General features: G+C 50.2%; 4 protein-coding genes and 2 long non-coding RNA genes across 13 annotated transcripts; 4 read left to right on the forward strand and 2 right to left on the reverse strand.

Moving 5' to 3' along the window:
• Positions 1-5096: 5096 nt before the first annotated feature.
• LOC120670697 lies at positions 5097-8770 on the reverse strand. 6 transcript variants are annotated; one of them, XR_005673316.1, is made up of 7 exons: positions 7681-8764; positions 7514-7590; positions 7294-7401; positions 7116-7210; positions 6260-6840; positions 5722-5920; positions 5097-5434 (listed from the first exon to the last, which is right to left on the reverse strand). It is a non-coding gene; the product is annotated as an uncharacterized LOC120670697 (long non-coding RNA). The 6 variants fall into 6 exon arrangements; XR_005673332.1 differs by having other exon boundaries at positions 6651-6840; positions 7681-8752; XR_005673335.1 differs by having other exon boundaries at positions 5722-6732; positions 7681-8770.
• Positions 8771-13115: 4345 nt separating this feature from the next.
• On the reverse strand, positions 13116-14279 carry LOC120695976. Its single transcript, XM_039979162.1, has 2 exons — positions 14116-14279; positions 13116-14041 (listed from the first exon to the last, which is right to left on the reverse strand). The coding sequence occupies exons 1-2, from the start codon at positions 14245-14247 to the stop codon at positions 13325-13327; spliced, it is 849 nt and encodes a 282-aa protein (XP_039835096.1). The 5' UTR covers positions 14248-14279; the 3' UTR covers positions 13116-13324.
• Positions 14280-15547: 1268 nt separating this feature from the next.
• LOC120670714 lies at positions 15548-38550 on the forward strand. 2 transcript variants are annotated; one of them, XM_039950869.1, is made up of 3 exons: positions 15548-15896; positions 16014-16157; positions 38280-38550. In XM_039950869.1, the coding sequence occupies exons 1-3, from the start codon at positions 15678-15680 to the stop codon at positions 38421-38423; spliced, it is 507 nt and encodes a 168-aa protein (XP_039806803.1). In that variant the 5' UTR covers positions 15548-15677; the 3' UTR covers positions 38424-38550. The 2 variants fall into 2 exon arrangements, with proteins under 2 accessions (XP_039806803.1, XP_039806795.1); XM_039950861.1 differs by lacking the exons at positions 15548-15896; positions 16014-16157 and adding exons at positions 36245-36908; positions 37014-37157.
• Positions 16164-17377, forward strand: LOC120670730. The gene is made up of 2 exons (XR_005673341.1): positions 16164-16965; positions 17306-17377. It is a non-coding gene; the product is annotated as an uncharacterized LOC120670730 (long non-coding RNA).
• A 3341-nt stretch (positions 38551-41891) lies between the features above and the next one.
• LOC120670737 (E3 ubiquitin-protein ligase At1g12760-like) lies at positions 41892-47894 on the forward strand. 2 transcript variants are annotated; one of them, XM_039950892.1, is made up of 5 exons: positions 41892-42596; positions 44441-44560; positions 44665-44797; positions 45255-45419; positions 47392-47894. In XM_039950892.1, the coding sequence occupies exons 1-5, from the start codon at positions 42133-42135 to the stop codon at positions 47560-47562; spliced, it is 1053 nt and encodes a 350-aa protein (XP_039806826.1). In that variant the 5' UTR covers positions 41892-42132; the 3' UTR covers positions 47563-47894. The 2 variants fall into 2 exon arrangements, with proteins under 2 accessions (XP_039806826.1, XP_039806820.1); XM_039950886.1 differs by having other exon boundaries at positions 41897-42596; positions 45252-45419.
• Positions 47895-49514: 1620 nt separating this feature from the next.
• Positions 49515-50253, forward strand: LOC120695977 (putative non-specific lipid-transfer protein 14). The gene is made up of 2 exons (XM_039979163.1): positions 49515-49973; positions 50055-50253. Exons 1-2 carry the CDS (start codon positions 49515-49517, stop codon positions 50094-50096), a joined length of 501 nt encoding a protein of 166 aa, XP_039835097.1. The 3' UTR covers positions 50097-50253.
• Positions 50254-69883: the final 19630 nt, after the last annotated feature.

The following is a 69883-nucleotide window of genomic DNA, read 5'->3' on the forward strand; positions in this document are numbered from 1 at the left end:
AAATGGATAAATGTTTGAGAATGGCTAGTGTCATTTTTGGCAATGTGAACTACATGGTGAATTTAGATGGAAATTTAGATTGGAAAATTAGTTTGGAAAATTAGTTGGAAATTTAGATGGAAATTTTAATCATTGGAATTTTGGATCCCTGGAAATTTAGTATGGAAGTTTACTTTGGAAATTTAGATGGAAATTTAGATTGGAAAATTAGTTGGAAATTTAGATAGAAATTTAGATGGAATTTTTTATCCTTGGAATTTTGGATCCTTAGAAATTAGTGTGCAAATTTACTTTGGAAATTTAGATGGAAATTTAGATGAAATGTATTAGAATTTTAGTTTCAAATTTAGATGGAAATTAGTTGGATACTTACTTCAATTTGATCAAAACAATTTGTATATTCAATAGTTAGTTAAGATGGACTCGCGACGTGACGAGATGGATGATGATCAATTCTTAATGGACATGATTGCATCCGGTAGCGCGGCCGCGGCTCCTCATGCCGACGACACCGCCAATACCGACATATACCTCAATATGTCCGGTGGCGAGGAAATTGATCAAAATACAGCTGCTGCTGACCAGGAAGCAAATGTATATACCTGAACATCGATCCTTGTGTTCTAAGTCGTACTTACAATGAGTCATAACCATGAATATTTTTTTTTTGAAGCCATCTGGATCATCAAGTCAGCAGACCAAAAAAACGAACCAAGAAATTGGAAGGGCGATTTATCATAACAGAACTAGCTCCAGATGGCGAACCAATCGCTCCAGAAGCAGCCGCAAAGAAATACATTAGGCAATGTGGTTGTCTTGTCTGGGATCACATCCCTATCAGCTTTAGGTTACGGAAAGCTAACAATCCAAGCAAGCAAAGGGATGCGGTGCCTGAAAGAGAAAAGGAGTGGCTCTGGCGGGAGCTGAAGAAGAACTTCATGGTTCCGGCTGAATCAGGAGAAGCAGCTAAGCGCTAGACCCTGAGCAAGATGGCCGAACAACTTCAGACATTTAAGAAGAATCTGATGAAGAATTATATCAAGGAAGGGAAAATGCCAGAATTCACTGGAGACCTTGCAAAGCAGAAGGACCACTGGAATGCCTTTGTTGCATATAAGTCTTCAGAGCTTGGGATTCGGAATGTCAAAAAGGCCAAGGAAAATGCCTCCAAGAAAGTATATCATCACACTCTAGGACAAGGTGGGTACAAGATGGCAAAACCAAAATGGGAGACGGGTGAGTGCATCTTTGGCCAAAGATATCACGCCTGCGACCATCACCTGGCCTGAACATTCAAAGAACTGGTACTATGCTCATGGTGGAACATTGGACCCAGAGACGGGTGAGTGCATCTTTGGCCAGGAAATTTAGCAAGTGGCCCGCAGACTACAGGAGGCCATACAAGCAGTTAGCCAAGGCACATTCCAGCCCGATAGAGAAAAGGACGAACTGACATACACCCTTCAGAACCCTGAACATCTAGGGCGTACAAGGGGCAAGGGAGTGGTTGCGTGGAAATATGGCTTCAGAGATTACATCGATACATATAGAAGCCGGGATAGAAGGAAGAATGAGGAGCACCTGCACTTGCGAAGGCTAGAGGAACAGCTCCTCTCACAAGATGAAAGAATGGCAGAAGAGGTTAAATGCTAGGTGGCCTTAGCAATGAGCCAGCAGCAGCAACAGCAAACGGAGCCTGCAGAGCCTAATGTCGATGAGGCCGACCTATCTCAACGGAAAAGCAGTTGCGTCTCCACGGGCCTCCCTGCCGATACGGGAATTGCCGCTATTGATACGACGGCCGAGCAGCACTATCCAGTGGATGAGATCACCCAGCGGACACCTTGTGCGCTTCGAACTTGCAGCAAGAACTTAAGGTTCACGGTAGCGTACGGTTCCGCCATGCCAAGCACACCAGGTGAGGTGTACCATGGGCAGGAGATCCCGGCTGGATATGCTAAAGTTGGGGTCGAGGAGGTGTGCAATGATTGGAAGAATCTCAAGCTCGATATTCCTGGAGGTGACGGGGAGATAACACTAGCAGACGCTGTTCATGGTTACATTCTATGGGACAAGCGGTACATCATCCTCAAGCCTACCGATCAGGGATCAAGGCCGACATCGCCGCAACACTATCGTCATTCACCTTCTCCGCCACCATCTCCGGGAGCTGCCCCAAAACACTCTACTACTGAGCTGCCATCTCCTAGGCAGTCGTTGACTACTCCTGCTGAGCCGCCATCTCCTGGCTCACCTCCTCCGTCACCGCCAAAAAAGTGAAAGAAGACGGAGCCAGAGAATCAGGATAAACCACTGGACCCTTCAAAATTAAATTTTTTTATTGGAATGAAAGAAGCGAATAGGAGAAAGTTTATTGAGAAACCTCTTTCGGACTACGATCGCTCAATTAAGAAATCATACCAGAAGAGTAAATCAAGGTCGTCATCGTCCGATGTTCCACAGCTGGGAGCCCAAGAGAAACAGTCAATACAACCGCTACTTGTTCTAAACCAGGAACAACAAGGCTTTCTGGGGTTCTTGAAATCATCAAGGCTCAATACTGATGACATAACAGGGGCTTCGAACTGGAATCCGGATCCGGAGAAAGAGTATTTGATAGCTCCAGTGGTGAGATGGGCATATAAGGAGGGCACTAGTCTTGTCCCCCCAGAGATTGTGCCTTTGCTTCCAACGCAAATGCAAAGGCTACATGACTTGTACATGAAGGCGATGAGTGACTGTAACTTCATGCAGGGCGCAAAGATTACATACGAAGATTTCTTTTGTGGAGATGCCATCGTATGGATTGATTGGAAAGAAATCTACCAACTATACCATCAGGACTCCCTCGACATCTCTATGGTCGCTTTGTGGCTGCTATAAGTGTGTTCTTGAAGTCCCGATTCATTACAAGTTCCAGACCTATTGATTCCTTACTTCATTTTGTATCTCGTAGGATGGAGATTCAAACTTGCCGGAAAAAAGGGTATTACCATGTCAGCTTCGTCGACCCAATAGTTGTGAATTGCAAGAATCTCAACAGCAATCCTAAAGAAACTTTGAAAAACTTGTACAAATACTTAGCCGTTCAGCACTATAAGTCGATCATTGCATTTCCGTACAACTTTGGGTAAGTCTTTTCTGCCATGTAACTATTTTAGTTCTATATAACTGAATTTTATTAACCCTACATGAAATCTTGCAGAGATCACTGGATACTAATTAATATATATATCCTGACAAGAGCTTATCAATTGTTATGGACTCATTGCGCAGAGATCCAGAACAATACAAAGATATGACCGACATCTTGGACAAGTAATTTACCACCTCAATCACCATTGTTTTAAAATCAACGACAACTATATTTATTCGTTTTGGTTCGTGTTCAGAGTTTGGAAGAAATTCGTTCGGAACCATAGTGGCAATAATTTCAGTCCCGAACTCAAGTGGAGGAAAAACTATCTGGTACGGGTGGGATTCTACTTTCTTAGCATGTTCCATATCCTTTAGTATATATGAATACATTGATAGGTAATTACTTCATTTTTTTCTCTTGAAGTGTCGGAAGCAGGCGCAAGGAACTAATTTATGCGCATACTATGTCATAGAGAATATCCATACCCTAATGGGTCCTCAAAGGACCTTTACCGCATGGTAGCAGGAAGTAAGTAAAAAACTTTATCAAATTTAGCTTGCGTGCAACTCATTTTGTAAATTGTTGTAATTAATATTCTCACTTTTCCACAGGTCAGTGATATGCGAGACACACTCGTACCAGAGGAAAGGATCCTGGCGATTCAAGAAGCCATGTGCGGATTTATTGTTCATGAGGTCCTGGACCCGGCAGGAGAATTCTACTATGATGGAAGATCAAATATAGATAATAGGAGTAAATATGACAACATTAAGTAAAACTTTTGTTGCACTTTGTATATAATTGACTTTTGTGTTGCACTTTATATGAGTAAATGAATATGTATTTATATTTATATTATTGCAGTTCATACTCAGCTTAAAATCCAATACAATATTCAATTGAAATGGAATAGAAATAACCCAAAAGAAACAGGAAAAAAGAAACAGAAAAAAATAGAGGCCTACCGGGACCAAACCCTTTGGTCCCGGTTGGTGTAAGGCCCTCATTTGTCCCGGTTCCCTGACCCCGGGACCCTTTTGTCCCGCCTTGGCGGTCCCGGTTGGGACAAAAGGCCTTTCCCAACCGGGACAAAAAGCCTGTTCTGTAGTAGTGTGGTCTTGCAGCCACCTGGAACAGTGTCAGAATATTATTTCGTTTTCCTTATTATTTATTTTTCAATATTTTCTCATTTTGTGCTTGTGACCAAGCGTGCCTGACTGACTGGCTTAGGCTGCGTAGCGTCGGAAACTTTTGGAATTCAGAAGTGATGCTCTGCAAAATGCTTGCACGGGTTGGCTCGTGTTCTCGACACAAAGACAAATATCTATTTTGAAATGGATTTTTCTTCTCTAGTTCCAATTTGGTGGTAGATTGAATACGGATGCACAAGATCTTAGGGATTGCCGAGTCTAATACTTTTTTGCTTGTCAAGTTGTATGCCAGGGTTGCAACTTGCCAGAGACGAAGAGAGTGGATGATATCAGATTTACTAGGATCAATATGCGCAGGTACGGACTACAGATATTAAGTCGAATGTAATACGTTTTATTAACGAGCGGTTGATCGCTAAGTTTTGCAACTTGTCGGAGCACGTCATTTTCACACATGAAAAACAAGCAAAAACTATGAATCTTTACCACAAAAGGTCAAATTTTAGGAATAGTAATAAGAACTAGTAAGTTGGCCCGCGCGGCAAGTATATGATATTCAATAAAATTTTAATATAATAAGCTTAGTGATATGACTCATTTTAATGTATGAAAGAATTACAAGTAGCTGAAATTGTTCGAGTGCTTGTACTTAGTTGGAAGCATGAATATTTTAAACATAAACTTAATCTTTTTTCCAATGTGGAACTAAAATACCACCTTGTACAGCTCAAACTCCACCTCATTTTTTTCACAAAGGAGCATATAGTTCTTTTTTTAAGAGTAGTAGCATGTTTAAAATGATATACTTTCATCGTACTATATTGCGAAAAATAGGTCTGTGTCTTGACCTAGTATGGATATGGATGTACCAATGTAGAGGTCACAAATAAAGAATTTGACAAATTAAAGATTCAGAAAGATATCTCACTCCACTAACCTACACATTTTCAGAAAACAGGAGTATATGCATTCTGATTTTTAAGTGTTCGCATAAACATTTCCAAACAGCCTGATAGCCTATAATCCCCTGTGAAGCTGCCATTGTTTTCATGCATCATCAAGAGCTGTGAAGCTGACAAGCCTATAGAGCTGAAAGCCAGAGAAGGGTGACCTTTAGGCTTGGGCTCTCATCTTCACCTTCAGTCTGGTATACAAGGGAAAAAAATCACACAAATAGTAGTACAATTTGCCTTTCTAAGAAGCAACGGGATCAGATCACAGGGTACAAAGCTGATCCAAAAAAAATAGTAGTAAATTGTGATAGGTTTCTGCAAATGATTTTTTGGCATGGAAATGATAAACTGAGGTCAAATAAATTATTATCTTGTACAAAAGGAAATACTCTCTTGAACTGAATACAAAAAGAAAATTTATATTGTTCAGTACTGTACAAGAAAGAGGATTATAAAGAAAGAGAGAGAGAACACTCACTAAAGAGAGAGAGAGAACCACAGAAAACAAATGTCCTCCTCGAGCTTGCAACATCTACGGCATGATGTTCAGGTCCTCACCTTGATGTTCTTCAGCCACCTTACAAACCTTGAGAGTACCCGTTGGCATGTGGACAGACCTAGATCATCATTTGCCATGCATAATATGCATCCAGAATAGTAGGAAGCCCAAGAGCCCTCTAGAACATGAAATTTACAGCGACATTAGCTATACATGAGATGCTGTGTTTGCATTGCACTGCTCCATTTTATGCAACCAGCATTGTTATTTTTCAGACAAACAGAGTGAGCACATCGCAGGTTACATTGGAAGAGTAACTATAACTGCAGTTTTCTTTATGGCAGACTATAGTTGAACTTATATTTTGGTCTAAACTAACTTTTGATTCCCATTATCATCTTGAAGAATAGCTTTTAGCACAAACCAATTGCTGCTTGTAACGTCAATGTTGTAAGCTTTGCATTTTCTGAGAAGAACAAGTCGATAATTGCATAAATATAAGAAAAGAAAGTAGTACCATCATGGGGTTATTTGTCATAGCCCACACTTCAACAGGAGCCCGTGCTAACGCTACGGGTGCATTTCAGACATACAAAAAATAACATATGATTCATAGTTCAAAATAAGAAATATATATTTCACACAAAGAATATGTAACATAGAGTTATCATGTTGATGACACAACCACATTTATAGAGAAAAAGCAAATTTATTACCTGTGCTAACGCTATGGTGACATCATATAATCACCCAACTAAACCAAAAGTTGATATTTCTTATGGTAATCGGCCAACTTGTAAGATGCAAATGATATATATGAAATACGCAAGCTACTTGCCTGTGCTAACGATACAGTGATGCAAGATAATTAGTTGTACACCATCTGGTATTCGGATACAAAAGCTCACCCTAAAGAACTCATACACATGGTATTCGGATACTACTGATCAGCAATAATTTTGTTCAGTCCTGCAAGAAAGCTTCCAAGAACTGCAACAAGATACAGCAAACAAGATAGTAAGGAAAGATCAATTGTAAGAAATAGTAGCTTGCCCGTGCTAACGTTTCATCCATGGTAACCTTGTTCCCTGGAAAAAACTGAATGCAGAAAAGTCAGCTCTTCCCATCCCAACTCATAATTTGCTCCCACCCGAAGAATGTAGCAACCCACAGGCAATACTAAAATGACTCTATTTGAAAGTAGTAATCTAGGCTTGAAACTGCAAAAAATGGATGCGCAGAGGGAAGGGTTCAGGTAGTATATATCAATGTTTGCTCCATTATAACATGGCAAAATCTACAGTTTCACAATTATTCCAGCTGTGGATTGGCAATGGTCACATATATTGAGAAGAGAAAATGAAAATGCTTACATCAATATCACTTGTTGGCAGATAGAGCCCTGTTATAATGGAGCAAACTCAAGAGAATGTGAACAGCTGCCATTTTGAGCCATACTGCCTTGGACCTTGACAGAAGAAGAAATGACCACTGTGAATGTACCACTGACATAAAACTTAGCCTAATTTAGCATCCATCAGTCAGAATTACCTCAATAAACTTCTGCAGGTTGGGTCTGCCCTTTTTGATGTCGTAGTTCTTAATGTTTTGAAAGAATATCTGAAACCTTCCGATAAATGGCACATATGCTATGTCCACCTGCAAGGAATCACGACAATACCACATGTCAACTGTGGTCCACAACTCTATCAAAGAATTGATTTTGAACCAAACTGCAGGGAGGAATTGTTCCTTGTGTTCAGTCACATACCAGACTGAAATGACCGAGGAGGAATGGTCCGTCGTTATATTTCCCCTAGGCCTCTTCTATTTTATCCAGAGCAGCAACTGGAATCAAGGATCCGCATGTGAAAATTAGCATATTATACAACATAAAAACATTTTCAAACAAGTCAAACACGCGAACTATTTTGTTACCAGTTTCGTCGGACACATCTTCCTTAGAGACTATAGATGAGTATTGCTATGTTAAAAGCATCGGTAAAAGCAAGCAGCGCCTCAGCGAACTGCTTCTTTGCAGGATCTGTTAGATTTAGTCCCACATCGAAAATTAATCATGGGGGAGCCCAACATATAAGGTGGGGCAGTCCTCACCCATCAGGCAAGTCTTTTGGGTTGAGTTAGGCCTGAGGCCTTGGTTGGTTGGGCTCCGGTGGACCTAGGCCTGGTAGGGCGCCAGCTCATGGGTATAGCAGGCCGGGCCGGATTCCGCTGTGCACTCTAACAAGTGGTATCAAAGCCGAAGGTTGGAAAAATCTGGAATATCTCCAGGGGCGTGGCACGAAGGAATCGAGATTGAAGGATCAGTGGAGCAAAAATTGAGGCGTGCAATGGATGGTTATTAGAATGCATGCAAGGATTTGGATTCATTAATTTATTTGATCGTGCATGGCTGTCTGTGGGGGCTGTTGCATGCATGCCAATTGAGTTTCTTTTTGCTCAATCAAACCAGTCAAGGATTCAGTTTCGTGCGGTGTGGCTATCGGTCATCTGGAAGGTCCACACGGTTTCTATGGGGAGTTGCATGCGGACATGCATCTCGTCGCGGAATAGAAAAGGAAAATTATGTAACAAGGGAAGGAAAGGTCGGCAGGAGCAAGGGCGGATCTAAAGGGGGGCTAGGGGGATCAAGCCCCATACCTCCCCAAGATACATGGATACCCCCGTAAGCCCCCCACCATTTTTGGGATGAAACAATGAAGAAAAAGAGAGGAGGAAGTGGAAGAGAAGGGAGGAAGAAGAAGAGAGTTAATATGAGCCCCCTCTACTTGTTCAACCTAGATTCGCCACTGGGCAGGAGGAGTCCAACTCTTTGTGGACTTGTGCCGTGTATCAGCCTCCATAAAACACAAAGAGTTTGCACAAGATTGCATCAGAGGCAATTGAGCTGTTTGCTAATCGAGGCTTGCGCGATTGGAGGCAAACAGAGGGCGGCGCTCAGACGGGTGGGCAACGTCGTGTGCGACGGCGTGGAGGTCGACGGGTTCTTGAGCGGCGTGGTTGTGCACAGGTGGTGTACGGACGCGCAGGAGGCATGCGGCTTCAACACGTGAAGGCAGTGGGCACGCAGGAGGCTTGTAGTTCACGTGTGTGAAGGTATTTTCGGCGATATGTGGCAATAGGCATATGGCGTCGATGGCTTCCAAATTTGAGGTGGCGAGGTTTGATGGCACCGGAAACTTCGGGTTGTGGCAGACGAGAGTGAAGGACCTGTTGGCTCAGCAGAGTATCTCAAGGGCTCTCAACGAGAAGAAGCCGGCGAAGGTGGATGATGATAAGTGGGAGGAGATGCAGGCACAAGCATGTGCTACTATAAGACTGTGTCTCACAGATCAGATCATGTACCATGTCATGGATGAAACATCCCCGAAGAAAATTTGGGACAAGTTGGAAGAGCAGTTTATGTCCAAGACATTGACCCGAAAGCTGTACCTGAAGCAAAAAATGTATGGGCTGAAGATGCAGGAGGGGTCAGATCTTGCAGAGCATATTAATGTCTTCAATCAATTAATTGCTGATCTTGGGAAGGTCGACGTGAAGATTGATGAGGAAGACAGGGCTATTATTCTTCTGTGTTCGTTGCCGGGCTCTTATGAGCACTTGGTTACTACACTGACTTATGCCAAGGAGGATGTTAAGGTGGATGAAATTGTTACCGCTTTACTCGGTCATGAGCAAAGGAGGAAGAACAATTTATCTGAAGATCCTTCTGGAGGTACTTTTGTAGTCAGGGGTGATCACAATGCTGAAGATAAGAAGGGCAACAGGAAGAAGAGGGGGCCATAGTGCTATAAGTGCAAGGGATGGGGATATAAAAAGGCTGAGTGTCCGGAACTGAAGAAGGGCGGAGGAACCGCAAGTGTGATGATTGCCAAGAAGCAAGATGACTCGGATAGTGATGGTGATATTCTCACGGTATCAAGTGAAAAGTCTTGTGAAGCGTGGTTGTTGGATTCAGCTAGCTCGTTTCATGCAACACCAAAAAAGGAGTGGTTCTCGTCATACATTGAGGAGGATGGTGGCCTTGCTCACTTGGGAGATGATTCGGGTTATCGTATCATAGGAGTGGGCGATATCAAATTCAAGATGTGTGATGGACGTGAGATGCTACTTAAGGGTGTGAAGCATGTGCCGGGGCTATGGAGGAATCTGATTTCGCTTGGGTTATTGCATGATGAAGGATGGCTGTATCAGGTGGCGCCTGATAAGAAGACCTTGAGAGTCATGCGGGAAGGCAAGACAGTCATGGTTGGTGAGAAGTTAAGTGCACACCAATACAAGCTAATGGGAAGCGTTGTTGAAGGTGGAGTCATGGATGGCAATGCAACAGTGGCGGTGTTCTGTCCGAAGGTCGACAAGGCGGCGGGATCGGCCTCGTCGGGCTGTTCTAAGTGAGCAGCAAAGGGAGACGACTCAAGTCCGTAAGGTGGAGTTTGTTAGATATGTGTCGAATATGTATACGGTTTGGTTACGATTGGACTCGAGTTGTAATTTGGTAGGTTAGAGATAGAGTTTGAGTCGTACTTTGTATCCCTAGGGCCCATAAATATGAGGGCAGTACTGTGTAACCGTGAGACGACTTGGGCGGCTGACGTGGGCGGCGGCGTGGCCGCGGTGGTGCCCGGATGCCGGTGTAGCTGCTGTTTATGGGGAGGAGCGCCCGCAGTCATGCCCCGAGGATGTAGGCACATCGCCGAACCTCGTTAAAAAACATCGTGCCTCGGTGTCATTCTCGTTTGTCTGATCTTGTGATTTGGTTCTGTGTTCTTGGGTTATCGCTTCCGCGCTAATTCAGACATTAACGAACCTGCAAAACTACTGCAAGCATAACGGGGATCCTAGTCCAATATATGTCATACATCAGGAAGCAATGAAGGGCCTTCGAAATTGCTATCAATGTAATTAACCAAATCCAAGCTCTCTCCTTTTCACCTGGTTGTTGTGCTCTAGGGAAGGAGGAACAGATTAACCAAGCACACCTTGTTCTCTGGATCATCCTTCTCCTTGTACCATGCTGGCCTGTCAGCAAGATTGATTGCAACTATCTTGATGTTGTCCTGCAAACCCTGCACAGAAGAAGGGAACAGAAAAACGATTTATCTTCATTTTTTTCAGCACGACACAAGAACTCCCCGCTACACGAAGACTGCTTCAACAAAACAAAGAACAGTGGATATGGTGGTACCTTGTAGTCCTGGCAATCCAAGCCTTGTTCGGCTGGCAGCTTCAGCCAGCCAGCAACAGTGTTTTTCTCTCACGCCAAATCAGCCCAGCCACCAGCCAGCCAGCCATCCAGCAGTGTTTTCCTCTCACGCCAGATCAACCCAGCCACCAGCCAGCCGAATGAGGCGCCAAGCTCGCTGCGCGTACGGGCAGTGGTACGCAACATACAACCTTCACGGGTCTGGAAAAAATGGATTAAAATTTTGCATCCTGATCTGTTTGTGCGCACAAGAGGAACTTTGGAAACAACATCCAGTTGCTAGGCCAACAAAGCCTACCTGGTTGTGCCGTCGAAGAGGGGTGGGGGCACGGAGCGGAGGTCCGGGGAGACGGGAGCACTTCCTTGACGGAGCCGCGGAGGCTGTCGGCGGTCGCACAACGCACCCGGCCGAGCCGTGCTAGCCTCGCAGCCCACGAGCCTCCCGCCACCTACTGCCGGAGCCGGACCAGCCTTCGCCCCGGTGAGCGACGCGCCTGCCCGAGCCGCGCTTGCCCCATGGCCAACGGCGCCCCCCCACCCCCCCCCCCCCCCCCCCCCGCCGCCACTCCCACGGCACGCGCCTGCTTGAGCCGCGGCCACCGTCGCCGCCGCAGCACGTGGCCGGCGGAGCCGCCCGCGCGAGGAGAGCACTGGATCTCGATTAGATCGAGAGGAAACCCTAGGCGTAGTCAGGAGAGAGCGAGCGAGGAGGAGGGCGGTGGGGAGAGAGGCGGCGTCGGAGGGATTGGAATTGGAACAGAAAAAAGGAGAAAAAAATCCCTTCCCCGTCCGCGACGCCGGCCTTGGGCCGACGGCGCACCGCACGCTGGCCGCAGACGACGAGCATGGCAGGCCGACCGCGGAGCCGCTTCCCCCAGCGGCGACGGCATCGTGTCTGAGGATGGAAGGAGCGATGGTGGGACGCGCTGCCCTAAGGAGCGATGACGGCAAAGCGGAGGCGCCGCCTAGGGCGCACGGCGGAGCGGGGATGCGGCGGTGAGGCCTCCATGGCGCCGAGCACAAGGTCTCCATGGCAATCCACGTCGCCGCCGCCATCCACTGCGGCCTCAGCCGCCACGGCCAAGTCCTCCCCATCGTCGAGCGTGCCGGTGGGGCGGGGAGGGGCACGGGGAGGGGAGGGACTCCGTCCGCCCAGCACGGGGAGGGGAGGAATGTTATGCCAAGAATTGAGGGCGATCCAGCGGAGCGCGGGTACGCGGAGCCAGGGTTTGATTTTTCGACCGGACCGGCTAACCGCCGGGTCCGATTGCGGCTAACCGGTCTGGTTAGTCCGGTTACCGGTCGGAACCGGAAAATGCAATTTTTAATTCAAAATTGTATTTGTCTGGTTCCGACCGGTAACCGGCCGGTTAGACCGGTTTACCGACCGGTTTGGCCGGTATACCGGTTATGTGGGCGGTCCGATTCTAACCGGTATACCGGCCGATTATTCCGGTTGGGCCGGTATACCGGTGGTTTCGAACAGTTTTCCGACGCTTAAAAAATGGATCCCCGGTGTGAAATAAAAGGAAATTTCGACATTAGCTATGCACATTTTAATATAAATGACATTACCAAAGCAATAATTTATAATCATGCATACAATACAATAGCAATAAGCGTGCATACAAATACGGAGTCATACACCTATACACATTAAATGAAAGTTCAACGTAGGAATGGGAAGACCCCCATTTGGGACGCGGTTTGGTATTCGGCGGTGGACATCAAAGCGATACCTCGCACTCTAAGCAGCTCAGCCTTGTAGTGTTGCCAAGTTTGGCCCGTCCACGCCGATGTTGTCTGCCATTCCTAAACTAACATAGTATAAAAATGGGGGTCTTCCCATCCGTACACCCATCTCGTCGGTGGCTGCATGCTGATGTCAAGAATGGGGTAGTGAAAAGAGTGCCTGGAATCGCTGTAGGAGGAAGAAGAGTGTTGTAGACTATCGTAGTCCGTCGGTCCACCTGTTCTCCTCTGCCAGTGCGGTACTCCATGGTCGGTGTCCTAAGTAGCATGTGTGAACTGAGTCTCCCCTGTAATCAACCAAATTTCATAATTAGTAGTCAATACTCATAGTCAGAAATATGTGTCTATTTATATGTGCAATGTATACCTGTGAAACGAACACCACGAGCACCACCACTACCAGTAGCAGTAGCAGCATGAGCACCACTACCACTACCTCCAGCATCAGGATCAGCACCGTCACCATCATCACCATCATCGGCCGAGCAGCTATCCTCAGACTCCTGATATGGAGGACTACGCTCACATTCGCCATCATCAGTCTCGGTATCGCTGCTCACTGGTATTACTGTTCCTTTGCCTTTTCGACGCTTCGGGTCGCCCTTCTTAGGCCCCTTCTGCAACTCGTGTGTGCTTACCTGGACCCACATACGTGCTTATGAACACGTTACCCAACCTCTCGTCCACCACCTCAATATACTCTTTCAGTGTGGAAACATATGTTCCAAAGAAAGACTGCAGCTCCTGTTTCATAGTCTGGTAGGCCATCACGACTTTGCACATGTTCGGCTTCTTGTCCTGATCAGCGAAGCGAAGGAACTTGTATACTGGTTGAACCATGTCGATGATATATTTCATTGCATCCCACCACTTCATACTTGAAAAACTTGCATGAATATATCTACCATCTTCGGTATTCGCCCATTTGCTGTGTTGGAACTCAGTAGATGCCATCCACTGCATGAAACGATCATGTTTTCGATAGATGCTCTCTAGGAACATGTAGTTGGTTCCAAATCGAGTGGCATACCACTTGACCAACTCACCACCGATTGCGTTCCTCATCATTGTATTCAACTGACCATGATTGTGTAACCAATTTGAAATTCGCTTGCACTGCTTGATGATAACACCATGTTCAGGCCTTCGAGCTATATCCTTCAACATCAAATTGACGGTGTGTGCTAGACAAGGTGTCCAAGCTATGTGGTCATACACGTCACTTAGTAGTTCCTTGTATGCTTTTTTGTAGTTCGAGCCGTTGTCGGTGACTACGTGCACGACATTCTCCGGTCCAATCTCTTCCACCACCTTTCGAATCTCCTGCAATGGAAGACAGATTGTTTAGTAACATGACAAAACATACACAATGTGAATGGAACATGTTTAGGGACTACCTTGAACAAATATGCAGCATCTTGAGTTCTTCCAGTCTCATCAATAGACTTATAGAACCACATGACCCCATTGCAATATATCAAGAAGTTGATGACACTCATCCTCGTCGGACCAGTCCATGAATCACACATCAACGTGATGCCAAATAAGGGACAGTCTTTCTGAAACTTTAAGTACCACCTCTGCCCCGCGCCCAGCCAAATGTTGTTTCAATCTAGTCGCACCACCTCCTCCTTTCTGCGTACGACAATAGTTACATCGCCATCCGGGATAAAGATTTTCACCGTGTTCCCATACAACATCTCTACTTGCCATTGTCTATCTGCATACATGCACAATAAAAATATATCATCTAATATTCTTACTCCTACCTAAGTCATAGTGTCAAAAATCATCTACTACACCTAAATCAAATCTAGCTAAAACCTACTACATAGTGCAAAAAATCATGTAATACAAATAAATCTTCCCTAAATTCTAAATATACCTAAGTCATACACCTAAATCCTAAAACAAAACATCTAAATACACCTAAATCCTAGTGGAAAAAATACCTTACCTGACCGCGGCTTACCGCCGCTTATTGGCGGTGGCGGCCTACCGCCTCTCCAGACCGATAAATCGGCCTCCCCGGGCGGCTAACCGGTCGGGACCGGTAGATCTGCTACCGGTCCGGCTTACAGGTGGGGGAGACCGGTTAGCCGGGCTCCGCGTGCGGCAAGCCGGTGACGGGCGGCGGACGGCGGTTTCTGGCGGCGGACAGGACTAAAGGAGGGGGGAGCAGATGAGGGAGGCACGACTGAGCCTTCTGGTTCTCGGACGCCAGGTTAAATGCACGCTGCCGCGCGATGGGCCTTAATGGGCCGCCGTTTTTTTCTTTTTCTTTTTTTATTTAACATATAAATTCCGCAAACGATACTAAATGAACGAATTTTGAAAAAAATTGACACCATTAGATTCGTCGCACCTTGAAGTATTTTTAGGATTTTTTTGGGATTTTTTCCATTTTTTTTAAAATTTAAATTTAAATTTTGAATTTGGACCAGTTTCATACCGGACCAAACCGGAACCGGTCCGGACCGGTTTGACCGGTAACCGGTCAAATCGAACCGGTTACCGACGGTTTGGTGAACCTTGCGCAGAGGTGGGTAGGAAAGGCCGTGGTGAAAAAAAAAACGGTGGAGGGGGCGCGCCCTCGCGATTCAACAAGCTTGGGCGACGTTTTGCTTCATCAGAATTTTTTTGGTCAATCACTTTGCGCTTACATTTGTAGATTTTACTTGGTGAAAAATGTTTGAATTGTTTAAATTTTTTATAGTATAAATTTATAGTATAGATAAAAAATACAGCAGCTCGTGGGCCTAATTTTTTTCCCCTGGCTTTTTTTAGGCAACGATGTGTCGGTCACTCGTCAGTCGACAGTCGTCATCCAACATTGCGCCAAATCCGCCCAATCCCGAGTCGGACCGCAGCCGCTGGCTACAGACCAGTCTGTACCACCGAACCGGAGGAGGCAGGAGGCCAGGAGCTGCCAGCCAAACAGAAACAGGATTGCGAGAAGATGCCGCCGCCGCCGCCGGTCAATCCGCAGCGGCTGTCGCCGGCGGAGTCCCGGGAGCGGACGCTGCACTTCTTCCACGGCCTGGGCGTAGACGTGCCGCTCCCGGCCTCGGCCGAGCGCGCCGACGCCTACGCCGCGCTCGTCCGCGTCATCGTCTCCTCCGCCACCGTCTCCTCGTCGCGCGTCTCCTGCACCCTCACCATCTCCCCCGGCGTCGCGGTGAGTGCCCTGCTTCTCAAGTAGACTCTAGGGAAAAGCCCCCTCTCGATCTCGATCCATCACACTCTCTGCCTCTCCTGATTACCTCCGCCGGCCCGGCCGGCGCGGTGGGTGCAGAACCAGTACAACACGCTCCACGGCGGCGCGGTGGCGGCCGTGGCGGAGGCCGTCGGGATGGCGTGCGCGCGGGCCGCGGCGGGCGACAAGGAGATGTTCCTCGGCGAGCTCAGCACGGCCTACCTCGCCGCCGCGCGAGTCAACGTGAGCAGCAGTCTATGCTTGTTTTGATCTATATAGGCTAAACTTTATTAGGTGAAAATCATTTTAAACCTACAAGGTTCCGTCGCATCAGATATTTGAACACCAATTAGAAATATTTAATATAGCTTAATTAAAAAATCAATTTTATAAGTGAAGATTAATTCATGAGATGAATCCAATAAACTTAATTAGTTCACGATTTAAACATATAAACATGTGCTAATGATATCTTAGTAGATTCATCTCGCGAATTAATCTCAGGTTATGCAATTAATTTTATAATCAGCACCTATTTAGTCCTTTTAATTGGAACATAAAGATAGGAACTGAAGTTTAATCAGAGGATCCAAACACTCTAAACCTAAACTTTGGTCTAAATTAGCTTGGTTTTATGGACTAATGGATGAAACTAAATTTTAGTTCAAGGTGTAGTTCACCGGTTTGGATTAATAGACTAATTTTAGGTATAAAATTTAGTCAATGCTTTTCAAGCATGATCTAAATCTAAATGAGCTCCGAGGATCCGGGGTGCCCGTCGTGCCTAGAATATTTGCTTGTGAACTTGCATACCAGTGTCGCAAGAGATGAATATAGAATGGATAATAACTGGGATTATTTTGCGTGGGTGCCCCGGTACGGACTACCGATGAACGAATGGCTGCTCTGTTCAGCTCAAATAACAGAAAGGGGCCCCTAACAAAACCGGCTTGGGGATATTTTTCCCTTTTTGGTTTCATGTTGCTTTTTGTCACTTTCTATGCAGTTCAAAACCGCATCTCATTGTTTATTTGAGCATATATAACTTTAGGTCGTGTTTGGTTGCCTCCCGTGACATTTTTGAAAAAAACATCTTTTTACATTTAAAGTACTAAACATAGACTAATCACAAAAATAAACACAGAACTTGTCTGTAAATCGCGAGACGAATCTAATGAGTCTAATTAATCCATCATTAGAGGTTATTTACTATAGCATTACTGTAGCAATTTAGCATCTAATTACAGACTAATTAGGTTCATTAGATTCGTCTCGCCATTTACAGACAGTAGTCGCAATGAGTTTTTTATTTCATCTAGATTTAAGTCTCCATACAGGTGCCGGAAATTTTTTTTTGGAATTTTGGTTTTTACAACCAAACACGGCCTTAGTATACTTTATTAGAAGAGTTAACTTAAATAAAAAACTTGATAAATAAAGACCCTAAAAAAACTTGATAAAATTAAAAAAAATATGCACAGTACCTGGCCCTGGCCTAGCCTCCGGCCTGCCTCTTCAGTCTTCATTCTTCCTCCTCTCTCGTCGAGGCGTTTGCTGACCGCAAATCCTATCTATCTCCGAAACGTAGGAAGTCTAGTATCTACTAGTCTTTCAATTTAAGATTGGTGCCTATGAGCAAGTATAATAACTAGATGAGAGTTAGCTAAAATCTACATGGAGGAGAGAGAAAAGAGGTGAGAGAACGACGCGAACGCTTCGCTATACGCCCGCCCAAAGCCGGCGAAAATGTGCTCCCATGCTTTCGATTTGCTGCATATCCTGCAGTACCACTGCCGCACCAATGCACCACAAGAAGCAATAATTGCTAGCGGATCCCATCAGATCCCACCACTGTTGACGTGGATATTACTAGCCCTGCTCTGAACGCTCGTTCATAGTGCGATTTTCCTTTCCTCTTTCTCCCTCATCTTCGGCGTTGGATGTTGACCTGCGCGAGGAGGCCCGTTCTGCGAGTGGGAGTACCTTTTTTAGTTAAATACACCAGCGGTCCTAGAACTTGTCCCCAAGTGCCATTTAGGTCCACGAACTCGCAAAATCGAAATCTGGCACCCTGAACTTGTTAACTTGTGCCACTTAGGTCCATACCTCTTGACATGTGTCGGGTGCCGCAATTAGGGACACCTGTTAAGTCAACTAGGCCCACGGCCTCCTTCTAATCCGGAAGAAAGGAAAAGACTCAATAAAGCCCAGCACGCGGCCCATTCACATCCCCCTCGAACCCGCGGAACGATCTCCGTCTCGCTCGAGGGTCCCTCCCGGGCCCGCTGGACAATCTCCGGCTCGCTCGAGGGTAGCGAATCTACCCTCGAGCGGGTGATTCATTCTCCGCCTCGCTCGAGCCCCCCCCCCCCCCCCCCCCCCGGGACCCTCGACCGCGCGACACACTTCCGCCTCGCTCAAGGGTAGCGGATCTACCCTCGAGCGGGTAACTCATCTCCGCCTCGCTCGAGGCCGTCTCTCGGCACAAGGGACAAACGGCCCCGCCGCCCAACCACCCGCCGTACGAAGGCATTAAAGGCCAGCCACTTCGCCATGGCTCAAAGGACGGGCGGCGTCAGAACGCCACTCCCACAGTAGATGTGACCGGGGTCCCATCCGCTGACCCTGGTCATCACTCTGCCATCCCGGACGCTGTAGCAGTGCCTTGGGACCTGCGACGCGGGACAAGACATGCTCGGTACTGCTCCCGCCAACCTTCCGGACCCGCCCCCCACTGAGGAAGGGGTCCGGCGACGTCACGTGTCCCCCGGACCTTCTAGTGTGCACACCCGCGCTCCGACAGGGGGTCCGGGGCCGACTCGCGCCATTACTACCGCCGGGGCACTGCAGGACGACCGGCGCCATCCCCGCGGGACCAAGGACGAAATCTAGGACAACAGCAATGCGCGCCGCCTTCCCACAGTGTACTTCCTACAGTGTTCGACCACTGTACCCGCAATTCGGGGGAAAACGACGACTTCCGCGCCCTACACTCGTGTACGCCGCCCCGTCCTTGTGACTATAAAAGGAGGAGGCGGGCTTCCTTTAGACTCTCTCGCCGGAACTCTGGGCTCATCTGGACGCGAGGCTCTAACTGGACTCTAGCCTGCTGGTCTCTCTGGTTTCTATCTCCCAAGAGAACTCTCAGCACTACTGAGCACTCATCTCAACCGACTCCACTCCTAGCAGAGATTTGGGAGCTCCCCTCCCTCTCTCGCCTCGCTTGTATCCCCTACTACAAGCACCCCGGGTGCAAGATAATACAGTGCCCTCGCACACCCCCTTTGCTGGACGTACGGCCCCGCGGCCGGAACCAGGATAAAACCGTGCGTTACTGTGATTGCCTCTTGCATCATCATCTGGGACGAGGAAACACGCAGCATTTACTAGTTGGGATCCGGCCCTCCGGGTCGGGACACCGACAGTTGGCGCGCCAGGTAGGGGACTCTGCGTGATATTTTCTCTCTTTTTCCCATTTGATCTCCAGGAATGGCGAGCAGATCCAACCCATACCCTATGGGTGTTTCGGATCCGTTCCCAGCGGGACGCGTGATCTCGTTCGGGAGTCTCGAGTTCAGGGCAACCGGCAACGGTTACCTTATGCAGCTCCTCTCTCCCGGACGCAACCCCATCGCTCCGACTTCGCCAGCCCGGCGCAACAGGCGCTCGGGTCAGCGTTCGCGACAAGCACGCGCGGAGCGGCGTCGTGCGGCACGCCACAGCCCCCCCACGTGGGTTGAGGCTGGCATGTCGCAACTCAGCATCACGGCCAACGGGGCCACCGTTTCGTCATCACGTACCTCGGCGTCATCTGCGCCGACATTGTCACCTGCTGCGGCACTAATGCCTCCCAGGGGGGGCTTGACTTCGGCGTCGCCCTTCCCCTTCGGGATGCGCAACGCTGCCGCCCACGCCTCGTCAACCAGCGCTAGCTTCATCGAGCGTGGGGATCTGCCGGGTTATCATCTTCGGTCGATTCGCAGCCCCATCGCGTCATCTCCTGACGAATCCTACCCCGAGACGGCGAGCTCGATCACCGACGACATCGACTTCTTCATGAACAACTTCGTAGCCGAGGAGGCCGAGGACTACTCCGGGGTCCGCGACCCCGACGCTCTCCGCGCGTTCCAGCTGGCGACGGCCTACTGCCTCACCTGCTCCGAAGACTCCAGCGAGGGGGATTTCGATCCTTCCAGGGAATGCTTCATGGCGGACCTCGCGGACGAGCAAGACGACAACGCTCCAGCCAACGACGAGGACGGCGGGGCGAACGTACGGGCAAAGCAACCGGTGGTCCCGCCTGCAGCCCCTTCTTCGTCGAGTTCAGCGGCGCGACAAGCTCAACTGGCGTAGCTCAACGAGCTTCAAGCCAAGCTCGACGAGCAGCGTCAACAAACCCAGGAGCTACTCGCCGCACTCGAGCAGCAGCGTACCGCGCCTGGTACACACGCCCAGGCGCGCGGGACGTGTTGCCCGGGAGCGCATCCTGGCCGACGACAACGTCGATAAATCTCCGGAGCTGAAGACGGTGGGCGAGAAACTCGTCGCTGCGGCCTACCTACTCCAAGCTATGCCCGAGCCATCGACACCTTTGGGCCGCAACTTGCGCCGCGAGGCACAGGAGCTCATCGAGCAAGCTGCCGTGCAGCAGGCCGAGAGTTCTGCGTCTCGTATGTGCTCGAAGGCCCCGGAGCAGCATGATGGGACTGCGCGTCAGGACCGCGAGGTTTCCCTGCACACACCCCCAGCGGGGAAGGGCAAGGCAGCCGTAGCGCCCGGTGTAAGGGCACCCTCGGTGCACGAGCGCATCGGAAGAGTTCCCGTAAGGGAGCGAATCCGTGATATTCGCGGGCACGCTGGCGACGGCGACGCCCGCAACGTCATCAACGACAGGAGGTACACCCCTCAACGGGGTGGACGCTTCGACCCTGAGCATGATAGGGGTGAGTCACCGGAGCCTCCGGGCACTCGGGTGTTCAGCCGGGAGATTCGAACAGCGTCTTTCCCCCGCGCTTTCGACAACCCAACACCCTCGTCAAATACTCGGGCGAAACTGATCCTGCAGTCTAGCTCAATGACTACCGCCTAGCGTGCCAGTTAGGCGGCGCGACGGAGGACGCGGTCATCATCCGCAACCTCCCTCTTCATCTTGCCGACGCCACACGAACGTGGCTCGAGCACCTGCCTGCGGATCAGATCCACAACTGGGCCGACTTGGTCCATATCTTCGTGGGTAATTTCCAAGGCACGTACGTGCGCCCTGGGAACTCCTGGGATCTCAAAGGATGTCGCCAGAAGCCCCGCAAGTCCCTGCATGACTACGTGCGACGCTTCTCCAAGCAGTGCACCGAGCTCCCTAGTGTCACCCACGTCGAGGTCATCAACGCTTTCCTCGAGAGTACGACCTGCAGGAACTTGGTGCATGAGCTTGCCAGAAGCCGACCCGTCAACACCAATGAGTTGTTCGACGCCGCCACCAACTACGCCGCCGGCGAGGAGGCTGTTGGTGCCATTTTCAACGACAAATCAAGCAAGCGCAAGGATGATGCGCCTGCGGAGGGCGGCAACGTCAAGCCCAACGCCCCCACCAAGAAACAGAAGCGGGGGGGAAGGGAAAGAAGCCGGTCCCGCCGAACCAGCGCGGGTCGGGGTAGGCAGAGGACTCCGAGGAGGCCTTCGCAGCCGCCCCAGACCGCAAGGGACCTCGAGGCCCCCCTCGAGGCGGCGGTGGCCAGTTCGACGACATGCTTAAGAAGTCGTGCCCTTACCACAAGGGCCCCATCAATCATACCCTCGAGCAGTGAGAGATGCTCAAGAAGTACTATAACCGCGTCGCGCGTCGCGACGAAGACAAGAAGAAGGATGCGGGCGACAAAGGTGGAGACGACGAGTTCCCCCCAGTGGAGAACGCCTTCTTCATCTTTGGAGGAGCAACGACGAATATGACTCCTCGGCAGCGCAAGCGTGAGCGCCGCGAAGTCATTTCTGTCACTAAAGCCACGCCATCCTACCTCGACTGGTCGAAGGATACCATCGCCTTTGGCCGCGAGGACCACCCCGACTACGTCCCGCATCCGGGACGGTATCCACTCGTTGTCGACCCCATCATCGACAACACTCGCTTCTCCAAGGTGCTCATGGACGGAGGCAGCGGCCTCAACATCATGTACGCCCCCACCTTGGAGCTCATGGAGATCGGACTGGACAAGCTTCGCTCCAGCAAGTCGCCATTCTATGGCGTTGCGCCGGGGAAGCGAGTCCAACCCCTCGGCCAGATCGATCTGCCTGTGTGCTTCGGCACAGCAGCCAACTTCCGCAAGGAGGTACTCACTTTCGAGGTGGTGGGATTTCGAGGGTCCTATCATGCCATCCTTGGTCGTCCTTGCTACGCCAAGTTTATGGCCGTCCCCAACTACACCTACCTCAAGCTCAAAATGCCGGGTCCGAAGGGCGTCATCACCATCGGCTCTTCGTTCGAGCACGCCTACGAGTGCGACGTCGAGTGCGTTGAGCGCGCGGAAGCTCAAGCGGAGGACGAGGCCCTCGCAGCCACCCTCGACAAAATGGCGAGCGAGGCCTTGGACTCCACGCACCGACACGCCGGGAGCTTCGAACCCGCCGAGGGTATCAAGAAGGTGCCCCTCGACCCGAGCCACTCCGACGACAAGGCGGTGCAGATGAGCGCCACCCTCGATGACAAATAGGAAGTGGTGCTCGTCGATTTCCTCCGCGCCAACGCAGATATCTTTGCGTGGAGCCCCTCGGACATGCCTGGCATACCGAGGGAGGTCGCCGAGCACTCTCTTGATGTCCGACCCAACTCTAAGCCGGTGAAGCAACGCCTGCGGCGCTTCGACGAGCTCAAGCACCGGGCGATCGGCGAAGAGTTGCAGAAGCTTCTGGCGGCCGGATTCATCAAAGAGGTATTCCATCCCGAATGGCTAGCTAATCTAGTATTAGTGAAGAAAAAGAGTGGAAACTGGAGGATGTGTGTGGACTACACTAGTCTGAATAAGACATGTCCGAAGATTCCCTTTCCTTTCCCACGAATTGATCAGATTGTAGATACTACTGCGGGATGTGAGCTCTTATCCTTTCTTGATGCTTACTCCGGTTACCACCAAATCAAGATGAAAGAGTCCGACCAGCTCGCGACCTCTTTTATCACACCTTTCGGCATGTACTGCTACATTACGATGCCCTTTGGCCTCAGAAACGCCGGAGCTACCTATCAACGGTGTATGCTCCACGTTTTCGGAGACCATCTCGGGCGGAGCGTAGAGGCATCGCTTACCCGTACTCCCATTCTTACACCACCTACAGGCGGCGAGCCCCTCTATCTATACGTGGCTGCAACGACCCATGTGGTCAGCGCGGTGATCGTGGTTGAAAGACAAGAGGAGGGTCAGGCTCTGCCCATCCAGCGGCCGGTGTACTATATCAGCGAGGTGTTGTCTGAAACCAAGACACGCTATCCGCAGATTCAGAAGCTGCTCTACGCAGTAGTGTTGGCTCGACGCAAGCTGCGCCACTACTTCGAGGCCCACCCCGTCACCGTGGTCTCGTCTTTCCCTTTGGGAGAGATAGCCCGCAGCCGGGAAGCCGAGGGTAGAATTGCCAAATGATCTGTGGAGCTGATGGGAGAGACTCTCACCTACGCCCCCCGCAGAGCGATCAAGTCCCAAATCTTGGCTGACTTCGTGGCTGAGTGGACGGACACTCAGCTACCCCCATCACAAATCCAGGGCGAATGCTGGACTATGTACTTCGACGGGTCGGTGATGAAAACTGGTGCCGGTGCCGGCCTCCTCTTCATCTCACCCCTCGGAGAACACATGCGGTACGTGATCCGCTTGCATTTCCCTGCTTCGAACAATATGGCGGAGTATGAGGCCCTCCTCAGTGGCCTCCGCATCGCCATCGAGCTCGGCGTCAAACGCCTCGATGCGCGCAGCGATTCTCAACTCGTCGTCGATCAAGTCATGAAGGAGTCTAGCTGTCATGACCCGAAGATGGAGGCATACGGCAACGCGGTGCGCCGCCTCGAAGACAAATTCGACGGCCTCGAGCTCAATCATGTCCCGCGCAGGTACAACGAGGACGCCGACGAACTGGCCAAAATAGCCTCGGGGCGGACCACCGTCCCCCCGAATATCTTCGCCCGCGACATCACCAAGCCCTCCGCCGAATTCAAGGACCCGTCGGAGCCGGGTCCCTCGTCCACCGGGTCCCCCGACGGGAACCCCCCGGCGGACGGGGTCGAGCCCACGGACATCGACTTCGGGACCACCTCCGCGGACGAGGCCGAAGCAATGGAAGTTGACGAGGCCCCCACTTCGCGAGACTGGCGCGTCCAGTGCTCAGGCGCGGCGCCTCGCCAGGAGGGCCAAGTCCTTCGCTCTAATCGACAATGAGCTACACAAACGTGGCCCCTCGGGTGTCCTGCAACGATGCATCCCCATCCCCGAGGGCAAGGAGCTGATCCGCGACATCCATGTTGGCGTATGCGGCCACCACGCCGCGCCACGCACCCTCGTGGGTAACGCGTTTCGGCAAGGCTTTTACTGGCCCACCGCGGTCGCCGACGCCACTGACGTCGTGCGGACTTGCGAGGGTTGCCAGTTCTACGCTCGAAAAACACATCTTCCGGCCCATGCTCTGCAGACCATCCCCATCACGTGGCCGTTCGCCGTGTGGGGGCTGGACCTCGTCGGTCCGCTGACGAAGGCGCCCGGGGGCTTCACCCACTTGCTGGTGGCGGTCGACAAATTCTCCAAGTGGATCGAGGCTCGACCCATCGGCAAGATTAAATCCGAGCAAGCAGCTCTATTCTTCAACGACATCGTCTTCAGATTCGGGGTCCCGAACTCGATCATCACCGACAACGGCACCCAGTTCACAGGCAAGAAGTTCTTGGCGTTCTGCGACAGCTTCCACATACGTGTGGACTGGTCGGCTGTGGCACACCCACAGACGAACGGGCAAGTGGAGCCTACCAATGGCATGATCCTCCAAGGACTAAAGCCGAGAATCTTCAACAACCTGAACAAATTCGGCCGGAGGTGGCTCACAGAGCTGCCCTCGGTCATCTGGAGCCTGAGGACGACCCCGAGCAGAGCCACGGGCTTTTCTCCGTTCTTCCTGGTCTACGGTGCCAAGGCTATCCTCCCCACTGACTTGGAGTATGGATCGCCGAGGCTTAAGGCATATCAAGAACAACGAAACCAGCGAGCTCGCGAGGACTCACTGCACCAAGTGGACGACGCTCGAGACATGGCGCTCCTCCACTCTGCGCGCTACCAGCAGTCCTTGCGAAGGTATCAAGCGCAGAGGGTCCGGCGCCGAGACCTCAACGAAGGGGACTTGGTGCTAAGGCTTCGACAGGACAACAGGGGCCGCCACAAGCTCTCACTTCCATGGGAAGGACCGTACATAATCGCCGAGGTGCTCAAGCCCGGCACGTACAAGCTGGCCAACGAAAAAGGCGAAGTCCTCACCAACGCTTGGAATATACAACAGCTACGTCGTTTCTATCCCTAGAATTTCAAGTTTTTTGTGCATTTTCTCGTACTCGCATCTTCAATTTCCCGAAATAATAAGTACGCTTTACTGATTTATTTTTGGGAACCGTCTGGGCCCTCGAAGGCTAGGATGCGCGTTAACACTGAGGTACACCCGGCTTTACCCTCGGCAAAGCCGAGCCTCCCTCGGGGGCTACTACGGGGGGAACCCCCGAACGTCCCCAAAAAGTCGCCAATGTTTTTCGAAATATTTCCGTCTCGACCCTAAGTTTCTCGTATCCTTGGAAAAAACGCACGCGAGGCATAAGCAACTACGGTACGGGGCCGGCCGAGTCGTGGGGCCGCCTACGCCTCCGGGATACGGCACCCCCCTCACCACCCTACGCCTACGTTGCTTATGAACGCGAACCCCCTTGCAGACGTCGTCCAAGTCGCATACAAGAACACGGGAATAAAGTAAAGGAACACAGGCTCGAGCACACAAGGCCTCGACGGGCCACGCACTCAAATTACGAAACAAAATCTTTTATATTCATAGGATGCGATTACAAAGCGTGACTACGATATAAACACTAATCTATTTACAACGGGCTTCGAGGCCCAGCTTTCCTACAGGCTACCATCCCCCCTTGCGGGCCCTCAGGGGCGTCGAACTCGGCGATGGGAGGGATGTTCGCTTCGAGCTTTTCGGCGAGGACGGCGGCGAACTCCTCCGCGGCTGCGTCAGCTTCATCCATGATGGCCGATGCGGCGTCCGCGTCAGCATCATCGGGAACGACGTACCCCGACGACACCCTTTGGAGATCCATGAGGTAATGCGTCGAGGCCACGGCGAGAGCCCGCAGGACACCGAGGCGGAAGGTGCTCTTGGCGTGTTCGGCAATCCGGCCGCCTAGCGCGCGCAGGCGGCTGATCACTGAACTGCCCGAGACGACACCCTCCCCCTCGAGCTCTTGACACACACTCACGGCGGTCTGCTCCAGCTCAGCAAACTCCATCTGTGCCGCCGTGAGCACGGTATGGACCGCTTCCTTCGCCGCGGTCTCGTCCGCCGCCTTCTGCCTCAGCTCTGAGCAAAGGAAACCGACGTCAGTTACGAAAAGTAACAAATCAACGAAAAATCGAAGGTACTCACCCGTGATATTCTTCTGCGCCTCCTCCCTCTAGGTCCGGGCGGCCTCTTCGAGCGAGGACAGCGAGGCTTCCTTTTCTCTAAGGGCATCCCCCATGTTCTGGAGGGCCACCTCCTTCCCCTCGAGGGCCTCGCCCTTTCCCGGAGGGTCCCAGCGAGCGCAACCACGGCCACCTCCTTATGGAGGAGCTCGGCCTTCTGCTGCTCGAGCGTCACGCTGAGGCGCTGCAGCTCAGCGCTCTGCACCTCCGCCTCGCAAGCCCTCTCCTCGAGCGCCGTCCGAAGGCGCTGCAGCTCGGCAGCTTGTGCCTCGGCCTCCCGGGCCTTCTCCTCCGCTGCCGCCCTCTGGATGTCCCGCTCACTAGCAATCCACGCCAGCTCCTCCTCCAGCGCATGCTGGCGCGCTCCCAGATCCGCCATCTTCGCGTTGGCGTCAATATTCTTGAGTACCAGCTCGGCGTTGTGCTGCCCGAGCTGGCTCAGCTGGGAGTACAGCCGGTTCATCTCAACGCTCTTTTCGCGCGAGATTTCCCTCAGCTGCTGCAAAAGGGGAGGACGTGGGTGAAGACGCGTAAAAACTAAAACTGAATCTGAGCAATTTTCGGGAGGGAAATACTTACCTGGCTGACTTGGTAATCCGCATTCTGATGGAGCTGATAGGCGCGATCGAGGGCTTGCAAAATCTCCCGACCCACGCCCATCTGTTTATTCCAGGCCTCCTCTTCCTCTTGCTCCTTGCGGAGGAACTCCGAGGGGACCCCGGACGGAACGACCGCCCCGAGATGGCCCCCCTCGGACGTCCCCGCCTCGAGCGTGCCCGCGCCGGCAGACGCGAACTCGGCGATGTGCGCGGCGGCACTTGCCGCAGCAGCGGGGTCGATGTCCATCGAGTCCCCGTACTCCTCGCTGCTATCTGGCAGCTCCACCACCGCCGTCGCGCCCTCCTGCGCCGTTGGCACGGGTACTACCGCAACGATACCCTCGTCCCGGGCCTCGGCGGTCTCCGAGATGGGAGCTCCTCCCACCCCTGGCGCCTCTTGCGCCGTCTCTTCCTCTACGACACCCTCGCCCTCAGCCCTCGGGGGCTCGTGGACGAGGGTATCCTCCTCTGCTTGGCCGGCAGGGCACTCCTGCTCGCCCACGCCAGCTTCTCCTTCCGTATCCGGTCGGGCGGCGCCGGCCGCGTCGCCCTGACCGGCCTCAATGTCAATGGCCGCCTGGGCGGCACCACCGGCACCGCCCCGGCCAGTCTCCTCGGCATCGTCGGCCTGAGCAGCCGCTTCGGCGCCACCCTGGCCGGCGTTGCCTTCCTCTTGTGCCCGAGCCTGCTGTGCCGCCCGGGCCCCTCGGGCCAGGGCCTCCCGTAGCCTCGCGGCCGCCGCCTCGAGATCCACAGCAGGCTGGGGCTGCGGCGCCGTGTGCGGCGTGCTGCGCGCCCCGGTCTTGAGAGCCTTGGCCGGGGCGAGCTGCACCGCATCTTTGGGAACGGCCCCAGGGCTGGAAATCAAGAGACGCGAGTTGAGGACAACGGGATCAAGAAACCCACCAAATACATAACAAAAACGAAATCCAAAATACTTACCCAGATCGAGCACTCATGCTCCGCTTCCTCGTGGCGCTCCTTCGAGCCCGGGGCATCGAGCTGTCCCTCGAAGACTGCCCCGAAGGCACCCCCCTCGTGTCGGCCCGGTGGCTCGAGGCTGCCAGCACGGACGACTCCTCTCCCGCCGCAGCCTCGACGCCACGGATCAACACCTGGGGCGCGGGCGTCTCCTCGGCGGCCGCCGACGAGGATGACTCCCGCGCCGCAGCCTCGAGGGAGAGATTTGCCGATGGCCCCGCTACGGCGCTAGGCTCCTCTGGCACCACGGTCGCTCCCTCTTCTTCGTCCCACAGGTAGAACGGTGGGGGGCTCGCGCCCTCCCCGTCCCTCCTCGGAGCGTGGTCCTCGGCGTCCGAGGCCTCCTCCTCGTCCTCCTCCGAGGACTCGGGTGTGGCGGGTCGCGCCTTCCCCTCCGAGCGAGCGAGCTTGCACGCCTTGTCGTGCCTCGCCTTCCTCTTCCTTTTCCTCTCGGCTTTTGTCTCCGCCGCGTCCTTCGGCCTCTTCATCTTCTCCGCGTGGAGGCGATTGATCAGGCGCTGTTCTGGGACCGGGGGCCTCGAGGTGCTGCACCTCAACCCCTGTAAAACACACCGGAGATAGGGTCAGGAAAGGGGAATTACATGACGCACGACGAGTTCGAAGCCAAAACTTACCAGGGAAATATACCCCGGCTCGGGGCGCATCTTGATCCTCCAAAGATCCGCGGGATCTTGGGGAAACTCTGCCACCGCGTACTTCGCCCTCCGGGCAGAGTTGGTATGGGAGAGAAGCTTGCTCGATGTCCTCGAGCCTTCGACCTTGCTCCCGGGGGCGAGCTCGAAAATCGGCAGGGCCCTTTCCACGAGAGGGATAACCCTCTGCCGGTGGAAGTTCGCGATGACGGCCGCTGCCGTCAGCCCCTTCTTCGCCAGACGCACCAGCGCGTCGGTGAGGCCCTCGAACTTGGCCTGTTGCGCTGGGGGCGACACCGCCCCAGTCCCACTTCGGCGGTCGCTCCCGGAGAACTTTGTTGGTGAACTCCGGAAGCGCGCCCTTGTGGTTCCGAAGGTAGAACCACCCTCGGCTCCACCCAGCGTTGTTCGTCGTCATCTTGCTCGTGATGTAGAAGTTCCTCCGGGTCGGGCGGACGTGGAGCGTCAGGCCACCGGCGCGCGCGTACCGCCTCGGCTGGTTCCGCGCGTTCTCGACGAAGAGTTCGCCGCGGAACAGATGAACTCAGAGGTCCCGGTGGGCCTTGATGCCGAGGTACCCCTCGCAGACGGCGACGAAGACCGCCGCCTGCGAGATCGAGTTGGGGCTGAAATTGTGCAGCTCCACCTCGTAGTAGTCGCATAAGGCCCGCATGAACCTGCTGACGGGAACGCCGAAGCCCCGCTCGTGGAGGCGCACGAAGCTCACGACGTAGCCTTGCGGGGGCCTCGGCTCGGTCTCGTCCGGGTGCGGGGAAATCCACGCCGGCGCCCCCAAGTCCGGGTTCTGTGGCAGCAGCCGGTCGGCGACCAGCTGCTCCAGGACCGCCACGGTGGCGGAGGACTTCCCCCACGACAAGGGCTCCTGAATGTCCGACATGTCTTCGACTCGAAGGGGGACGTGGGAACGAAAGCTCTGGATGGCTAAGGTGCTTCTTTCTCCCTTCTCTCTCTCTCTCTCTCTCCCTTCTTCCTTCCGCTCTTGGCTGTGGGCTCAGGATGCAGGGGTGCGGAGAAGGCGAAGCAGAGTAAAAGCAAATGGCCAGGTGAACCCGGAACCTCCCCTTTCTCTTCATATTTATTTACCATTACGGGCGCATCCGTAGCCATGGCCCAAATCTACCACATTGAAGGCGGTAGATTTTGCTATCGCTGACGGGTGGGTCCCACGACCGCAGAGTCTCCCACGCGCGCACGCGACAATAAATGCGGCACGGTAACCGGCGGGCGCGGCGCGACTGTTGCGCTGTCCCATCCGTCAGCCGCCGCCCACGCCGCTTCGCTTGCCCGAGGCGGACGCCTGAAAAGGTGCGCCCACGCCGTGCCGCCCAAATCGGGCCACGTCGCCCGCTACCGGCGGAAGACCCGCGCGCGCGTGGCTCGCGACTCTGCGACGTTTTCAGACCACGACGGAATATTCCTTCATAGGGGTCTCTCTACCCTCGAAGGAATCGCATTTCGAGGCCTTACTGATCAGGGGGTCGAAGCCTGGCCCTTCAGGGGGTTCGACAGGCGCCCCAGATCACCAGAGTCAGGGACTGCGGGGATGTGCCGTACAAGCTACCCTCGAGCGCGGAGTTCGAGACATCCTACGCAGTGTTCAAGGCCAGTCGAGCGTGCCTAGAAGGGGGATCCCATCGAGGGAGAGCATCGAGCCCTCGGACCCTATCGAATGGGTTCGAGCCCCGCCTAGTGAACCCTCGCGAGCGCTTTATGAGACGTGTCTATGGACCACGAGCCGACCCCTATCGAACGGGGCACGGATGTCCGGTTGAACAACCCGCTAATAGCTCACTGAAGCAGCCATAGCTCGCGGCCCGGGCATGGGTAGCATGGTGTGCTTCACCCCTCCTCCCTGCGGAAGGGCGACGAGGGTCGTAGCCGAAGTCGAGGGTTTCCCCTGAACGCCTTCACACGGGCCTAGGCTCGGGGGCTCCTCGCACACCACGGTTCAAAACCACACCCTCGAATAAATCGACAACCGTCCCTTATGAAGCTCCACGCGTAAACCGAACCCGCCGCTATTAGCGTACGTTCCCCTAACGGCTAGAGCTGAACGCCGGATCGCTGTACCAGCACCGAGAGTGCCGAGGCCGGCTGAAAAAGTGCCGATGCCGGCTGAAAAAGACGCTGGACGGTCATCCCAGTAAAGCTACCCAGCGGGACAACGTTTATAGCCCTTGGACGAGCACAAACTCTCCTCCAAGGCCTCGGGGGCTACACCCGCGGGTGCGCTGACGCGCCCCCGCGAAGGTAACTTCACACATATTCGAGGGTCGTAACTCTATGTACACCCCTATACCCTCGGTAATCCTCCCCGCAGAGGAGAAAGGGGACTTTATTGTTCAAATGCAAATAAAGATTACAAAGGGTCACCGGCGCGAAGCCATCGAAAGACACAAACACGTTGCCACCTACGTAGCAATTTTCCCTGTCTTGGGGAGAAGCGAGCGACGAAGAAAGGCACCGAGCCCCTAGCTGACGCAGCAGCGAGGCTGCTAGGGATGCGAGAAGCGGCCCCCAGACCTCACGGGCCCAGCGGGACGCTCTCCTCGCAAACCCTCTTCTAGCGTCTCCTCCACCGAAGACCATGCGGGGGTTCGAGCTGGCGGACAGCGCCCTCCGCACCGTCTCCCCGAGAGCAACCTTGTCGCCGGGGGGACGATGCGAAAAACACCCGCCGGACCTGGCGCCAGCGCCCCGGTCAGGCGTCTCCATCCCCCTTCAGGCTAGGGGACATCGCGGAAGCATGACCCCACGGGCCCAATGCTCTTCTGCTGATACCACTGAACCTGAGGGATGGAGCGCACGCCCACTCCGGTCTTCCCCAACCGCTCGCAAGCATTCTTTTAGCGCCAAAAGCCTAAAAAAGCCAGGCCACCCCATCTGGGGCCGGTCACAAAAGGGCAGAGAAAACATTAAAAAATTAGGGTGATACTGGAAGAAAGAGTCGGGAGGCTGGAGAAGAAGGGAAACGCCACGACCCCTATTTATAGCTGCTCCGGGCACAAAGCTTCAAGCTTATCGAAGAGCGGAGGCTTGTATCGCCCATGACGAAGCGGCGCTCCACGAGCAAAGGGTGTCATCGGTCCCCGCGCCGAGACACGACCGAACGAAATAAAGCGGAGCTGAGCCCCTGGATGCTAAGCGGTGCAGCATCGGCTCTGGCCGGATGCCCTCGAACGGTGCGCCGTAAAGCAACCAGGAACGCCGGGGCCAAGGCCCTACGTACGGGACAGCGCGATGGGAGCACCAGCTGCCAAGCAGCGGGCACTACCATCGCCCTGGCCCCCCCCAGCGCGCGGACACGTCTTGTCCTTCAAACAAACAAACAAAGAGGCGCGCGCCTCGAAGTACTCCCCCTCGGGCGTACTACCCCGACCGGCGTGATGTCACATCTGCTGAGCCGGCGCTTAGGCACGTCTGGCGGGTGCGCAACATTGACTGATCACGTCAAAAGGGAAATCACCGAATCACCCTTTGGCCGAATCCATTGACTCGACCAAAGCCTCGGGGGCTACTGTCGGGTGCCACAATTAGGGACACCCTAATCGGGGTACTAAGACCGCTTTTAAAAACACAAACACCTGTTAAGTCAACTAGGCCCACGGCCTCCTTCCAATCCGGAAGAAAGGAAAAGACTCAATAAAGCCCAGCACGCGGCCCATTCACATCCCCCTCGAACCCGCGGAACGATCTCCGCCTCGCTCGAGGGTCCCTCCCGGGCCCGCTGGACAATCTCCGCCTCGCTCGAGGGTAGCGAATCTACCCTCGAGCGGGTGATTCATTCTCCGCCTCGCTCGAGCCCCCCCCCCCCCCCCCCCCGGGACCCTCGACCGCGCGACACACTTCCGCCTCGCTCGAGGGTAGCGGATCTACCCTCGAGCGGGTAACTCATCTCCGCCTCGCTCGAGGCCGTCTCTCGGCACAAGGGACAAACGGCCCCGCCGCCCAACCACCCGCCGTACGAAGGCATTAAAGGCCAGCCACTCCGCCACGGCTCAAAGGACGGGCGGCGTCAGAACGCCACTCCCACAGTAGATGTGACTGGGGTCCCATCCGCTGACCCTGGTCATCACTCCGCCATCCCGGACGTTGTAGCAGCGCCTTGGGACCTGCGACGCGGGACAAGACAGGCTCGGTACTGCTCCCACCAACCTTCCGGACCCGCCCCCCACTGAGGAAGGGGTCCGGCGACGTCACGTGTCCCCCGGACTTTCTAGTGTGCACACCCGCGCTCCGACAGGGGGTCCGGGGCCGACTCGCGCCATTACTACCGCCGGGGCACTGCAGGACGACCGGCGCCATCCCCGCGGGACCAAGGACGAAATCCAGGACAACAGCAACGCGCGCCGCCTTCCCACAGTGTACTTCCTACAGTGTTCGACCACTGTACCCGCGATTCGGGGGAAAACGATGACTTCCGCGCCCTACACTCGTGTACGCCGCCCCCTCCTTGTGACTATAAAAGGAGGAGGCGGGCTTCCTTTAGACTCTCTCGCCGAAACTCTGGGCTCATCTGGACGTGAGGCTCTAACTGGACTCTAGCCTGCTGGTCTCTCTGGTTTCTATCTCCCAAGAGAACTCTCAGCACTACTGAGCACTCATCTCAACCGACTCCACTCCTAGCAGAGATTTGGGAGCTCCCCTCCCTCTCTCGTCTCGCTTGTATCCCCTACTACAAGCACCCCGGGTGCAAGATAATACAGTGCTCTCGCACACCCCCTTTGCCGGAACCAGGATAAAACCGTGCGTTACTGTGATTGCCTCTTGCATCATCATCTGGGACGAGGAAACACGCAGCATTTACTAGTTGGGATCCGGCCCCCCGGGTCGGGACACCGACAACATGGCGCCACATGGCATGAATATATACAAAAAAACCCTCCAAAATTGTTATCTTCTACCTTCACCCCCTCCCTCTCTTTCTCTCTCCCCACGCCTCCCCTGCTGCCCTCGAACTCCATGCTCGCCGCCGCCCCCCTTGGAGCTCGCGGCCACCGCCCCCATGGAGCTCGTGGCCGCCGCCCCCTAGAGCTCGTGAACTCCATGCTCGCCGCCGCCCGTGGAGTTCGCTGCCTCCGCGGCACGCCGTCCCTTGCTCGCCGCTCCCTCTGCTCGGTCTCGAGCCGGCGGCACGGCGGAGTAGGGGCCCCATCCCCGTCGGTGCAGCAGGAAGAGCTGGTGGCGGCGGCGCATCCATGGCCAGCTCGGGAGAAGCCGCCGCCCAAGCAGGCCAAGCCACCCGAGGAGCCGGATGAGGAGGAGATGGCCATGGGGGAGCATGAGGAGGCGCAGGTGGTCACGGCCTTCATGGAGTCGCTGGGAAGAAGAGGGCCACTGCTCCTCCCACGCCGGCCTGCTCCTCCGCCCTCCCTCCCTCTCCGAATCCAGGTGTTGGCTGGTTTATTTTGCAGGGCCATGGCGGCGGCGGGATCTTGGGCCTCAACCTTGAGCCCAGCGGGGAGCTTGACTCCGACGAGCACGAGGCTCGACCTCGCACCTCGGCTCTGCTATGCTCCGCAGCGGTGGCCGGGCGGCGCGGCCGGGCAGCGGCCATGGCGGCACCGACGCGGTGGGGCGGATCGGGGCGCCGTCCCTAGTCCGCGCCGCGCCACGCCCGACGCCGCGCACTGCTCACCTCCGGCTATTCCTGGAGCGTGGTGGAGGTGTGCGTCGGCGACCTCCGGGGTGGGCGGCTGTGGATGCAGGTGTCGGAGTGGCCGTCGGCGGTGAGAGAGAGGTGAAAGAGATGAGGAGGATGTAGATATAGAAGATGATAAAACTCAAGGGTTTTTTTTTGCATTTATTCATACCCCTTGAAGGGTTATGGACCTAAGTGGCACAACTTAACAAGTTCGGGGTGCCAGATTTCGATTTTGCAAGTTCGTGGACCTAAGCGGCACCTGGGGACAAGTTCGAGGACAGCAGATGTATTTAACTCTTTTTTTAGTAGTGCGAGTGGGAGTACTTGAAAACAGGCAGGATGGGACAAGTTCAAATGTAGCAGTTTGTTTGCTTGCCGGCTGTAGGAGTGTAGATTTTGGCTTCCAACTTCAAACTTGAGGTTCTCTCTAGTGCTTCATTCAATTTTAATTCCATTTAAACCACAATACTTCTTAGTTAATTAATAAAATGAGATTCAATATGCTATGTTTTATTTTCGTAATAAATTTCAATATTTTAAATATTTTAATTCAACATTTTAGATATATCATTTCAGCATCTAGATATACTATTTCAATATTGCCGATAATTGTTGAAATAATTTATTCAAAATGTTGAATTTGCTTTTAAGAAATGTTGAGTCTATTATTTTAAAAAGTTGAATACGATTTTTTTTTTGAAAATGATCGTTGACTATCACTGCTGTTGGCAATTCTAGCATGGTTTAGATATAAATGAGAGCCAGAAAAAAAAAGTTGATACCATACCAACATAGGCGGAGCTGCCCATACCGCACGGTGGGGCAGCTGCCCCAGCTACTCCGCGGCACGAAACCCCCCTCCCCTCTCTTCCCTGCGATCTAGTGGCTCTCAAATCAAAGCTTGCGGCAGCGTCTAGATGACTAGACGTCAGACATCATCTTGTGGTTACTTGAAGAAGACGATGAATAGATATGGGCCGGGAGTAGATAAGTCGATAATAGCCCATTTGGTGGGTCGGGTGATCCTATATGACATTAGGTGGGTGGTGTGGCCCAAGATGACGCTTCAGTTTTAAAACACCTAAAGAATGTGGGTATGCCCAAACGGGCTAGCTCTTTTATATGCGTTTGTGCAGCTGTGCATGTTGAGGCATCACATAAATGCATGCTTTGCTTGTAGCATTCAGATATGGCACAAGACATTCACTGGAGCCTCTCAACGTCTTATATCCTAGCAAACTAATAGAACTATAATACATGTATAATACATGCCTTTATGGTTATGGGATTATTCATGTGTTTCCATGATCTTTGTGATGCATCGATGGTGCTCATCACGAATGTAAATGGGCCACTGAACTAGTTTACCTTGTATGACAATTGGTTGAATTAAAGATGAAACAATCTCATTTATGTTTCTCTATGACCAAAGCGGCAACAACATGACTGCTATAGCTAGCGAGCAAAGCCGCAATTGTCGTAGGAACTAGACAAGGTGGATTTAGCATTTGCACCATTCAAAATTGATGTAAATTATATTTCTTTATGACCAAAGCGGCAACAACATGACTGCTATGGCCAGCGAGCAAAGGTGGATTTAGCATTTGCACCATTCAAAGTTGATGTAAATCCTGCCCCAGCTAAAATTTTTGGCCAGCTCCGCCACTGCATACCAACATGATGATAAGCTCTTAGTTTGCTATTATTAGCTAGTACAGCAGTCCATATGGTTCTTTTTTTTTTTTTGAAAAGAAGCAGTTCATATGGTTCTAGAGCATTCATATGCTCCTACGGTTGTTGTCCTACACTATGATTACGTAGTCCTGTGATCTTGTTTTGTTCAAGCAAACGAGTGCTCGTGAACAGAGAACGAGACGCTCCAGGTTTGTGGGCTGATTTGGGCCTGCTATTGGGTTGTTATTGCCATCCGGAAGACAAATTGAACCCCCTTCTGGAAGTTTTTTTTTTTTTGGTTTGCCTCTCATTGGCCTTGCAGCTCCATCCCCAGACCTGCCACCCGATTTCCGGTTGGTGGCCAACACCATCTCATTTATTAACTCACACGTCCACCCACACCAACCCCTCGCGATTAATAAGACGGACTCGCCCCGATCGCAGCCGGCGAGTCGGCGACCCCTGCCGGATCACCGAAAAAGCGAGCAGCGCAGGTGGCGGAGCAGATGGCGGAGGGGGAGCCGAAGCAGAAGCTGTTGCCGGCGGACTCCCGGGCGGTGGCCCTAGCGTTCGTCCGCGCCCTGGGCGCCGGCGCGCGCCTCCCGGCCGCGGCCGACCGGCCCGACGCCTACTCCGCGCTCGTCCGCGCCATCCTCTCCTCCGCCGCCGTCTCCACCTCCCCGGGCCCGCGGGTCTCCTGCACCATCGCCGTCTCGCCCGCCGTGACCGTGAGCGCCTGCTGCTGCTGCTACTGAGCGCCCCGTTGAAATTTCTGTCTTCTGCTCTGCTGCTTCTTACCTACCCTGGCGCTCTCGCCTGGGCTGTGCGCGCAGAACGGGTACAACACGCTCCACGGCGGCGCGGTGGCGGCCTTGGCCGAGGCCGTCGGGATGGCGTGCGCGCGGGCCGCCGCCGGGGACAAGGAGATGTTCCTCGGCGAGCTCAGCACCGCGTACCTTGCCGCCGCGCGCCTTGACGTGAGCTTCTAACTAAATCCTCGGCACCACGATGCATTTTTTATTCCCAATAATTTCGACCTCCATACCATCCGGCGTCTATTGAGTGGGTTATTCCTTTGCAGCTTGTGATACCATGGGGGAATCGGGGTTGGGAAACTTGCTATTGCTTCTTTAGTCAGTGAATAATCCAGTTAATGGGTAACTGTTTGTGTGTCGTTTTACAACCTTTCAGAAATGGGGTTGTTTGATTGAGTGAGGTCTGATTGTTGCAGGACCTCTACCAAATATTTGAGCTCATGGTTCTTAAAGTTCGATCGCATCCATGCTGATGTTGACATCTATTTTGAAACAGGGGGTCTAATACTAAATTTGGCTTTTATAATGATCATAAGAGGGTTTTCATCCTCAAATGATCCAAAGGTTAATAATTTTGATTTGAATACTGTAAATTTTACTTTCTAAAAGCTTTTGTATTCTTTATGATTTATAACATGAGAAAAAGGACTAGAGAACTAGAGATAGTCACTACTAATTCTTCATTCATTCAGTATTAATCTGTGTTGTACAATTGTGTCTTTGTTGGGAAATTGGAATATGATCAAGCGAACCCTGAAGCTCGGCAGCTCATTTAGCTCTAAATTATGGGCCTTGTTTTGGAATAAATCTACCAGATGCCACTTCATAGGTCTATGTTCTTCAACGTGCTACTTGCTGTGAGGCGGTGAAGCCCCTCGTCAGTAAGACGTCAGTAGCCTTACATTTAACTCGCCTAGTCATGCAATTTCAGTTGAGTCCAGTACATGATGTCATGACAGCAGGAGCAGTATGAAAACCAAGTACTAAGTTATCTTAACTGCTGATCCACAAGAGAACCTTGTAGGTGATGATCCCATTGATGTTGCTGCTAATAGTACTGCTATCAATTGTTGCCAATTCAATAAACTCGGGAAGGGCACCATATAACTTGTGTCTTAACTGTTGCCATAATTTATTTTTCTGTGCTCTCTGTACTAAGGTTGCTAAGTTTATTTTCAAGCATTACAAAGCCATTGAGTTCTTTCCTCTTATTTTCAGATATTTTATCATGTCAGAGTGCAATCCTGTATTTGTTCCTAATATCCATTATCCGTGTTCATGCAGTCTGAAGTAGATGTTGAAGCGCAGATACTGAGGAAGGGCAGGTCGGTCGTCGTTACCACTATCGAGTTCAGACTGAAGGACACCAAGAAGCTCTGCTACACATCTCGGGCCACCTTTTACATAATGCCCGTGGCAAGCCTATGAACAATCAAGTTTACATGTGCAAATTGTTGTATTTACAGTACCAGTGTTGTATTTTGTATAATTAAATCAGAGAACATATGCATGTCGTATTAATGATGAAATAAAACCATATCAATCCATGATGCCATGCTGCCGCAATTGTTCCCTGATGATTTTTTTATAAAAAAAAAGCACTAGTAACTGTTGGGGCTAAGAGCAATGGTAAATTTGCAGTTTTCACAAGATATAAAAGTCACCTTGTATTAACTTTTGCTCCTATGGTTCCCAACGGTTGCAGCGGAAAAGATTGTGTTCTGACTTATCATGGATGTTGAAGATTATGATCAGGTGATTCTTTCTTTAAGGAGGTCAGAAAATATCTCTTGTGTTACATCGGCGTTCCCAACTTCACCAAAGAAGGGAGATGTGAGTCTGAGGCTCGATTTGACCAAGTTTGCAACTAGAGGGGCTTTGAAGAGCCCTCATTTTAGGACATCGAGTCGTCGTGACTCGTGTGAGAGACAGAGGACATCAAGAGGGTATCTCGAATCTCGATATGGTTGACTTGAGAGGAGGAAGATGTCAACTCTGTTCGGCAGCTCCAGCAGCCTCCAGCTCAACAGTGTTTTCTTCTCACACCGCTCCAGCGCCAGCTTCCAGCCACTAGTCAGCCAACAGTATTTTTCTTTCACACCACTCCAGCCACCAGCCCAGCGACCAGAGTGGTTCTCTCTCTCAACCTGAAGCTCTGAATATTACTGATTGATAGATGATCTTGCACCTGATTACAGTTCAGTTATACTCAACTCACGCATTACATTGTCTGCGGGGCCCCGCATATCATACACACGCACACTACTTTGGAGACGTACTGTCGCTTCCCACCATCGACGTCGTCACCACTAGTTTACTAAGTACTTGATGTTTGGGCTGCTTCAGGGGCGGGCCAAGATTTTGGAGATGGGTATTCAAAATTTCAAGTAGTGCAAAACAAAAAAAATTAACAGCCCAAAGTACATATTAGTAGCACATAATTGAGTATCGATAACCTAGATTGTTCATCATATAAATAATTTATGTACTAAATGATCAACATATCAAAGTGAGAATATCTGAAATAAATAGAGGATAAAATTTTAAAACAACAAATGGCATTGATAAGGATGCTTACAAATTCGTATTGTGCTTGTCCCACTGGTACTCTGTCCTTGGATTACCACTATCTGCAGCTGACTTTCATTAGTAGATGCTTAGTTGCTTACATTGCTGCTAATTTTTCAAAATGCATAAGTAATCACAAATTGCAATGATACATTTCACGAAACGTGAATAAATTCTTCAATCCCTTGCTCAGTTGCTCACCTTGGTTCGGTGGCTTCCTTGCTCAGTTACTCACCTTGGTTTGCTCTTGCTCTTTCGCGCCTGGCTCGCGCGAGTGCGCTCGCCCCTGCCGCCCGGCGCAGCGGTACGGCGCCCGACGGCCTGCGCGGCGTGGGCGCGGCCGGTGGCTAGCGCTGTGGAGCAAGGCCCCCTGTGCAGCTGTGCACGCGACGCATCGGCGCAGCGGCGGCGGCACGGCGCCCCTGCCCCCAGTGGCCGGCTCGGCGTGCGCGCTGCAAGTCCGCCGGTGGCCGGCGCGGCGGCCGGTGCGCACGTGGCCACATGGGCCCCGGGCCCCGGGGGCGACTAGCGCGGGCGGCCGGGCGCTGGCCGCTGGGGGCGAGACGGCCGGGAGGCCAAGGCGGCGGGGGAGACGGACGGCCGGGCTAGGGCGGCAGACGGCGTGGGGCGAAATCAGCATGATGGAAGTGGAATCGGGTGCTTGCCTGGCTGGGAGCCTAGGAGGGGGAAGCCGATCTGAGGAATTTTGGGACGTATGAGCGGATGGGCCTAAATGGACCGACGGTGGGGGTGGGAGCCTGGTGGGCTGTTGAGATTGTTTGGGCCAAAAGAGAAATTGGGGGCTCTAGAGGCTGTGTGTGTAGTGTTATTTTTAATTTTTTAAATCATATGCATCAGATACACTATATATGAAAACTTTTTGTTTAAAAATAATGGGTATTCAACTGGGTATTCAGTTGAATACCCTTGAATTCAATGGGGCCCGCCCCCTGGGCTGCTTCGCTGCTGTGACATAGTCCAGCTTGTTTACCTCGTCTTGTTTGACTTGAGGTTGGTCAAGACTGGAGTAAGGGCAACTCCTGTCCGCAACTGATTCAATGGTATTATGTGAGAGAATAAGTCCGGATAAGTCGAAAGCAGACAAAACTAAACAGAGGGATTCCAACTCTTATTTTATTTGGCAGTGACGAACAATACAACAAACACATACCCATCACAAGTGCTCAAAATCTCAAATCGCAACACAATATCGATTGACTTTTCTCCAAATGAGATCATTTTTTTAAAGGACAAATGAGATCATATCATTTCGCGAAAAATGAACATGTTTTCCTGGAAAAAAAAGAGGATGCCAAAAGTATTTCCAGTGGGGCAACTCTGGATCCTTCTGTCACATGGTAATCACATCAACCTAACACACCCAGTCATGGCTGTTTACAGGAGTACCAAACGGTCCACGGCTATCGCATCGCCATCATAATCCAGTGGATCAGCTCCGCACACTTCACATGCCTACGTTGCTTGGCAGAAAGGCAAAGTGACCTGAGTGTTTCCACGTCGTCCTTACATGAGAAAAAAAAGTCACACCGTGTCGGAAAGGTCTCACACTACTATGATTCAAGTTTGCAAATTATAGTCTTATTCATATCCCAGATGGCCAAATACTTCACAATTTCTCTCCTTGAACTCCAGTGATATATATATCGTTTACCAACTTCCTATCTTTGCTCCTAGCATCATGAATCACTTTGAAAACCTCTATGCTGCCGAAAAGTATGCCATCTAGCTTTGGGGGGAAAAAAACTTGATTGTTTAAATTTTTTAGCAATCTTCGATCATTTCCTCTATTGAACCTACTTCAAAATCTGATAAATTCACAATACTATGAAAATACTTTTAAACCAAATAAGCATATTTGATTTTTCATTTTTAAACTCAATTTTTTTTGAAAAGAATTAGTGACAATCGTCCTTGAAAGTTTGATTGCATTTTATCCAAAATGTCAAGTATGTATTCTCATCCAAATACTATGTTTAAGTTAGCCACTCCTTTTTTTTTTGAGAATTTTTTTTTGATAGCATTTTTTTGAGAAGGTTACCCACTTCATTTGATGCAACATATTAGGGGCACGATGATGTTGCTTTCTCTCTGTATGCGTGGACTATTCTATTTCTACCCAGCTCCAATTATCCACTGAGTTGTTGGTTGTTGAGTCCGTGTGATCCTCCAAGCTGGCAGTGATCATCTGTGTACCATTTCACCACGTGTCCACGTCCATTGTCAACTGCCAAGCTTACCCGCAAAAAACGAACGTAGACACGAGGGCCTCAACCGAGAGAGAGAGCGGCGCTAGAAACCTCCAAGGGGCAACGCCGCCGGTCGCCGAAACCTCCCCTCCCTCAACGCAACCGTCTGCTCAGTCACGAGCAAAGCAAAACGCCCGCAAACCCAACTCGCCACCACAAAACCACACCAAATTTCCGCCAGCCCAGCCAAAATACTCTCCAACGACGACCAACGCGAGGAAAGGAGGAAGAAGAAGAGAACAAAAAGGGGAGGAGAAAAAGGAAAAACACCTGAGCTAGGGTTTGGCCGATCGGCTCCCGCCATGGCGTCGACCTCCCCGCGCCGCTCCTCCGGCGGGGACCCGTCCTCGCCGCTCCTCCCCTCGCCGGCCTCCCCGTCGTCCTCCGGCGGCCCGCTCGGGCGGCTCGCGGGCCTCCGCGGCGCGGCGCGGTTCATCCGCCGCACGGGGAGCCGTCGCCTGATGCGGGAGCCCTCCGTGGCGGTGCGGGAGACCGCCGCCGAGCACCTCGAGGAGCGCCAGACCGACTGGGCCTACTCCAAGCCCGTCGTCGTGCTCGACGTTCTCTGGAACCTCGCCTTCGTCGCCGTCGCCGCGGCCGTCCTCGCCGCCTCGCCGGCCGAGCGGCCCGCCGTGCCGCTCCGCGTCTGGCTCGCGGGCTACGTGCTCCAGTGCCTCCTCCACGTCCTCTGCGTCACCGTCGAGTACAGGCGCCGGTGCAGGGAGGCGGGCCAGGACGGCGCGGCTGATGGGGATTTCAAGCTCAGGTGAGCCGCTGCTCTGCTTAGATCGACCCCCCCGACTTGTGCTGATGATGGTTTGGTCAGCGGTGTTGACCATTTCTGTGCTCATGCTGTTGATTGTAGATTAGACTAGGTAGAATCACGCGCTCTGCTGCGTTAAGAAAAAAAGCACAAAGATAAAAAAGAAGAAGAGGGAAAAAATACAAAAGAGGGGAAAAAAGAAAAGGAAAAAATAGAGGGAAAAAAAAGAGAAAAGCCAAAAAAAAAAACAGGCCGGCGTGTGGGCGGAGGTCGGCGGCAGGGCGGACCAGCGGCGACGACCATGAGGGAGCGGGAGGGGAAAGGGGGTGGCGGCGGCGGCGCGGAGGAGCCCAAGCGAGGGCGGCGGGCGGCGCCAGATCCGCCGCCTAGATGGCCGGATCCGGCGAGGCGGAGGTTGGCGGAGGGGCGGGGCAGCGGCGGCGGCCGTGAGAGAGCAGGAGGGTTAAGGGGATGGCGGCGACGGGGGGCGGGAGGTGGGGAGGTTAGGAGGCGGGGTGCGGAGGACGGGTGGCGGACGGAGGCCGGCAACGGCGAGCCACGGGGAGCGGGAGGGGGCAGCGGTGGATGGCGGGGGTGGGGTGGGAAGGGCGACCGGAGTCCGGCGGCGGCGGTCCGCGAGGAGAAGGAGGCGGCTGTCCGCATGGAGGGGAAGGAGAGGGAAGGGCGGCTGCGGGAGGACGAGGAGGTTTTTTTTGTAAAGTGTATGTACTGCGGGTTCTAATATCAAGAAGCGCAGGGTCTTTTTTGCAAAAATAGCTGGATACAGGACACGCGACCCCACCTGCAGCGAGAGCGCCGCGGGAAACGACTGAGCCGGCAGGCCATGCCTCGCGTCGGGCGTCTCCCCTCCGACGCGTGTCGCTCGGGGAAGGTCCGAGCGCCCTCAGCGCTCCCCTCCCACGGCGGATAGTATTTAGAGTATTTGCAGTAACTTGCAAGTTAGCGAAACTCAAGCTGTTTATTGTTGATCAGGCAAGCCCTTCTCGTTTGAATTGTGAACTAGATAAGAGTTATGAGCCCCTTTATGGGGACTCGTCATTTTCCCCCTTTCTTTGGTTTTCAATGACAGTCTATACCTATTGGAGAACCTGTGATGTTCTGTGCCACAAATTTGTGCATAGGGGCATGATTGAAGGCTGGTCGTCAGTGTAACTCTGTTATTTTGGTTGAGGTTACCTATGTAATGAAATAGTTGGGTTGTTATTGATGATAGTACACTCTGACTTTGCAAATTGCGGTCAAACTAGGAAATCGGCTTCAGGTCTGGGAGATTTCTCTACGAATCTTATAGGATTTGGTTCCGTTTTTATTAGTTCCCAATGCGGAAACCCATGTTTAAATGACCAGTGTCTACAACTTTATAACAGCATTAGCTGCCAACTTCATAATTGCCAAAATGCTTCTATTATATGCATTCTCTGTAATGGCCACAAATGTGCTTTAGATATATTTACTTCTGATTCTTCAAGGTTCCCTTGCATGCTAATATGCTACTTGATTGAATCCATTCAGAATCAAGTGATGTTGATAGAAACTATCATCCAATATACAGATCAATTCAAGAGTTTCAGCCTGTGAGCTGGGTTCTTTCATTGTTTGAGACTTTTTAATATGAACCAATATTTAACAGAGAAATGGCCCCAATAAAAATTCCCCATTGATTTTCTGGAATTGTCTGTTATTGGCCTTTTGGTGGTTTTGTATTGCCCTCTTCACATGTTTCCCCTCAATTTACTTATATCACATATATAACAGTAGTTCAATATTTCAATGCTTAAGTCTCTTGCTCTTGACATCCTAATTGTTTTATTCATCACCTTGTTCAGTATTGTGAAGCACTTGGAGTCTGCGAACACAATGTTTTCCTTCATATGGTGGATCGTTGGGTTCTATTGGGTATCTGCAGGTGGTCAAGCTTTATCACATGACGCTCCTCAGCTTTACTGGTATGCCTGTTTTTAACCTTAATATGCGAATAAGAAAAATTACGAGTGATCTTCATCAAATTTGTTCTCCAAGGCGGCTGATCCTCTTTCTGTTCTTTTTACAGGCTATCTATTGTTTTTCTGGCATTTGATGTTTTCTTTGTGGTCTTTTGCGTTGCATTGGCTTGTGTGATTGGAATTGCTGTTTGTTGCTGTCTTCCATGCATTATTGCAATCTTATATGCTGTAACTGATCAGGTATGCCAGTTCCTGTGACCACCATGGTCTTCTAAATACGGCTCTCCAACTTTTTTGGTCAAATAAAATGGCTAATATCCTATAGATGATAGAAACATTGCTGTTGTTGTACTTATCTTAACATTGATATCCCCATGTCACAAAGAAAGCAGCATGCCCTGTACTGGTATCTGTAATTTTAAGTGAAGCATTGCCCATGATTGTTTATATGTTATATATGCTCATATGCAATAACCATGATTCTTGAACATTTTCACTATAGCATTATCCCTTTGACACTACCATGACTAATACTCACTATTATTGAATGGTTCATGCTTAAGATGGTTTTTGGCAGAAAGGAAATAACTCTCTTTATCTCTTATCTCTGCTTCTTGAGTCTTTACACAAATCCAAATGAAACGAAATACGCTGTTGCTATTGTTCGTACTGAGACAAATTTTCAACTTTTTAGCAGGAGGGAGCATCTGAAGAAGACATAAACAACCTTTCTAAATTTAAATTCAGGACAATGGGTGATCAAGACAAGCTAGTTGCTGGCATTGCAGCACCTGTGGGTGGAGTGATGACTGAGTGTGGCACCAACCCTCCTGTCGAACACATTCTTTCAGCTGAGGATGCAGTAAGTTTTTCATCATTATTTTGAGAAGTTTTGGTTACACCAGTATTATCATTCCCCTTTCCTAGGTATCTATGATTGGCTTCAATGGGTTAGAAATTTCCAATTATAGTGTTTAAATGATTGTGGATTTTAGGATATTTCAGCGAACTGCTCACGCCATGTCAAAGTTCCTTTTGTCCTCGAGGTCTAAATCTATTTATCCATATTATGGTTAATTGTTTCCTACACTGGAGTTTGCTTTTCAGCAAATTTGAAATTGGAGTTGAATATTGCCTAAATATGGAAAGGTTTTGGCTTCCACATCGGGGTTGTCATATTTTGGAAGTTCTTCCCCTTCCTCTTTGTCATATTTTGGAAGTTCTTCCCCTTCCTCTTGTCATAGTACTTGCATAGTTCACATGGTTAAGCATTAGTATGTTTAGGTTTACTGTAGAATGTCAATTTGTTCATTCTCTGTTGCTTTTCTCAATTCTCATATCTTCCCAAGTTTTGTGATGTACCTGTGTGCCTATATGGTACATGAGACCTTATTATAGCAAAAGGCAGTCGTGCTACTTCCTCAGCTCCCATGGTTCTGACTCTATGATCCTAGTTGTCTATGTACCTATAAGCTTCGTGTTGAAATATTTGATGTGGACAATTACATAGGAGCTTGGAAGGGTTTGAAATGCAGAATTGCACTATCCATCTCTTATGGTTCTGACTCTATGATCCTAGTTGTCTATGTAGACAAGCTCCATGTTAAAATATTTGATGTGCATAATTTCATAGGGAGTGGAAGGATTTGAAATGCAGCATTGCACTATTCATTTTTCTTTGGGTTTATTGTACTACTGAAACTTGGGAGCCTTATGGATGCACAACCTTCCTAATTTTTAGAAATGACTACAGTTGTTTCTATATCTTTGGGCATTTAACAATTAAAATAATTTGAGAATTTTTCCATCTAAAGAGAAGTTTCATATTGCAATTTGAATCCAAGTTGCAAGTTGTAAAGCAAGGTTTGTACATTTAAATAATCTAACTTACTTTGAATTTGTACAAAATTTTTATTATATAGTATTGGATTTAAGTTGTGTAGTTAACCTGTTTAAGAAGGATATGGGTTATTGCTCAACAATTTTTTTTTCTATAAATGTTTTACCTTGATATAAACTTTCATGATACTGAGATTCTGGAATTTCTGATGGCGGTGAACTAGTTTAGGATGGAATATAATGTAATGCTACATCATTTTAGTAGTATGTACAAGGGAAGAAAAGTGACAGTGGATCCAAAACCACACAGCGTTGTTTTGGCATGTATGTTTGCAACTTGCTATCTTCTATGTTAGGGAATCTCAATTGAATTCTGTAGCTATGGTACTCTATATGATGGAATATGGATCTGGAAATGAAAAATAACAATTTCTGGTGATAGCTTATCTTGGTGGCTCATGAGCTCAACTAGTTGCTATATGTTTTTTCAAAAAAAAAATATATATAATAAAATTGGACGCAGCAGGCAAACCCAATGTTTTGTTATAAGCAATCAAGTGTGGTGTCATACGTGTGGACATGTGATGACCTCGATTAGGGATGGACTCAGTAGCATTCTCAGTGCCTGCAAATCAGTTTTCCCATCTGCCCAGGTGTGAGCTAAGCTGTCGGTTGAGCAGCACACCTGGTTAGTAGGTATTACTCTCTCTCTTGCAGTATGCCATTCACTTTATAGGTTGGTGCCAGTTCTAATGGAGTTCATGTTCAGTTGTGAATATTTTGCACTAGTTCAAACGTTTCTTGTCCTCGGTGAAAGTGTCACTATGTTTGGGTCCAGATTTTTTGACTTGCTAATGTAGAGTAATATACAGTATTGTAGCATTGGGCATTTGTGTTCAACTGGAGTATTTTTTTTTGAAGTTGAGATGTTCACTTTTACTAGTCAGAAAATGCTATTCAAATCAGACGATCTGATTGTCCCATTTTAAATGCAGGAATGCTGTATCTGCTTGTGCCCATATGAAGATGGTGCCGAACTGCGTGAGCTCCCTTGCAACCACCATTTTCACTGCAGCTGCATAGATAAGTGGCTTCACATAAATGCGACGTGCCCACTGTGCAAGTTCAACATTGTCAAGAGCAACCTTGATAGAGAAGAGGTATAGGTATCACAAGACAAAAATCTTGCCAAAGCTTCTCGACATCTCTCAGCTGTCGTGCTCGCCATTGCTACTTCATTTGCAAACAGAGTTGAGATTATTGGTCGTGTAGTTTCACAGCTATAGGTGATGCACTGATGGTTGCGATGTTGGTTGTGAATATTTAGCTGTTTGTTGCAGCAATCGTACATCCTCTTTCTGCTCGATCTGACTGCATTGCAGATTTATATGTGCGTGGACGCGCCGCCAGTCATTTGTAAAATGATTAATGAATCGGAGGTTAGTACACAGTTACTTGGTGTAAATGCATTGAGGAAAGTATGGTGTTTGAGCACAAATGCAGCCGACGCGAGAATGGTTTTATGCAAATATGGTGTCTGTTCACTTCCGAAACATTGCAAAACCATTTTTGCGGGCACAACCAATCACAACAATGGCGGTACAATATCAGTTTTTTTTAATTATGTGAGAAGGTATATTGTGGTCGGTAACAGTTGGTTAACGGAACATAACAAAATTGACCAGTCAAGTTGTGTTCATTTGTGGCGAGGTTATTGCGACGTATCTGGACCCCCCCCCCCCCCCCCCCTCTCTTCAAGTACGTTGTAGTTTGGCGGTTTCAGTTCAACCAAACTTTGGCCCTATTTGGATAGCTAACGATTATCTAGCTAAAATTAGATATTAGGGATAAAAAATAGTTAATTATCCCTCAGCTAACTTTTAATGTACTATTTCATTAAATTATAATTGTGTGTAAAGTCCTTTTTACCTCTGATCCACTCCTCTCTCCTTCCAAAAAATATTGAGGTAGCATGGTCCATTCATGTTAAAAATTAGCAATTAGCTGATGGATCCGAACATCCGAACACATTCAACTAATGATTAGCTTGCTAATCTTTAGTTAGCTAGTAGAAACTATTATCAATTAGCTAGCTAATTATTAGTCACCTTGAACAGGGCTTGCAAGCTGTCAATTTTTTTTTTGGTATACTTTACAATCTTGACTACGCAAACTCAAAATTCTGAGCCCACGCCTGATGGTCTCTATAGTCTTACTTCATGAAGTCAGCTTGGTCAATTTTGTAGTGTATCGTGTATGTAAACATCAAAATCCGAAAGAATACGCAAAGCAATGAATACTGAACAGGGCACAGGATAATAACTAATCAAACAATGCACCAATATACTTCGACATGAGTATCTGACTAGTGGTCATGCAAATTCACTTACACCTGAGAAAACGACCATGTGCTGTCAAAACTTCTAAACTAATGTGACTAATCTATAATATTCCGTCTTTTCGAGGCCGGGTCCGCTTACATCTGACAGCTTAACTAGGATATAGACTACCCTCACTTGTGCGCACCCGGAAAGAATTTTCCGGTCGGTCACTCATCCGCAAATTGCTTTAGGCCAAACACGTTTAACCTCAAAGTCTTTAGAGATCGGATTCCGAAAAAGAAGTTGCAACTTATTGGCATGAGTATTCTAGCCAAGTCAGAAACATCCTCTCTTGGCCACGTTCGTCGAGGCCGGGCCCACTTACATGTGGCAGCTTAACTACAAGTCTTTTCTCACCCGGAAGAATTTCTTTAGAGTTCTTTGCAGATTGGCTTTTGAAAAAGAAATTATAACTTATTGGTATCAATATTTTATTAATCCTATTAAGTTTTGGATTGGGATGTCACATAATCCGAATGTCCGATCCCGTTCGCCATCGTGACGACTGACGAACATCGATGATGGCAAGCAGGCATCGTCAGCATTCGTTCCACTCCGTGAAGCCGTTGGCTCATCGTGCCCGCATGCATGGCAGGATCCCACACCACACAGCACCACCACCACGGCATGGGCATGCAACGCGCACATGAAAAGCGTCGAAAGCAACGGGATCGGAGGCTGCTCATCCGAAACCTCCACTCCCACCTACCCAAGTCCCCCTCACGCTCTATAAGGCCATGGCGGCGGCGAGGTGGTCTCTTGTAGTAGTAGTCGGCGCCGCCGTCGCCCTGTCTTGTTCATCGCGGTGCGCCGCTGCGTCGACGGCCGCGTCCAGCAGCAGGCCACTGGCGTACGCGGCGGGCTCCGACGACTCGTCGTCGCCGCCGAAGGCGTCGCTGGACTGCGGCACGGTGACGTCGCTGCTGGCGGGCTGCGCGGCCTTCGTCCGGCGCGGCGAGGCGGCGCCCTCTCAGTCCGTGCCGGCGCCCGGCGCGGCGTGCTGCGAGGGCGTGGCGGAGCTCTACGCCGTGGCGGCGGACTCCGCGGACAACTGGCGGTCGGTGTGCGGCTGCATGGCGGGGCTCGTCCGGCGGTACATCTCCAACGCGTCCGCCATCGCGCTGCTGCCGGTGCTCTGCGGCGTCCTGCCGCCCGCCGGGCGCGCCGTCGGCGACACCCTGCACGTACTGCACAAGGTATGGGCGCACGGAAAATCAAAGACCGGTGACTCCGGCGCTCGTTAATTAACAGTAATATACCAATGGTTGTTCTTGCAGCCCTCCTTGAGGTCGCAGCCATGGCCGGCCGTGAAAGGGTAATCGTCAAGAGAAATTAAATGTCCTGGTGATGATGTCGACGGAGTTGCTTGTTATGTACACGCTAGAAAATAAAGTTTGAAGCACAGATTCTTTTTTGAAATTATTGGACAATAGCTAGCTAGATTTTTCCAGTAAATTGTTTGGTGTTGGTCTTTTACTGTATGCTGATTCGTTGCGGTTTAGTTTGCCCCAATTCAGCCATCGAAATTCCATTTGAGCATCAGCTTGTTTTTTAAAGAAAAATTGAATCTGTATCACTAAAAGATTTTAGACTCATTTAACGCGGATTGCAAACAGGCGAGGGGCAGCAGGGTGCAGTGGCGAATCCAGCAACCAAATCAAGAGGGGGCTCATCTCCATTCTCTTCTTCTTCCTCCCCCTTCTTCTTCATTCTTTGATCCAAAAAATAGAGAGGGGGGGGGCTTAGGGGGTATCCATTGATCGGGTATCCATTGATCTTGGCAAGATATGGGGGCTTGATCCCCCTAGCCCCCCTTGTAGATCCGCCCTTGGCAGGGTGGGCTCCCGATCATCCACAGGCCATGTCAAGCTCAGCTTAGGGCTTGTTCGGTTGCACACGGTTTCATTCTGAGTTAGAAATGATAGAAATAATAAGAGATATAACAAGAGACCCGGATTTATTTCGAGTTGGAAACTACTTGTAACAAAATAAACTCATAATAGGTGTAACAAGAGACCCGGATTCATTCCCCATCTCTAGACTCATGAATTGATTCTGGGTCTCTTATTGTATCTATTATGAGTTTATTTTGTTACAAGTAGTTTTCGATCCGGAATAAATCTGGGTCTCTTGTTATATCTCTTATTGTTTTTATCATTCCCGGGCCCGGAATGAAACTGTGTGCAATCGAACAAGCCTTTAGTGGGCTGAAATGGTCTGGTGGGCTTTAACGAGGAAGTGATTTCTCCACAAGTCTGCATTTCTACACATCCCAAGTTTGTGAATTTTTTAGAACATCTCCAAGAGTTCTCTATCTCTTTTCCCTATTCTTATTTTTGTAGAAAAAGAGAAAAAAATACTCTTCAATAGTTCTCCATCTATTAACAATTGACGAATTGGTCTCCCTTATGTAAATATGCGCATGCCTCCGTGGCTTCCGATCTGACTCCCCGCGACTTTTGTCACACCTCTTCTCCCACGCGCTCCATCTGCTGATAGGATACTTAGATTCAGATGCAGAGCAGATAGGATCCCAATTACCCTGAACTAGAATTATGGTCACTGATCGCTGCCCACCATGGTGATAGAGGATCTAGGCGGGGCCAGTGGCGGAGTCAGACCAGAGAATTAGGGGGGCAGCCTTGGTAATTGAGGTGCTAAAAATTACTGTTCATCTAATGGAGTTTTGGTTTGCATGGTGGGGGGGGGGGGCATGGCCAACTTTTACCTCCACCTAGGGGGCAATTGGGAATCATATGCATCCTAGGCGGCATGCGTGACGATGGCGTCGGTGGTGCCGATGGAGTTTGGTAGGGTGGCGAAGAAGCTGCTATATATATATTTTAAAAGATCTCGGAGTTCTTTAGGTACAATTGGCTTTATAGATAATTTTTATTTGCTGTTAAAATTGAAATGTTGACCATCTTTCTTATCCTATCATTTTCTAATTTCTGTTATTCAAGTTGTGTTTATAGTTGGTTTGCGGGCCCTGGATGCTTGCAGGTGTTTTGATTCCTTGATGATTCTAGTCTGCTGGTTTCTGTGGAAAGAAAGGAATAATAGAACCTTCAATCGTCGAGTACAAACAATTCAAGATGTATTAGTTAGGATTGCCAACGAGACTGTTGTTTGGTACCACCGTACCAGGCAGATTTTAGGCGCCTCGAAGTGATTGCAGGTGTTTTTAGGTCAACTTTCAGGTCTCACAGATGTCACCATGTGAACATCTAGCGTGATGTGTTTTGGGGTTGGTTCCACTTCTCTGTAACTAACACTTCTACAACTGCTTCTTTCCCTTTTAATGAAAAATGTGCTCAGTCACGGTCACGAAAAAAAAATTTAAGCAGTTTAGCATTGAGCCTTAAATTTCCAAATAAAACTGAATAGCTTATCTCGTCAATGTATGTCGAACCGAACCGATCGGTTCTTAGAAAAGTTCGGTTCTTCAAAAACTGGGACCGATCGGTTCTTTCCAGAATAAGGAACCGAGCAATTTTGGTTTCACAGTTAGAACAGAGAACAGAAGAAAGAAAAACAAACTAGATCTTAGAGGCCGACCGGTGCCGTCCCGCGCTAGTGTGCCTGCCTATGCCTAGGAGCCGAAGCCGCACGCCTGCCTGGGAGCCACTGTTGCGCGCTGCCGCGTGGAGCCGCGACCGCGCGCTGCCGCCTGAGGGTGCCGTCGCCGCGCACTACCTGGGGGAGCTGTCGCCGTGCGCCGGTCGCGCATGTCGAAAGGAGCTGCTGCCGCGCGCCGTTGGCGGACTGGCGAAGGAGGGGCCGGGCGGTGGCGGCCCGGCGGCCTGGCTGCGGCGATGGCCGGAGGCCAGAGGCCGGCGGAGTGGGAGGCCGAGAGCCGGGCCAGGCGAGGCGGGCGGCGCCGCGGCGGGGAGACTCAAGAGACGAGAGGCGTGGGGGGCGGCGGGGAGGTGGGATTTGGGGTTGGGCGTCTGGCAGTGGAGGTGGTGGAGGGGTTGTGTGTTGTTTTTTAAGCTAGGGTTAGGTCATTGGGCCTGGATTTGATGGGCTTCATGGGCTGGTTTCCTGGTTGGCTCGGTTCTTCGGTTAACCCAGCCCAGGAACCGAATTAACTAAGTAATTTCGGTTCCTGACAAACAGGAACCGAACTTGGAACCGAAATTCTCGGTTCCGGTTCTTTCGGTTCCGATTCTCGATTCTTTCGATTCGGTTCTCGGTTAAATTTGCCCACCCCAAAATGTATGGCTGAACTCATATTTGAAATTTCTTTAAAACTCAGTTTGGCAGGTCTCATCCACATGACCATCAAATAGTTGTGACCCCACAAAGTATGAACCTCCTTGTTATTAGGCGGTAGTGAGCAATTCACACTTGATGCTGATGTTTACAGATTCTATTTGGTGAACTAATTACACAGGTCTATCGATAATCTGAAGCAACCATTATTTACAACACAACCGCACTAGGATGGGTTAAAAGACGAGTGATCTCTCCTTAATGTAATTCTGCTCCCCTTGGTATGTTGGGGAGTACTTATTGACGACGTTATGCCTTTTCGATTACGGCGCTGCTAGCGCCCGGACGTCCGACGTCCGGGTCTAGCATCGGATGGTAGTCTATCAGTAAAAATTCCCGCCGTAACATGCGCAAATATTGCTTGCAACATATAATTTTTTTTGCAACATGAAGAAATGACATTCACAACATTTAAGGAAAAGGTTTGTAACATAAAAAATCATCATTTGCAACATAAAAAATATATTTAAAAAGGTTCTTAGCCATCCGTTGATGAGGAGAAAAAAACCCATTGCAACATCTATTTCATATTGCATTGGACATTCAAATCTTTCATTAAAGGCGCACATTCAGATTAAACTCTTGCAACATCCGGATAAACACTTGCAACATAAAGAGAAAATACTTGCAACAAATGCAACAACGCAACGTTTAGATCTGCTTTTACAATATCCACATGAAGCTTATGCAACATTCCAAAATTTTTTACCACAACATCATAAATACCTATTGCAATATGACCACTGTTGACAGCCAATTCTGGCAGTTCAGAGGCCGACCGGTCTGACCGATCGGGCCGACCGGTCTGTCCAGTTGTAATCCGAGTAGGCTTCGTTTTATTTTGGAAATTCTTGTATAAAACGACTTGGAGAGGGGTACGACTTCCCCAGCCTATAAATATAAAGGCTAAGGCCGATTGAGGGTAATCCCAATCGATTCACACATTTATCCTTTACTTTTTCCTCCAAACCCTAACTTTTCTAATCTCATCTACTGTTCTTCGGTCGTCTCCACGGCGTTCGATGGCATTCTGAGTGGCCTGCCGACCTCAGAGCAACCCTAGATCCACGAGCTCCGACGGGGTCCCTCCCGAGCTCGAGGTTTTAGGTTTTCGCAGATATCCCTGGAGTACCGGTCTGACCGGTCGCTACAACCGGTTTGACCAGTCTGTGCGCAGGGAGCCCGTTGGTGAAGATCGTGTCGACGATCCGCGCGTTCTAGTGTTTTCGAGTGTGTTGGCGTAAATTAGTGTCAACACACTTTTTGGCGACTCCGCTGGGGACAGATTAATCTAGTTTTTAAACCGATCTAATCTAGTTCTCAAAGAAGATGGGCGTCATCACCGACCTCGACGAAGGCAACATCTCCACATCTATCGAGGAACTCAGCGAGGAGGAGCGCCAAGAGTACTTGGTGGTCAGGGAGCACTTCAAAGCACAATTCTTGAAGGGATTCAAGGAAAATCAGCAAGACCAGGTCACGTGGGTTCAAGACTTCGTGATGCCCTCCTTCACGCTCAAGAATAAGCAAGTCGAGGTAATAAGCGATGTAAGCACCTCATCTTTCGACTTGTTTAGCCAATTATCATCTCTTATGGATAAGAAGATTGCTGATATATATAAGCCCATGAATGATTTAAAGGATCAATTAGACTTCATGAAAAAAAGGCAAATATGTAGATGATAATTGTGCTTTCTAAACTGTTAATTCATCGGCAACGCCAGCATCTGTTCAAGAACCACTATATGGCATGCCGACGAACTATTTTGCAGGGCAAATATCACCATTGCAGCTGGTACAGCCGAATGCGGCTGGACCGGTCAGACCGGTGCGATGGTGGTCAGCCCAGTAACATCTACACCGAATACGTCTACTCCTTGCTCGGCAACCCTTAGCCGAATCAATGAGATGACAAATTGCGTGCAGCCTTCTCCTTCACAAGAATCTGGTCCTCCACATGAACCGATTCTTGTTAATGTACATGGAAATTCTATGGGGCATGCACCAATAAGTTCGGTTCTGACGATGGTACAAGATAATTCTATAGAACAGCATCTTACTTCTGTAGCACAAGCATCCACGAGTGGTAGATGCAAAGTCGATCCTGCTAGGTTAAAAGAGGATCCGGCTAGTGCGATGAAAACTAAATTCGGTGTGGATATAGATAATTCTACATTATATCAAAAGTCATATCCTCCTGAATTTGATTTAGTTTCTTTTCCTGCTGGTGGTGTGTTCCTGATTTTGTGAAATTTAGTGGTGATGATAATAAAGCACCTTGGGAGCACATTGACCAATATATCTTACAACTGGAAAAAGCTGGTTTTCATGAGGCTTTGCGCATTCGCTTATTTTCATTATCTTTGACTGGAACCGTTTTTTTTTGTTTTCTTCATTGGCCCCCGAATTCTATTCAATCTTGGAATCAGTTGGAACGTAAGTTTCATGATCGTTTTTATAATGGGCACAATGAAGCTAAACTGTTGGATTTGGCATCGGTTAGGCAAAGCCAAGATGAGCCTGCTTCGGATTACTTCCGAAGGTTTAAAGATATAAAAAACCGATGTTTAAATTTAACAGTTTACGAAAAGGAATTGACTGATTTGGCTTTTGATGGTTTGCGTTCTTATTTGAAAAAAGAACTCGAAGGCTTTGAGTACTACACTGTTAATTATTTGCACATGAAAGTCTTGGGTTTAGAATTTAGACTCCAGAACGCAAAAGATGCCCATAATACTCATCGGTCCATACATGTTGATTGTAAATCTGATTCGGATGATGAGAAAAAGGAATTTGCTCAATTCATATGTCCATCAGAAGCTAAGCCATGTTCTTGTTCATCGCTGAAGCCGATTCCGAAGAATCGGTAAGAACAAGTTCGTTTCACATTTGATATTTCTAAGTGTGATCGCATATTTGATGAATTGCTTAGAAGCGGAAACATCAAGTTGTCACATGTCATACTGCGTTCACATTTGATATTTCTAAGTGTGATCGCATATTTGATGAATTGCTTAGAAGCGGAAACATCAAGTTGTCACATGTCATACTGCCACTTGAGGAGCTAAAGCAGCATGCATATTGCAAGTGGCATAGTACTTTTTCTCATGCAACTAATGATTGCAATATCTTTCGTCGAAAAATCCAATCGGCCGTTAATAAAGGACGATTGGTAATGCATGAGGTAAAAGATGACAAGGCATCATTCCCTGTCCATACGATTGATTTGAATAATGTCAAGGTACTCATTCGGCCGGAACAAGCCGAAGGAGCAAAAGGGAAAAATATTATAATTGATGAGCTAAGGCCGAAAAATATCAATGACAAGATTTAGGCTAGGGAAGAGACGATGGAGAAGATTCCTGATGGAAAGGAGTCACTGAAGATCACTGTCAAAGCTTCAAGGCCCGGAGGGCAAGAGAGTTCCTCACAAGACACGAGTCGGCCTGCTGCCCAGGCACGACCGATTTGACCGGTTGCCAGGCAAAAAGCCGACCCAGAACTTTCAAGTCTAAGCACCCGGAAGAAGGTACTAGGAAGGTTAATGAGTCAAAGGTGCATGGGAGTTTTACAAAGCAGAAGCTCACCTTTGCTCAGCTACTGAACAAGTACACAAAGACTGTTCCAAAAGACCGGCCACTAAAAAAAGAACCAAGTTCACCTCCACGTCAAGGAATGCGTTCTTCTCCTAGGGGAGAATCCAGCAAGCGTAGGGGTGACAGCACTACAGCGTTCCCTCCTCAAAAGATGTATGCTACTACGTCATGGGCGTCACCGGCATGAAGGAATTTGGATGTATTATTATCCGATGCTATACCCACCATCTCACCACAGGGAGGAGGATCACAGAAGGCTTGTGTTCAGCAAGGTTTCACGACCAGTGCACGGCCGATTGGGACCCCACCAATCAGGTCAGAGGAGGCAGCCTGCGCCGGTCAGACCGGTCGCCACTGACCGGTCAGACCGGTCTCATCAGAGGCCGGGCAAAGCTCATTCTCCGAGACAGGTTTACCGTGTCAAGGAGAAGAAAGAAAAGGTACAACCCACTATTGATCCAGAGAAAACTAAAGTCGATGATGTTGTGCAAATCAGCAATATCAAAGTGGTTGTCAATGATGCGGGTACAAGACCGATGGTTTTTGGTAAATCGGTCAATCCTTCTATCCAAAGGCCGATCATGACTAATGATCATGAGGCTAGCAGCAGTAACTCGACATCAAAATACTTTCAACCAAGATAGTGTCCTTCAGGGTTGACTCGTACTCAAAGAAGGAACATTCAGCGTCTACGTGCTCAGGAGAAGAAGGAAAAAGAGTTCAAGAGGCTGAGGGACAAACAATCCAACCACTACAGACCAATGGTCCCTCAAGGCAAGGTATGGAGGGTCAAAGCAGTTGACCAGCCAGCACGACCGGTCGAACCGCCTCAGGAGACCGGTCTGATTGGTACAAGCGACCGGTCTGACTGCCCAGAGCAACCGGTCAGACCGGTTGAGGTTGCAGTAGAACAGAAAGCCGAATCAGCAATGCTTGTTTCGGTTCCTTGCGATGGAGAAACACTGCTAACATTCTCGGTACAAGGCAATGAGGAGCTAGTGGATCATGAGGCTACACCAAAAGAGCAGCAATATGGAGCTCGACGACATTTAAGTGCTCGGGGGCAAAATATTGGCAAATGATAATTTACCTCATGAAGTTTCTATGCAACAGATCAGTTTGCAAGGGGCTCTCAAGACTTTGATCATGTATTTGAGGTCTTGAGCTGGTTGAAAATTGCAACATCAGCGGATAAAAGCCGAATTAGAAGTTTTTCAATTCGAGCTAGAAAATTGGCAAACTATTTGTAATAGGCATATTGATGCTCTTACTTCTATTCTTCGGTTAAAGAATGAAACCGAATTTACTAGGGGGGTAGAATAGCAAGAGGTCTTTGAAAAGATCAAGGTTTATTTGTCTTCACCACCTGTGCTCAAGGCGACTAGGAGAGGGGTTCCTTTCAGGCTTTATGTGGCTGTTGAAGATAATGTCGTTGGGGCTGTTTTGACTCAAGAACCGAAGACAAGGAGTATGTCATCACTTATATAAGCCGACGACTTATTGATGTGGAGACAAGGTATACTTTTACTGAGAAGTTATGTTTGTCTCTCTATTATGCTTGTATCAAATTGAGGCATTATCTACTATCTAGTACTTGCATAGTAGTATGCCAAGCCGATGTGATCAAACATATGTTACAAAAACCGATTTTGAGTGGTAGAATCGGCAAGTGGGCTTATGCTTTGGTTGAATATGATTTGGCTTGTGAACCTTTAAAATCTATGAGAGGGCAAATTGTGGCAGATTTTATTGTTGAGCATCGGATTAATGACAAGCATGATCTAGAAGTCGGCTATATTACTTGCACACCATGAAAGTTGTACTTTGATGGATCGGTTTGTGATGATGGTCAAGGGATTGGTGCTGTTCTTATTTCTCTGAATGGTGCTGTTTTTGAATTTTCAAACCGATTGGAAGAAGAGTGCACAAATAACCAAGTTGAATATGAGGCTCTTCTATTTGGCTTGAAATTCTTGCAATCCATGGGCGTGAAGCATGTTGAAGCCTTTGGAGATTCTCTTCTGGTGGTGCAGCAACTATCTAAGAGAATGGAAAGGCAAATACTCTGGCCCAGCAAGCATCTGGCTATAATATTACGAAAAAATATTTCAATATTCCCAAGCCGATGCAAACGAAAGCCAAGTGTCTAGTTTTGGATGCACCGGTCCGACCGGTCAGCGAGACCGGTCCGACCGCCCAGACCGGTCCAGAGACCGGTTTGACCGGTAATGCAGCTGTTGGTTCTGATTCGACCAAGAAAGACGATTCAATTGTCTCGGCCGAAGCTCAGGATTGGAGGGTCCCTCTTATATCATATTTGAGAGATCCTGGTCGTGGAGCGGAGAGAAATATTCGGCGTTTGGCTTTTAAGTATGTTTTAATTGACGATGAGCTTTATCGTCGAACTGCTGAAGATTTGCTTCTCAAGTGTTTAGACTCGGATCATGCCCAGGTTGCTATGGGTGAGGTTCATAAAGGTCTTTGTGGTACTCATCAATCGGCTCCCAAAATGAATTGGTTACTTAGAAGGACTGGTTTCTATTGGCCTACCATGCTATCAGATTGTTTCAACTACTATAAAGGATGTGAAGAATGTCAGCGGTTTGGTGATTTGCAATTGGTGCCTGCTGCGTTAATGCATCCTATTATTAAACCATGGCCATTCCGAGGTTGGGGGTTGGATTTCATTGGACAAAATTAATCCTCCATCTTCAAAGGGACATCGCTTTGTGTTGGTTGCTACAGATTATTTCACTAAATGGACCGAAGCGGTTCCTTTGAAGAATATGACACATAAGGAGGTAATTGAGTTTATTACTAAGCATATTATTCATAGATTCGGCATTCCACAAACTTTGACAACAGATCAAGATTCTTCATTTATATCAAAAGAGGTGCATGACTTTGCCGAATCTTATAAGATTAACTTGCTCAATTCATCTCCATACTATGCTCACTCCAATGGGCAGGCCGAGTCTAGTAATAAGATTTTGATCAAACTTGTCAAGAAGAAGATAGAAGAAAATCCTAAGAGGTGGCATGAAGTGTTATCCAAAGCATTGTGGGCTCATCGTATATCTAGACATGGTGCTACTAAGGTTACTCCTTTTGAGCTTGTGTATGGTCAAGAGGTCGTTTTACCCGTTGGGGTAAATCTAGACGCATATAGATTGGCAAAGCAAAATGACATCTCCGCTGTTGATTACCATGATTTGATGATGGATAATATTGATGAGATGACCGACAAGCGTTTGAAGGCTTTGAAGGAGATTGAGAAAGATAAGCTTTGGGTGGCCAGAGCTTACAACAAAAAGGTAAAACTTAAATTTTTTCAGGTTGGGGATCTGGTTTGAAGACAATTTTGCCTCTTGGGATGGAAATCAACAAGTTTGGCGAATGGTCGCTAAATTGGGAGGATCCATACAAGATTATCAAAGTTATCTCCGGTAATTCGTATATGGTGGAGACGGTACAAGGTGAGCGTGTACCAAAGGCTATCAATGGGAGGTACTTGAAGAAGTTCTATCCTGGCGTATGGTAAAGTGCATGAGGACGAAGATGACCGGTATTGGATATCGCCCTTAGTTTTATTTTTTTAGACTTGTTTGCTCTGTGTAAAATATGTAAATCAGGATAGTTCTTGCTTTTTGGCTTGTGAAACTCACCAAAAAGCAGGGGGCATATGTTGACAGCCAATTCTGACAGTTCAGAGGCCGACCGGTCTGTCCAGTTGTAATCCGAGTAGGCTTCGTTTTATATTGGAAATTCTTGTATAAACCAACTTGTAGAGGGGTACGACTTCCCCGTCCTATAAATATAAAGGCTAAGGCCGATTGAGTGTAATCCCAATCGATTCACATATTTATCCTTTCCTTTTTCCTCCAAACCCTAACTTTTCCAATCTCATCTGCTGTTCTTCGCTCGTCTCCACGGCATTCGATGGTGTTCTGAGTGGCCTGCCGACCTCAGAGCAACTCTAGATCCACGAGTTCCGACGGGTCCCTCCCGAGCTCGAGGTTTTAGGTTTTCGCGGATCTCCCTAGAGTACCGGTCTGAACGGTCGCTACAACTAGTCTGACCGGTCTGTGTACAGGGAGCCTGTTGGTGAAGATCGTATCGATAATCCGCACGTTCTAGCATTTTCGAGTGTGTTGGCGCAAATTAGTGTCAACAACCACCATGTGCTCATCACATCCTTCGCTCATCTTCAATCTCTGGGAGCTGCCTACCATGGACGCCTCGGAGCTCCATCATCCAGCCGGCACCAGTACGGCTGCCTGCCGGTCGCACGGAGAAGTGCCGGTATGTGCGGCACCTGGGGTAGTGCGCCTATGGTCGGGGGCGGGTGGCGTTGCCGCCTGGGCGAGATTCGAAGGTGAGGACGACGGGGACGGGTGGTGCTGCCGCCTGAGCGCGTGAGATTCGAAGATTCGAAGGTGAGATCATGGACACAGACCACTAGGGAAAGGCCGGGCGAGGTCGATCTGGTGCGGGTTGGACGCAAACATTGATGGCCGTAGAGCCTCGCCTCCCCAGATCACCTGCCACCGGCCAAAGAGCTCGCCGCCGCTCACGCGGGGCTCACTTTCGGCCTCTTGCGCTGCCACGCCAGAGCTCTCATGGAGCTCGCGGCTGCCCTCGCACGCCGCCACCCAAACGGATCTCGTCACCGCCGGTCTCGCTCATGACCGCCGCTGCGCGGGTCTCGTCGCCACTGGCCTCACTCGCGGCCACCACCCGCATGTGTCACGTCGCAGCCGTCTGAAGCGTCCCCTCATAAGAGAAGACTTAAATGTGATACAAAGCACCAGTCCCAGGAGGCTGATGCCACATTTATTACATCAGATGGTTCAAAACCGTACAAACCTTGGAGGACACTCGATACAGATAATGATAATAACTAACCAAGCTACGACATAACACCAGACCGCAAACCACATAGGGTCTACCACGGGCTCAGAGTACTGCGACAGCGGAGGCATCTCGGCAGGGCCGGTACCACAGGCAAGGTTGGGTGTGGAACGATAACCCTACTCGGCGTCGTCTGGTACGAAGTCTGGGTCTTCTTCTGTAAAAAGTAAGAGTGGGGTGAGTACAAACGTACTCAGCAAGTCCAATCACACCCACGGAGGGGGGGTTATATCAGAATAATATGCATAGGTAAATCACGGATAAGGTTATGGTTTAATTTGCAGAAAAATGATATTTTATGCAGGGGTTTGTTTTAAAGAAAACCTTTATGAAAATCGATTTCAGAAGTAACACGGAGTTTCCAATTTTAAACTGCTACCGGACTCCCCGTCCGTCGTAGCACACGACACAACTGCCGGACACAATTCCAAAACAACTCACACCAGCCCATCCCAATGAAACACTAGTTATGTGACCACACCATAACTCGCCCAATACCGTGGGCACGGACTATTCGAATAGATTCTTATCTCTGCAGAGGTGTGCAACTTTTCCCACAAGAAGGATACCACAACTCGAACACCGTCGTGTCGATGTAGATCCTAACGTAGCCATTACCCACCATAGCTAAGCCTGACTAGCCATCACGGGTTGCACCAAGGGGTCATTGACCGTTCACTTAGGTATAACCGGGCATAAGTCACTCGGGGCTTATCCCTTCTCCTTAGACACCTGTTGCACTCAGCTCTCCTGATGGCTATCACACCAACTAGCGGGATTTATGCTACGCCGTTGCCCATTCAATGGTCGAGTGGTTTGCACGAAAGTAGAGTTAGGTGAGATGACACACCAACTCGGTCCTTAGACACGACAAGATGGATGTCTCCCCTCTTTGCCCTGCCACACAGGCATAGGCACACCCATCGGCAATTCACACAGAAATGCCGTCCATCCCGTCCATACTCATCTTTCGAAAATCCACATTTTACCCCTTCCCATACGCACACATTTTCTTTAACAAATAAATCATATTATGAGTAAAATCCTAAGTGTTCTAATATCGATTAACGTCCAAGCAAAATCAGACATTAATCTAGGTGGTCAAGGAATGGTCATCACAAAACAAGGGGTGGCTATCCAACCGTGTTTTCATGCAAGTAAAACATATGTAACTTTATAAAACAGGCCATTGGGTTGTGTTTATAAAAACTAGGACAGAAACATGCATCAAAGGATGGGATTGGACTTGCCGTCTTCGTAGCTTTCGGGGAAGTCCTGTCCTTCGGGTTCGGGGTCGTGGAACTGATCCTCGTTCCCTTGCTCGCAGTACTGCTCGATGACGGGCTCTCCTTCGTTCACTCCGCGGTCTACAGCACACACAAACAAGCGTCCAATCAATACAAAGATTCATCGTTGAGCTCGAATCGGGGACACATAAAATATGGAGATAGAAGTGGCATTTTTGAGTGGTTTCTTAATGGCACGGCTGAAGTTGAGTTATAACAGGCATGGTAAAGTTTCGGGTCGAACAGAGTTTGTTTGGTACATAAAATGATAGGGCAACGAGGTGGTTAGGGTTCAGTCAGTAGTTCAGGGACTTGTTTGAAAATTTTTCTGGGATAGAAAGGGCCTGGTTATAATTTCTAAGAATATTTGGGCTTATTAGAATGGTGTAGGGGTCTGGTTATTATTAAGTTTAAATAACGGAGGGTTTGTTTGCAAAATACGAGAACAGGGAGGGTGTTTTTAGAAAAAGGGTTATAATGGAAAAGGGTCCGTAATAGAATGGGAGGAGAGGGAGGGCCTAAACGCAAAACGGCCACCCATCCCCTTCCTCCCATCGCATAACAGGGGAGGAGCGTCGGCTCGCCGGCGGCGGCCCGATTCGGGCAGCCTGGGCGACGGCGGCGACCGGGGAGAGAGGGGAAAGGGAGAGGGGAGGGAGGAGCTCCGATTCCCCTACCTAGCTCGGGCTATGGTGGAGCGAGGCGGCGGCTTCACGAGGGCAGGCGGCGGCGGCGCTAGGCAGCTCTGGCGGCGGTGCTAGGGAAGCAGGGAAGGGTGCTGGGGGTGGCGGCCGGGATTGGGGAGCGATGGCGACGCCGTGGGGGCCCTTTTATAGCTGGATTAGGTCGGTGGTGCGGCGGGGGTAGGTGACCGGCGTCGCAAGTTCTACGGCGGCCATTAATGGCGTGCTTGTGTCGCGACGCGGCGTGCGGCGAGGGCGTGGGCGCCGAGGCCGTCGTCGAGCATGTGGGGGAGCGCTGTTGGGCACAGCGGCGGCGCGAGTGGCGAGGCAGGGCACGGCGAGCGGCGCGGCGGGCGCACGTGGGCGCGTGCGGGCTGAGCAGGGCCGGGGCGAGGTGCCAGCGGCGGGCGGTGATGGCGGGGCGCTGGTCAGGCGGCCGCGTCGTGGCGCGCAGGGGCAAGGGCGGTGCGGCGCGTGCGCGCGAGCGGCGCTGGGGCCAGCGGCGTGCGCGGGGCCGGGGCAGCGCCAGCGGCGGCTTTGGTGCAGCGGGCACGCGCGGCCAGGCGACGCAGCGCTGGTGCGCGTGCGGCCGGGCAGCGTGCGTGGCGTGGTGGAGGTGGCCGGGGTGCGGGGCGCGCGCGCGTGTGCGGCGGCGTGCGCCGCTCGGTGTGCCGCGGTGCGGCGGGTGCGCGCAGGTGCGCGCGGGTGCGCACGCGTGGGCGTGCGTGGGGAGCGGCGTGTGCGCGCGGGGAGTGAGTGGAACGTGAGCGGGCGGGCGGCGTCGCGGCCAGGGAGGGCCGGGGCAGGCCGGAGAGGGAGCAGGGAGTGAGGGGAGGGAGCCGGCCTGGCGGGGCTCGGGCGAGCGGGAGCGAGGCAGAGGAGGGAGAAAGGGAGGAGGGAGGGAGAGAAAAGAAAGAAAAAAAGGAAAAGGAAAAAGAGAAAAGGGGAAAAAGAAATGGAAAAAGGAAAAAGAAATAGAGGAAAAGAAAATAGGAGGGAGGGAAAGGAAAAAGGAGGGGGGCGGTGCGCGCCAGCGGCGATCGCGACTGCGGTCGGCCACGCGCGGCGTGCGGCCGCGGGAGGTGGGGCACGCGGTCGGAGGAGAGAGAGGAAAAAGGAGAGGGGGAAAAAGGACGGGCGGGATTCGCGGCGGCCGGTCACGACGCATCGCGTTGGATGGGGAAAGAGATGGGACGCGGATTGAATTCGGGTGTCGGGTTGTTCGGGAGAGGCTCTGGGAATTTAGGGTTCAGGGTTTAAGTCGAGCTCAACGATAAAACAACTTTGGCGCATGATTTACTTAGTGAATTTTCGGGATGTTACAAACCTACCCCACTTAAAATGAATCTCGTCCTCGAGATTCGGCTGGTTCCTAAACAGGTGGGGAAATTCCTTCTTCAGGGCGTCTTCACGTTCCCACGTTGCTTCTTCTACTCCGTGTCTGCTCCACTAGACTATGTAAATCCGTACTTCGGAGTTTCTGGTTCTCCTAGTGACAGTGTCTAGAATTTTGACGGGAACTTCCTGATATCGTAGGTCTGGCTGTAGATCTATTGTTTCTACTGGCACATGTTCCGCTTCGGGTACCCTCAAACATCTTCTTAGCTGTGAGACGTGGAATACTGGATGTATATCTGACATTTCTTCTGTTAGTTCTAAACGGTATGCTACTGCTCCAACTTTCTTCAGAACTCGGTATGGTCCAATGTACTTAGGGGCCAGCTTCCCTTGTACCTGAAATCTTCGGGTTCCTCGAATGGGTGATACCTTGAGATACACGAAATCCCCCGGGTTGAAACAAATTTCCCGTCTTTTCTTGTCTGCATAGCTCTTCTGTCGGGACTGGGCCGCTTTCAGTTTTTCTCTAATCTCGGCTACTCTTTCTTCTGCTTCTTTTATAAGTGCGGGTCCGACTAGGGCACGTTCTCCAACTTCTGACCACATCAGAGGGGTTCTGCATTTCCTTCCGTAAAGAGCTTCGAACGGCGACATGCCCAAGCTTGCTTGATACCCGTTGTTGTATGAGAACTCGGCATAGGGTAAACTCTGTTCCCAATCTTTGCCGTAGGTGAGAACACATGCTCTCAACATATCTTCCATAATCTGATTCACCCTTTCTGTCTGACCATCAGTCTGGGGGTGATAAGCGGAGCTAAAGTCTAGTTTGGTGCCCATGGCTTTATACAAACTTTTCCAAAATCTAGAGGTGAACTGAGTCCCTCTATCTGAAACAATTCGACTGGGCACACCATGCAATTTCACTATATTTTCCACATAAAGCTTGGCTAGCTTTTCTCCGCCATAGTTGGTCCGTACGGGTATGAAGTGAGCCGCTTTAGTGAGTCGGTCCACTATTACCCATATGGAATCGTGTCCTTTCTAGGTTCTGGGCAGTCCTACCACAAAATCCATCCCTATTTCATCCCATTTCCAAATCGGGATAGGTAGGGGTTGCAACAATCCTGCCGGCTTCTGGTGCTCAGCTTTGATTCTTTGGCAAGTATCACAACGAGCGACAAATCGTGCAATATCTGCCTTCATCCCATTCCACCAATATTTCTGTCTTAAGTCCATATACATTTTGGTGGATCCTGGGTGAATGGAGTATGCCGAGTTGTGGGCTTCATCCATGATTATTTGTCTGAAATCTCCTTTCTGGGGCACACAAATTCTATCTTTATACCACAGTGTTCCCCTATTATCCACTCTAAAGTCTGGTGCCTTATTTTCTCCGGTTTGCTTCCGGATTTCCATCAGTCCCTTGTCCGATCTTTGGGCCTTCCTGATTCTTTCTTCTAGAGTGGATTGAACGTTCAGCTCTTGGCTGGAACCTTGAGGGATAATGTGCACATTTAATCGTGCCATTTCCTCTCGTAAATGGTCATTCTTGGGCCCGTAGGATTTCCGACTTAGGACATCGGCTACCACATTGGCTTTACCAGGGTGATAGTGAATTTCCAAATTATAGTCTTTGACTAATTCCAGCCATCTTCTTTGTCTCAAGTTCAAGTCTGGCTGGGTGAAGATATACTTCAGACTTTTATGGTCGGTAAATATTTCGCACTTATTTCCAATCAAATAATGCCTCTAAATCTTAAGTGCGTGCACTACGGCTGCAAGTTCCAAATCATGGGTCGGGTAGTTTTGCTCATGAGCCCTGAGCTGACGGGAAGCATATGCCACGACTTTCCCATCTTGCATCAGTACACAACACAATCCTTGTCGGGACGCATCACAATAGATGACAAAATCCCGATGAATATCCGGCAGGGTTAGCACTGGGGCTGTCGTCAATCTTTGCTTCAACTCCTGGAAGCTTCTTTCACACGACTCCGTCCAGGTGAACTTCTTCTCTTTCTTGAGCAGCTCTGTCATGGGCCGGGCTATCTTAGAAAATCCCTCAATGAATCTCCGATAATACCCCACTAATCCGAGGAAACTTCTGATCTCACTGACATTAGTTGGTTGCTGCCAATTGGAGACTGCTTCGACCTTCTCGGGATCCACTGCTACTCCTTCTGCGGTCAGAATATGACCAAGGAAAGCTACTTTCTCCAGCCAGAACTCACACTTGCTGAACTTGGCGTATAGCCTATGCATTCTTAGCTTCTCTAGAACTACCCTCAGGTGTTGCTCGTGCTCCTGAATACTCTTTGAGTAAATAAGTATGTCGTCAATGAAGACTACGACAAACTTATCTAGCTCGTCCATAAACACTTTGTTCATGAGGTTCATGAAATAGGCAGGTGCATTTGTCAGTCCAAAAGACATCACCGTAAACTCAAACTGCCCATACCGGGTGACAAAAGCTGTTTTCGGGATGTCGCTTTCCCTGATCTTGAGCTGGAAATAACCGGACCTCAGGTCAATCTTGGAAAAATACCTGGCTCCTTTTAACTGGTCAAAAAGATCATCGATCCTGGGGAGAGGGTACTTATTCTTGATAGTGACCTCGTTTAGTGCCCGGTAGTCTACACATAACCTCATACTTCCGTCCTTTTTCTTGACGAATAGAACCGGGGCTCCCCAAGGCGACGAACTTGGCCTGATGAAGCCAATCCGTTGCAACTCCTCTAGTTGTTTCTTTAACTCCGCCAACTCGGAGGCTGCCATCCTATAAGGTCTCTTGACTATGGGGGCGGTTCCAGGAACAAGATCAATGACAAATTCTATGTCCCTATCTGGTGGCATACCGGGAAGTTCTTCGGGAAAGACATCGGGGTACTCATTCACTACTGGGACTTCTTCCAAGGTCTTGGTTCCCATACTGAATACCATCGGGCTTGTTCCACTTTCCCGGGTGTGGCAGGTCACTCGGACTCCCTCTGGGTTTGTTAGGTGTACTACCTTATCCGTACAACCTATGAGGCCATTGTGTTTGCTCAGCCAGTCCATTCCAAGGATCACATCTATCCCTTCTGACTTAAGTACTACTAGATCTGCTAGAAACTCTACCCCACTTAAATTAATCCTCACCCGTAGACAACCCAGTAGACACCTGATGTCTCCTCCGGGCGTCCGGGTTAATAGGGGTGTCTTTAGTAGCACTATAGGTATTTTATGTTTCTCCACAAAACTCGAGGATATGAATGAGTGTGATGTTCCAGAATCAAACAGTACTGTTGCAAGAGTTGAGCTGACTAGGTACTCACCGAGCACTACGCCCTGAGCTCCTTGAGCTTCCTGCGCGTCGATGTGGTTGACGCGGGCTCGTCCAAAAGACTGCTGGGGTTGCCTCTGCTGGTTGTTGTTGTTGTTGCTGTTGCCGCGGAGGGGCACTCGGTTGGCACCGGTCAGAACTGGCTTAGGTCCGTTCACTGTGTTGGAGAAAGCTGATGTAGCTGGCTTGTTCTTGGCATAAGGGTAGTCAGCGATGAAATGACCCGTCTCTCGGCAGTTGAAACAGGCCCTCACATTGCTGTTGTTGTTGGTGACTTGGCTCGCATTACTCTGTGGGGCCCTCATGGTGTTCTGGCTTCTGAGCTGTGTGTTAGGGGCCCGTGGTCCTGTCGCTTGGGACTGGGTTCTGTACTGCATTGGGGCTTGGGTCCTTGGTGCATTGTAGCTGAAACTTCTGGCCTTCTGGGAACGATCCTGCTGGCGGGCCTTACTCTCCAGGAACTTGCGCTTGTTATCCTTTCTTTCATCACTCTTGGCCTTCTCAGTGAGGATTGCCTTGTTCATCAAGGTGTTGAAGTCAGGATAGATCTGAGGGGTGAGCAGGGCCCTGAGTTCTGGATTTAGTCCCTTCTTGAACATATCCTGCTTCTTCTCGTCGTCGTTCACCTCTTCTGGTGCATAGCGAGCCAATTCCATAAAGTGGTGTGTATACTCCTCTACCGTCATATTCCCATGCTGAAGTGCGCGGAATTCATCTACCTTGCGCTTCATGGTAGCTGAGGGGATGTGATAGCGGCGGAACTCTCTCACGAATTCATTCCAGGTGATGGTGGAGGCATCTCTGGCAGCAGCGCAGTAATTTTCCCACCAGGCTAAGGCAGTCCCGGTGAGTTGATGTGCTGCCAGGAGGACTTTATCTCGATCCTGGCACCCAAACGGCTCGAGCTTCCTCTGGATCACGCGGAGCCAATCATCTGCATCCAAGGGGTTGCTGGATCCGGCAAAAGTAGGTGGCTTGGCCCTCAGAAAAGCTGTCAGCTTGTCATTGAAGGTCTGCTCTCGTGGCGGCCTATTCATCAGAGCATTGGCCAGTGTCTCCAGTATGAGAGTCTGGTTATGGATTATTTGTGCTAGGTCCGTGAAGGGTGGTGGTGGTGGCAGCTATGCATCATGATTTTCTCCTCTGCCCTGACTCACTTCTTGTTCTTCCTGGGGATGGTTTTGCCCGTTAAGGCGTACTCCTGCATCAGCGGCTGCAGGGTCCCTGACACGGGAGGCCCTCGTAACGCTTCGGGAAACCATCTGTAGAACAGGTGGGTTAGGGTTAAGATTAGGTGATGTTTAAGTTGTTTAATACGTAAGACAAAGCAGAATCACACTTCCGCCGAAAAGCACACAACAACAAACACATAACAAGGCAGACAAGCAACTTCATTGAAGCGAAGCAGGGTACAACACGGGGACACGACTAGAACGCGTACTACACGTCCGGGTACAAGTTCATACTAGGGTACAACTTAAACCGAAGGGGCTAGAGGGGTACAACACTGGGGTAGGGTCGGACATTCTACTCGCGGGGTGAGCCTTCTCCTGGGGCGGGGGGTGCGAGTAGTCCTTGCTCACCGTCCTCTAAGTTCCCGTTCTCTTGGGGTTGCGCAGCAGCTTCTCCTTCCTCGGCAGCAGTAGACCCTTCGGGATTCTCGGGTGGGGCTCGAGGGCTTCCGAAGAGCGTTCC

Source organism: Panicum virgatum, chromosome 2K (genome assembly GCF_016808335.1).
Source record: "Panicum virgatum strain AP13 chromosome 2K, P.virgatum_v5, whole genome shotgun sequence".
NCBI classification, from domain to species: Eukaryota; Viridiplantae; Streptophyta; class Magnoliopsida; order Poales; family Poaceae; genus Panicum; species Panicum virgatum.

Bases quoted from the DNA above. Each gene is read 5' to 3' on its own strand.
- LOC120695976 (XM_039979162.1), bottom strand. From the start codon at position 14,247: ATGTGTGATTCATGGACTGGTCCGACGAGGATGAGTGTCATCAACTTC. The intron at 14,042-14,115 runs GTAGTCCCTAAA...CTTCCATTGCAG, and splicing joins ATGCTGCATATTTGTTCAAG to GAGATTCGAAAGGTGGTGGA.
- LOC120670714 (XM_039950861.1), top strand. From the start codon at position 36,687: ATGGCGGAGGGGGAGCCGAAGCAGAAGCTGTTGCCGGCGGACTCCCGG. The intron at 36,909-37,013 runs GTGAGCGCCTGC...CTGTGCGCGCAG, and splicing joins CCGTCTCGCCCGCCGTGACC to AACGGGTACAACACGCTCCA. The intron at 37,158-38,279 runs GTGAGCTTCTAA...GTGTTCATGCAG, and splicing joins TTGCCGCCGCGCGCCTTGAC to TCTGAAGTAGATGTTGAAGC.
- LOC120670737 (XM_039950886.1), top strand. From the start codon at position 42,133: ATGGCGTCGACCTCCCCGCGCCGCTCCTCCGGCGGGGACCCGTCCTCG. The intron at 42,597-44,440 runs GTGAGCCGCTGC...CACCTTGTTCAG, and splicing joins GATGGGGATTTCAAGCTCAG to TATTGTGAAGCACTTGGAGT. The intron at 44,798-45,251 runs GTATGCCAGTTC...TCAACTTTTTAG, and splicing joins TATATGCTGTAACTGATCAG to CAGGAGGGAGCATCTGAAGA.
- LOC120695977 (XM_039979163.1), top strand. From the start codon at position 49,515: ATGGCGGCGGCGAGGTGGTCTCTTGTAGTAGTAGTCGGCGCCGCCGTC. The intron at 49,974-50,054 runs GTATGGGCGCAC...TTGTTCTTGCAG, and splicing joins CCCTGCACGTACTGCACAAG to CCCTCCTTGAGGTCGCAGCC.